This window comes from Leiobunum rupestre, chromosome 1, assembly GCF_980474605.1.
Source record: "Leiobunum rupestre chromosome 1, qqLeiRupe1.1.hap1, whole genome shotgun sequence".
Classification (NCBI taxonomy): domain Eukaryota; kingdom Metazoa; phylum Arthropoda; class Arachnida; order Opiliones; family Sclerosomatidae; genus Leiobunum; species Leiobunum rupestre.
Window position 1 is genome coordinate 3,053,754 of NC_143384.1, and position 72,089 is coordinate 3,125,842.

At 36.2% G+C, this 72,089-nt stretch overlaps 2 protein-coding genes across 2 annotated transcripts; one reads left to right on the forward strand and one right to left on the reverse strand.

Annotated features, from left to right (window-relative positions):
• The first annotated feature begins 33,806 nt into the window (after positions 1 to 33,806).
• On the forward strand, positions 33,807 to 34,425 carry LOC149960415 (uncharacterized). The gene is made up of 2 exons (XM_090175408.1): positions 33,807 to 34,075; positions 34,137 to 34,425. The coding sequence occupies exons 1-2, from the start codon at positions 33,807 to 33,809 to the stop codon at positions 34,369 to 34,371; spliced, it is 504 nt and encodes a 167-aa protein (XP_090031534.1). The 3' UTR covers positions 34,372 to 34,425.
• A 708-nt stretch (positions 34,426 to 35,133) lies between these two features.
• LOC149960416 (uncharacterized) lies at positions 35,134 to 36,709 on the reverse strand. Its single transcript, XM_090175503.1, has 4 exons — positions 36,547 to 36,709; positions 35,750 to 36,004; positions 35,371 to 35,685; positions 35,134 to 35,312 (listed from the first exon to the last, which is right to left on the reverse strand). The coding sequence occupies exons 1-4, from the start codon at positions 36,707 to 36,709 to the stop codon at positions 35,134 to 35,136; spliced, it is 912 nt and encodes a 303-aa protein (XP_090031629.1).
• Between the last annotated feature and the right edge of the window lie 35,380 nt (positions 36,710 to 72,089).

Genomic DNA, 72,089 nt, shown 5'->3' on the forward strand with positions numbered 1-72,089 from the left:
TCTTTTTTTCTTTAAAAGCTGAAGAAATATTAGAAACGACATCAGTGATCAATTAATTGTTTCCGAGTATGACAGACGATTTTTGATATTAAAGAGTCATTTTTCAAAAGTAAGATTGTTTTCGGTTATTTTTTTTTAAAGCTAGCTTAGAAATCACATTATTTTTATATATAATTATTTAGTTGTAATGTTAATTCTTAATTACTGGTAGCCTTCACTAGAAACTATTATAAGAATTATATATGAATTTATAACCAAGCGTGTATTTACCACTAGTGAATGCAATATCAGTCGAAGAATTGAAGAAAGACGGAATCACGTCATTATTAAGAACTGGTGGCTACTTCTGTATATATTGTGACGGTTCAGTTTTTCATGTTCCAACTGTCGGACGGCTAGCATGGTACTGTGACGGATACTCAATCTGTTTGAAGTACCGTAAAGCTGTTTATTTCAAATCAAAAAGAATTCTAAGTATAAGAATTCCTCCAGGTGTATTAAAAGCGTTACCACGCATATACTTGTGTTTAAATTGTGATATGTTGGGCACTAAGAGAGCAGCCAATTTGTCATATTGCGAAGTAACTGGTGGATGTTGTGTATTTCCAAAAATTAAAAAATAATAATAGTATGTGTGTGTTTTTCTATTATTTTTCCACCTATATTTGGCGTATTGAAAGCTATTTTAACGTATTGAACGTAGAGTCAGGGGTTTTTATAGTATTTTACTACCTATATTTACATTTTGGAAAGCTATTTAAACGTATTGAGCGTACAGAGTATTTTGCATTATTTATGGTAATAAAAGGTAATTATTGTAGAAAATAAAAGATATTTTAATTAAAACATTTCGGTGATCTATTCCAAAATTAAATGGTAACCCCGTATGCGTAACAATTTCAATATGCAAGATACTCGAGAATGGTAAAATAGTCTATATTTAAAGTTAAAATGCGAAAACTATATTTGTAGTGTTCAATTTAAAAGTAAATTACTTCAGCTTTTAAATAAGATTTTTTTCTGTATCTACCCTATATCATTTACATATTATTTTTTTATTCTAATTTAACCATAACTTTAAAAACGTTGCACGTCTGAATAGCTGTGTAGAGTACGATTAACAGAGATAAATATTTCTGGGTTCAGTTAATGTGATGATTCGAGTGAAAAATTTGAATATGTTAAAGTTATTGGATTGAAGGAAACTTCAGTGTTTTCAGAGTGATAATTAAGGGAAGTTGCCGTACAATATAGATGAAAATTATCTTTTTAAGTCTGTGTCCACCCATTGATTATGTTAGGAAGTGAAAAAATTTCATTTAGCAAGTTTTTCTTTAATTTCGGTATCCACCCTGTATCATTTAAAAGCTCAAGCATTGTTTTTATCAAGTTAATTTCAAAAATATCTTAAAACAAGCTTCCCTAAGTCTGACTAGCTCTGTAGGGTAATAATAAAATAGCTAAATATTTTTTGGGTTTAATACTTGTGATGCTTAGTGAAAATTTTCCATATATTACAGTATTAGGTTGGCTAATTATTTTTTTCACCTGCTACCATTCTCAACGGGTGAACATAGAATAACAAAGATAATTGTCCAATATATTTAAAGCCAACTTTCCTTACATTTCTCTATGAAAACACTGAAGCTTCTTTCAATGCGATAACTTTATTACATGCATTTTTTTTTCCAGAATTACAATTATTGAATCGAAAAAAATATGGAACCACCCTAGAATTAACCAACACAGGTATTCAGAAGAGATGGTGTTCAATTTAAAAAAATTACTTTTTTTGGATCCACCCTATATCAGTTATATAAAACCTGAAATTATTTATTTTTTTGAATTCTAATTTAACCATCACTTTAAAAACGGTAACTTCCCTTAAATTTCAAACTGAAAACACTAAAGTTTCATGCAATCCATTAACTTTGACTTTTGAAATTTTTTCACTCAGAATCATCACATTAAATGGGAGCCACTCTGTATCGTAAAATTAAAAGCTCAAGCAATTTTTTTTCCAAATTCATTTTTAACTTATCTTAAAACACGCTTCCCTAAGTCTGACTAGCTCTGTAGGTTAATAATAAAATAGCTAAATATTTTTTGGATTCAATAATTTTGATTCTGAGTGAAATATTTGCATATATTACAGTATTAGTTTGACTAATTAATTTTTTTTTCATCTGCTACCATACTCAATGGGTGAACATAGAATAATAAAGGTAATTTTCCACTATATTTAAAGCCAACTTCCCTTACATTTCACTATGAAAACACTGAAGCTTCTTTCAATGCGATAACTTTATTACATGCATTTTTTTCCCAGAATTACGATTATGGAATCGAAAAAAAAATATGTGACCACCTTAGAATTACCCAACACAGGTATTCAGAAGAGATGGTGTTCAATTTAAAAAAATTACTTTTTTTGGATCCACCCTATATCAGTTATAAAAAACCTGAAATTATTTATTTTTTTCAATTCTAATTTAACCATCACTTTAATAACGGTAACTTCCCTTAAATTTCAAACTGAAAACACTAAAGTTTCATGCAATCCAATAACTTTGACTTTTGAAAATTTTTCACTCAGAATCATCACATTAAATGGGAGCCACTCTGTATCGTAAAATTAAAAGCTCAAGCATTGTTTTTATCAAGTTAATTTTAAACATATCTTAAAACACGCTTCCCTAAGTCTGACTAGCTCTGTAGGTTAATAATAAAATAGCTAAATATTTTTTGGGAGTCAATAATTTTGATTCTGAGTGAAATATTTGCATATATTACAGTATTAGTTTGGCTAATTAATTATTTTTCATCTGCTACCATACTCAATGGGTGAACATAGAATAACAAGGGTAATTTTCCATTATATTTAAAACCAACTTCCCTTACATTTCACTATGGAAACACTGAAGCTTCTTTCAATGCGATAACTTAATGGCATGCAATTTTTTTGCCCAGAATTACAATAATTGAATCGAAAAATTATCCAACTCGGCTTATTACGCGGATAATACAGAAATATAAATTACTTGATCAAAACGTTTTACGAATAATTTTGAGAGCTTTATCTATTGAATAAAAGTTAACCATCCCCAACCTCAAGGGTGGTATCGCGCTTAGATAGAAGACCCGATATGTTCGCGAATTCCGACAACGACCATAATTTCAAACTATGTTTTTTTATATTTTTTATTTCTTTCTTTTATTTTGTTTAATTATATATATTTAAAATTGAAGCTGAAACAAATTTTAAAATGACTTTGGTTTCCCCATAAGACATGCTACCCTCCCCACCTCGCCGTCTTGCACGCGTGCGCTGATTTCCCCTGGGGGGGGCGGTCTGGGGCGCGGATTTCTCGGGGGGGGGCGCGGTCGGGGGGAACTTTGGGACGAAAAAATATTTATGCATACATATAGTGGAGGCTACTGTTCTTTAGCCGCGCGCGTTTTTTCTCAAAGGCTAGTGTTACGTCGTCATAAACGGAGTATAAATTCCCGTCGCGCGACTACACCCCGTTTTATTCATAACTAAACCCTCAGTATCGTGTCGGTGGCATGGCGAGAATGGCCGTTGTCGAATTTGACTTTCTACTAGGAAAATCCGCCTCGCGCTCCGGCGGAGAGCCCCCCCGACATTGTCGTGAAGGAACTAGCTATATCAACAGTATCGACCCCTCCCGCCGTTCAAGCTTGGACTTTCGAACAACCCTATCCAGTACAACAACTTCCGAACGCCATTAAAAGACAAAACGGCTGGGTGTCTAGGAACCTTCACGGTATTTGCTGGACCGCGGGGTATCTCCCCTATTATAAACTACCCGCCTGCCTTATATCAGCTGTTTCGAGTGCTGATATGATTTTTACAAAAGGAGACGTAAAGTGTAAATTTTTAGCCGATTATATTGAGACCGCCATATACGATTTGGAAACTTTTGACTGTCCCCGAGCTGTGACTTTTGATACGCCCCCGCCAGTGAAATGTCTATTCTGACATCAAACTCTAAACACCCGACAACCGTGTTCTTTGGAACGAAGTCTACTTTTCGCCGACTGGATTACCCAGAACTGCGCTGAAATAGACAACCAAATACGATGTCCATTTTAATTTTTTTTTGTATCGCACTATAATATTTTTATTTGACTCGTAAAAGAAAAATAATTTTTGTAATATATCATCTTATAAAAATTTTTTGTAAAAATAAATATTTTTTATTATCTTATAAATCCGACTCGTTATTTCTCATTGCTCGCGTCATTTTTTAGATTATGTAATTAATAGTTCATTGTGTCCATTCATTCGCCCACGTTGGAAAAATATTATAAACGTATTTTAGAATTTTAAAAATATTAAGTGTCAATTTACCCAAATGTAAAATTTACTTTATACGGTCACCTTTAAAAATAACAATGTATTCAATATAAAAACGTTTATTCACATTTTCTTTACAGCGGTTTTAATATTATGAATTTGATTAGTTTTACAATATTCTTGAAAATAAATCAGAGCAGCCATTTCCTTTTCAGTCGGCATTTTTAATTCGGCTGGCAGGTTAGATGTAGTTGACTCGGTTGATTCCATTGTGGCCCCGCGTTTTTTACATTCCCCAATAAGTTCGTTAAGATAATCGATAATTTTATCATCTGACATTTCCTCGACCTCCGTGTAATGGAGAGATTCACTCGTATCACAATCACACGCCAGATCCGAATCTTCTTTCATTGTATTACACGATAAATGAGTCATTAAATGTTGTTTGAAACCTCTCACGGACCGGTATATTTCCGCGCATATCCAGCATTTCTTGGGTACACTAAGCGGAGACATCTTCCTCTTTCCCATAGCGGCTGGCTTATGAAAACCACAACGCATCTACGTAATCTTTACGTTTCATGGTGTAGATTACGTCATCTTTAGTGAGTCATTTTTAAATTACGTCATTTTTATAGATTACGTCATTTTGGGGGGCTTAAACCCAGAAATATTATTCCGTAGCTCAAAGAGAATCGGAATGGCATAAATATATTGTGAATTTTAAAAACGGTTAAAGTCTCTTTTCATTAAGTATTTTTAAATATTTGAATATCGGAATTGTATTTTGCAGCGTTAAAAGTAGAGTTTAGATGTATAGTCGTTTTAAGAAATACTCGTGATATAGGGTCAAGTGCCCAGCATATTTAAGTACTACAATGATATTAAAATAAAGTTTAAAAATATTTCCATTCTACGTTACTTTAACAACGAATATTCTATGACGTCAAAACACTCAAATCCATGTTTCAAATTCAAATTAACAGCGCAAAACACTTAAATCTATGTTTTCATTTGATTTTTAAATTAACCGCGACGCGCCCCCCGAGAAATCCGCGCCCCAGACCGCGCCCCCCCCCCCAGGGGAAATCAGCGCACGCGTGCAAGACGGCGAGGTGGGGAGGGTAGCATGTCTTATGGGGAAACCAAAGTCATTTTAAAATTTGTTTCAGCTTCAATTTTAAATATATATAATTAAACAAAATAAAAGAAAGAAATAAAAAATATAAAAAACATAGTTTGAAATTATGGTCGTTGTCGGAATTCGCGAACATATCGGGTCTTCTATCTAAGCGCGATACCACCCTTGAGGTTGGGGATGGTTAACTTTTATTCAATAGATAAAGCTCTCAAAATTATTCGTAAAACGTTTTGATCAAGTAATTTATATTTCTGTATTATCCGCGTAATAAGCCGAGTTGGATAATTTTTCGATTCAATTATTGTAATTCTGGGCAAAAAAATTGCATGTCATTAAGTTATCGCATTGAAAGAAGCTTCAGTGTTTCCATAGTGAAATGTAAGGGAAGTTGGTTTTAAATATAATGGAAAATTACCCTTGTTATTCTATGTTCACCCATTGAGTATGGTAGCAGATGAAAAAAAATTAATTAGCCAAACTAATACTGTAATATATGCAAATATTTCACTCAGAATCAAAATTATTGACTCCCAAAAAATATTTAGCTATTTTATTATTAACCTACAGAGCTAGTCAGACTTAGGGAAGCGTGTTTTAAGATATGTTTAAAATTAAATTGATAAAAACAATGCTTGAGTTTTTAATTTTACGATACAGAGTGGCTCCCATTTAATGTGATGATTCTGAGTGAAAAATTTTCAAAAGTCAAAGTTATTGGATTGCATGAAACTTTAGTGTTTTCAGTTTGAAATTTAAGGGAAGTTACCGTTATTAAAGTGATGGTTAAATTAGAATTGAAAAAAATAAATAATTTCAGGTTTTTTATAACTGATATAGGGTGGATCCAAAAAAAGTAATTTTTTTAAATTGAACACCATCTCTTCTGAATACCTGTGTTGGGTAATTCTAAGGTGGTCACATATTTTTTTTTCGATTCCATAATCGTAATTCTGGGAAAAAAATGCATGTAATAAAGTTATCGCATTGAAAGAAGCTTCAGTGTTTTCATAGTGAAATGTAAGGGAAGTTGGCTTTAAATATAGTGGAAAATTACCTTTATTATTCTATGTTCACCCATTGAGTATGGTAGCAGATGAAAAAAAAAATTAATTAGTCAAACTAATACTGTAATATATGCAAATATTTCACTCAGAATCAAAATTATTGAATCCAAAAAATATTTAGCTATTTTATTATTAACCTACAGAGCTAGTCAGACTTAGGGAAGCGTGTTTTAAGATAAGTTAAAAATGAATTTGGAAAAAAAATTGCTTGAGCTTTTAATTTTACGATACAGAGTGGCTCCCATTTAATGTGATGATTCTGAGTGAAAAAATTTCAAAAGTCAAAGTTAATGGATTGCATGAAACTTTAGTGTTTTCAGTTTGAAATTTAAGGGAAGTTACCGTTTTTAAAGTGATGGTTAAATTAGAATTCAAAAAAATAAATAATTTCAGGTTTTATATAACTGATATAGGGTGGATCCAAAAAAAGTAATTTTTTTAAATTGAACACCATCTCTTCTGAATACCTGTGTTGGTTAATTCTAGGGTGGTTCCATATTTTTTCGATTCAATAATTGTAATTCTGGAAAAAAAATGCATGTAATAAAGTTATCGCATTGAAAGAAGCTTCAGTGTTTTCATAGAGAAATGTAAGGAAAGTTGGCTTTAAATATATTGGACAATTATCTTTGTTATTCTATGTTCACCCGTTGAGAATGGTAGCAGGTGAAAAAAATAATTAGCCAACCTAATACGGTAATATATGGAAAATTTTCACTAAGCATCACAAGTATTAAACCCAAAAAATATTTAGCTATTTTATTATTACCCTACAGAGCTAGTCAGACTTAGGGAAGCTTGTTTTAAGATATTTTTGAAATTAACTTGATAAAAACAATGCTTGAGCTTTTAAATGATACAGGGTGGATACCGAAATTAAAGAAAAACTTGCTAAATGAAATTTTTTCACTTCCTAACATAATCAATGGGTGGACACAGACTTAAAAAGATAATTTTCATCTATATTGTACGGCAACTTCCCTTAATTATCACTCTGAAAACACTGAAGTTTCCTTCAATCCAATAACTTTAACATATTCAAATTTTTCACTCGAATCATCACATTAACTGAACCCAGAAATATTTATCTCTGTTAATCGTACTCTACACAGCTATTCAGACGTGCAACGTTTTTAAAGTTATGGTTAAATTAGAATAAAAAAATAATATGTAAATGATATAGGGTAGATACAGAAAAAAATCTTATTTAAAAGCTGAAGTAATTTTCTTTTAAATTGAACACTACAAATATAGTTTTCGCATTTTAACTTTAAATATAGACTATTTTACCATTCTCGAGTATCTTGCATATTGAAATTGTTACGCATACGGGGTTACCATTTAATTTTGGAATAGATCACCGAAATGTTTTAATTAAAATATCTTTTATTTTCTACAATAATTACCTTTTATTACCATAAATAATGCAAAATACTCTGTACGCTCAATACGTTTAAATAGCTTTCCAAAATGTAAATATAGGTAGTAAAATACTATAAAAACCCCTGACTCTACGTTCAATACGTTAAAATAGCTTTCAATACGCCAAATATAGGTGGAAAAATAATAGAAAAACACACACATACTATTATTATTTTTTAATTTTTGGAAATACACAACATCCACCAGTTACTTCGCAATATGACAAATTGGCTGCTCTCTTAGTGCCCAACATATCACAATTTAAACACAAGTATATGCGTGGTAACGCTTTTAATACACCTGGAGGAATTCTTATACTTAGAATTCTTTTTGATTTGAAATAAACAGCTTTACGGTACTTCAAACAGATTGAGTATCCGTCACAGTACCATGCTAGCCGTCCGACAGTTGGAACATGAAAAACTGAACCGTCACAATATATACAGAAGTAGCCACCAGTTCTTAATAATGACGTGATTCCGTCTTTCTTCAATTCTTCGACTGATATTGCATTCACTAGTGGTAAATACACGCTTGGTTATAAATTCATATATAATTCTTATAATAGTTTCTAGTGAAGGCTACCAGTAATTAAGAATTAACATTACAACTAAATAATTATATATAAAAATAATGTGATTTCTAAGCTAGCTTTAAAAAAAATAACCGAAAACAATCTTACTTTTGAAAAATGACTCTTTAATATCAAAAATCGTCTGTCATACTCGGAAACAATTAATTGATCACTGATGTCGTTTCTAATATTTCTTCAGCTTTTAAAGAAAAAAAGAGTTACTCGAGAATGGTAAAATAGTCTATACTTAAATTTAAAGTGCGTTTTAAATTGAAGTGATTCTTATTTTGTATTCCACTTTCACAATGGGAAAAGTGTCTTTCTCAAATGTTGTAGTTGTACTATTGTTAGAACTATTTAAATCCATAAGATAGAATCGTTCAGTACTTTGCTGATATAAAAAGAGGGACTCGTTCAAATGGAAATATTTTTAAACTTCATTTGAATATCATTAGCGTGTAAGTGGTCCATGTACCCAAAATTGAACCGCAAGTTCAGATATGCTAATACATAGAAAATACTATAAAAGCATCTTAACTCTACTTTTAATACATCAAAAAAAATTCCGATATTAAAATATTTCAAAATACTCAATTAATGTACTAAGTTACGTTAAAAAAGAGCCTATCGTAAACACGAATTCCTCCAATTGTTAAACATAGATTCCAGATTAGATGGTGTATGTATGATGGGTAAGACTCTTGTCAGAAAGATGAATTTTTATTTTAATACGTTAAAATAAATTTCGACTATACAAATATAGTTTTCGCATTTTAACTTTAAATATAGACTATTTTACCATTCTCGAGTATCTTGCATCTTGAAATTGTAACGCATACTGGTTACCATTTAATTTTGGAATACATCGCCAAGCTAAAAATATAAAAATTGATAAAAACTTAAATGGCTACGTCCTCATCCGAGAACAGCGGAGATGGATTTTACATTTTTGGTGGGAACAATCGTTTGTTATAACCATTTTAGCGCGAAGAATCCACACCTGATGTAAAAACGACACTTTTAGCTAGCGAGAGGGGACACCCGCTGTGTCTATTTTACGCGCTGGGGGGCAAGGGCCATCCTCTATCTACCCTTTACCCCTTAGGGCCGATATTCCGTAAGACGGATAGCTTTGCGCATCGTAAAAGTGTTTGAAAATAATGTTACACGGGGAAAGTGTTTGTCGGTGAAAATAGTTATGAATAGATACACAAAGGGCTCGACCCATTGAACTATTTGGATTTATTTCATAACACCACTCGCACGTGGAAAAAAGTGTTTGACAGATGCCGTAGGGGGCCCATTACTCGGGTTTATAGCTACTGGCTGTTTGCATAACATCATGTCAGATGATTCCACCAGCCCTACCGAATAGGGACGATCCCGCCTTTCCCGTTACTCGCCTTATCGCGAACAATCCTAAAAACGCATTACTAATCGCGTTGATTTTACTTTTAATGGGACTTGTAGAATTTCTATCTCTTTGGTTTACCAATATGGCCGTCGCTATACACATAACACCGCAAAATTTGACTAATCGCGTGAGTCATTGAGTCAACCCATTACGTCATCCTGATTACGTCATCAAATTATTATCGCTATATAAGGGATTCATCCCCGTCATCCATCGGCAGTACACTACAAACCGTTTCTCGAGCATCATGTCTAAACGAAGCTGTGTAGATAACGTTCCAACGCCTACTAAAATGTCTAAATTTGATCCGACTCAGCGGAAAGTTAACCCTCGGTATTCACTTTCATCCGAGCTTTTCGTTACTACGGGTTTTACGTCTGAGCTCGATATATCTGTAGCTCTATGCAATAAAATCACACACCAGGTCTTTGAAATGTCTTCGCGCGCCTGGGATGATTTATACGGCCACTGGGAACAAATAAATGATCCCCAACGGTTGCCCTTTCGATCACCGTTCCCGCTATCTGATGCGCTAGTGACCGCCGCCATGTCTGACCAAAAAGAATTAACCTTGCAAAGTACGATATCCGAAGCGTCGGTCGTAATCAAAGCGCCGGAAACTCGAGAATTGGACAGACTCAAATATTTCATTAATTCGCACATTCAACTCCTTAAAGTGAACCAAAAACTCTTTGAATTAATGGGTTACGTTATAACCGATAATTATCGTAAAATTTACGAAATATTGTATAAAGAACCATGTGCACCCAACAATTTATTTCTATCGGATGAACATGAAAGGTATGATACCGTTGTCCGCTACGCGTCCAATTACGTAACAGCATTTAAAATTATTGACGATTTTAAAGAAACAGTGGCCAACCAAAATATGTTTTGTGTATTTAACTTTTACAATTTGTTTAATATGGTATCTACCAGCCATAAATATATTAAAAATAAATTGTTTTATCTTTAAACGTTTTCATCCGCTTTATGTACTGTAACTTTGAATGTATAAATAAAACCTTATAATTTGTATACACTCTGCTCTTTTTTTCCAAAACACTTTTACCGATGACCGCCCGCTATTTTACGCTACCCTTAGGGGCCCGAAAGTGTTTGTCGGCGAAAACCAACCAACTCGAAAGACAGGGGGGGTGACATTCACTATGACGGGTAGGCTGTTTGCATAACATCGTGTCACCGCCATAGGGGGGGGGGGGGCAGATAACCTATTGACCTATAATGGGTTAGCACCTGGGTTTTATGGGTTATAACCCGGGTTTTATGGGTTATAACATCGTAAATCATCTAACCTTTTGACCTAAATTGGGGGTGCCTCCAGCTATTAACTATGACGGGCCGGCTGTTTGCATAACATCGTGTCACCACCATAGGGGCAGATAACCTATTGACCTAACATCGTAAATCAACCTCATAAATCATCTATTGACCCTAAAATGGGGTGCCTCCAGCTATTGCCCTATTGACCTGCCGAAAATGTACGCAAAATGGGGGCCCCTACAGGGGTCCGTTTCACCCTTATTTAACGGCTGTTTGCATCGTGTCCATAGGGGCAGATAACCTATTGACCCAGGGTTAGGTTTTATGAGGGTAACATCGTAAATCAGCTAACCTTTTGACCCCCGCCGAAAATGTACGCAAAATGGGGCCCCTACAGGGGCCCGTTTCACCCCCGTTTCCCCCGCCCGCAGGTGCCCCCTTATCGGTATACAGACTCACTTATCTCTTATGTGCAAAAACAATAAGATAAAACCCATCTTCAAACCTGTGAATAAAATCTCTAGTTTCTACCCCCCAAGAAAGGATAAAGTCACTCACTTAGAAAATAGTGGCGTTTATTTTTTATCATGTAAATGCAAAATGGGATATGTGGGCCAAACTAAACGATGCCTACAGGTCAGATTAAAAGAACATGATGCGGACCTACGCCTCAAAAGACCAAAAGCTATTGTAGAGCACGTGAGTAGAGGGCGCGCACATTCCATTAGTGAAGCCAAATTATTAAAAAATGAAAAACACCCCATAAAACTAAATCTAAGAGAATCTATAGAAATTATAAAATTAAAAAATCAAAATCTTTTAATTAATAACCAAGAGGCCCTCACATGATCGAATTTTCCCTTATATCGAAATTTTGAAAAAATAACCTTTGTTTTGTCGCGATAAAATATTTTTCATCCTTGATATTCTTCATTTTGTATTCGCCTGACGACGACGCCGGTTAGTGCGCCGAAACGGCCGTAGCGTTTTAATAAACAAAACTCTTTTACTGTGCAATAGTGGTTTTTATTCATTTCTTTAAAATTTTAAATGTACAGGACAGTTCCACAATATTTGTAATTATATAGTATTATCTGAAGTAACATATACTACATTAGCTAGCTTAAACATCAAATACTAAAAATGTTTTAATAAAGAATAAATAAATGAACACTAACGAATGGGTAGGACGAGATAAAGAAACTTAATTTTATCACGTAAAATAATAAATTTAAATTGATTACAGTGTCACCCCTTCTAAAGGTGCACCGCACTCGAATATTGAGACTACGCCGTTTATTATCATATTCATAGTATTTCATAGTAAAATAACTTTAAAAGGATTGGTTGGGAATCTTAGTGGCTATTATTATGTTGGCCAGTGTTTCGACCCTTTCCGATTTCCTTCCGTGACCATTTCTCCGGAAAACGACGCGTGCCGTGTCCACTTGGTCTACGTACTTTTGGACTATTTAGCGGCTATTTAGGTAACTTATTTCATTTTAACCGAATTTTATTATCAATTGTCTAGTAAGAAGTTTCCTACTTCCCAATTTGGTAACATTGCCGGGAGTAGTGGCTCACTCCTGTAATCCCAGGCGTCCGGGAGGCAGAGTTTGTGGAAGGCCGTGTGAGGACGACTACCAATCCCCCAACGGGTGGTCGGGATACTTCCGCCACGGGTGTCCCCACCCCTGTCCCCACGTATCCCCCCGTTGGCGTGGCCGTTACACATATCTCACCCTGATTAATCAGTTATTGTGTGTGTGCTGGTGTCTAAGGCCTCGGGTCGACACCGATGTTTGTGTATCTCAAAAAAAAAAATAATAATTTGGTAACATTATTCGCTTGACTAAAGTTCCGCCGATTTTGCAAAATACGTTTAAGAAAAACGATCTTTTCCGTCGTGATTCAGTTAATGCATCCTTAGTTTTTTACCTCTCCTAGGGGACAAAGTCCCCTAGGAGGGGTTATACAACCACCGTGTCGATCTGTGGGTCTGTGGGTCTGTAAGTCTGTCAGGCCTGCGAACGCGTTCGCATTTTCGGTGCAAAGTGTAATCACTGCGTACGCAGTTTCTCAAAGGGTTGGCAAAACTAACGTGTGACGGTGAGCGTTAACGGATGCATTTGCGGTTTGGTTTGGATGGTGTTTTTTCGCTCACCGTCGTGACGGTTTGGTGTATTACGTTTTTGTAATGTTTATGCGTAGGTTGTGAGTGTTGAATTTGTTGTGTTTGTGTTCTGATGGTTGTGCATGTTGAGTCTGTTGTGTTTATATGGGCGTTTTCTCTCCAACTTCTTCTTAATGACTTTGGGACGGACCGAGTGCTAAGTGTAATGCTACCTCTCAACGTCCAATGGCAGGGTTTCCACCAGTTGTACACGGTATTCGTCTTAGTATCAATTTGCGATCGTATCGGGCGGGATTTGAACCCGAGACCTCCTGATTGACAGGCGGACGTTCTACCACAGAACCACCGACACTTGTTACGCCTTATTGAAAATTAGACCTTCAGCTTTATCGGAAGCGTATTTAATAGAGTACGAAATTTTGGTTTAATTGAAATAGAATTGAAATTGAAATTATTGCATCGAAGAAATTCTAATTTAGCGTTTCTCTATTGATTAAAAACAAATGCGCCACCCAAGTTTCGAACCCAGACCATTCGGCTTGGCAGTCGAGCGCTCTACCACAGAACCACCGATAGCTGCTTAGATTCACTGAAATTAAGACAGGCATCGTAAGCATAATAGGTAATAAAGTCTTTTTTTATTAATTAATTTATGAAGGCCTAATCTGGTATTTTTACCTCTCCGAGGGGACAAAGTCCCCTAGGAGGGGTTATACAACGACCGTGTCTGTCTGTGGGTCTGTGGGTGGGTCTGTGGGTGGGTCTGTCTGTCTGTCAGGACTGCGAACGCGTTCGCATTTTCGGTGCAAAGTGTAATCACTGCGTACGCAGTTTCTCAAAGGGTTGGCAAAACCATCGTGTGACGGTGAGCGTTAACGGATGCATTTGCGGTTTGGTTGGTGTTTTTTCGCTCACCGTCGTGACGGTTTGGTGTATTACGTTTTTGTAATGTTTATGCGTAGGTTGTGAGTGTTGAATTTGTTGTGTTTGTGTTCTGATGGTTGCGCATGTTGAGTCTGTTGTGTTTATATGGGCGTTTTCTCTCCAACTTCTTCATAATGACTTTGGGACGGACCGAGTGCTGAGTGTAATGCTACCTCTCAACGTCCAATGGCAGGGTTTCCACCAGTTGTACACGGTATTCGTCTTAGTATCAATTTGCGATCGCATCGGGCGGGATTTGAACCCGAGACCTCCTGATTGACAGGCGGACGTTCTACCACAGAACCACCGACACTTGTTACGCCTTATTGAAAATTAGACCTTGAGCTTTATCGGAAGCGTATTTAATAGAGTACGAAATTTTGGTTTAATTGAAATAGAATTGAAATTGAAATTATTGCATCGAAGAAATTCTAATTTAGAGTTTCTCTATTGATTAAAAACAAATGCGCCACCCAAGTTTCGAACCCAGACCATTCGGCTTGGCAGTCGAGCGCTCTACCACAGAACCACCGATAGCTGCTTAGATTCACTGAAATTAAGACAGGCATCGTAAGCATAATAGGTAATAAAGTCTTTTTTTATTAATGAATTTATGAAGGCCTAATCTGGTATTTTTTAAAGGTTAAATCTTGTTTTAGCGCAGTCAGCCGAGATTAGAGGGTTAAAGGGTAGACCCTGTGGGTGGTCCACTTTCTTAACGACCTATATATAGTTCTGTTAATTCAAAGGAGATAATTTAACGTTAATTGCTTTAAGAGGTGGCGGTTAGTCAAGTGGCTCTCTGTGCTTTGTTGATGGTAAGGTTTTTGCTTCTTGTAAATACATTTGGTGTGGATATTTGGATATCTACGATTTCTAACGCAGTCAATGATTTCTTGGGTGTGCGAGTCATTATATGATATTGGAAATTGGACGGCATTGGTCTTTTTCATGTGGTATGCGTCACAACGTCAACAGGAAGTGATCGAGTCGTCCACTACCAGATATCTACGGTATCTTCATCAAGGGCGAGTGTTGAAATAAAATGAGCGTTAAAGATGCGGCAAGTATTTCGTAAGCGAGTAATTCCAAAAAGCCTCTGTAGATATTTCTTTCATTAAAATTTGCTTCGTATTATATTTAACTGATAAACTTGTTCTGTAAAAGGGTTTAATTCAATTGTGCATTGTTATAGTACGTCTAACTTACTGTTGTAACTACTTAACTTATGATATTCTGAATAAATTAAAATTGGTCGTTTCGTCTCAATTATTTTAATTATAATTAAAATTTTATACCGGGCGGGATAGAAATGGGTTAATATTTTTAACAAATAACTCTAAATTGCGGAGATATATCTTTAAGGGTTATCTCGAGAAATTTATACCACTAGGGACAATTCTACCGAGGAGAGGTATATTTTGGCTCGCCAACTTGTTTTTGTTATTTATTTACGGGTATTCTTAACGACCTATATATAGTTGTGTTAATTCAAAGGAGATAATTTAACGTTAATTGCTTTAAGAGCTGGCGGTTAGTCAAGTGGCTCTCTGTGCTTTGTTGATGGTAAGGTTTTTGCTTCTTGTAAATATATTTGGTGTGGATATTTGGATATCTACGATATCTAACGCAGTCAATGATTTCTTGGGTGTGCGAGTCATTATATGATATTGGAAATTGGACGGCATTGGTATTTTTCATGCGGTATGTGTCACAACGTCAACCGGAAGTTGAAATAAAATGAGCGTTAAAGATGCGGCAAGTATTTCGTAAGCGAGAAAAATACAAATACCATCTGTAGATGTTTCTTTCATTAAAATTTGCTTAGTATTATATTCAACTGATAAACATGTACTGTAAAAAGGGTTAAATTCAATTGTGCATTGTTTTAGTGAATCTAACTCGCTGTTGTAACTACTTAATTTATAATATTTTGAATAAATTAAACTCGATTGTTTCGTCTCAATTATTTAAATTAAAATTAAAATTTAATACCGGGCAGGGTTTGAACCGAGAATACGTTTTTCGTAAATAACTCTGAATTGCGGAGATATCTTTGGGGGTCGTATCGAGAAATTAATACCACTAGGGACCATACTTCCGAGGAGAGGTATATTTTGGCTTGCCAACTTGTTTTAAATTACCTTGCTCAGAAAACTGTGATGATTTTTGAAAATTTTTATGATATAGATGAATATCTCTTTCGTTAGAAGTATTTTATCTATTTCTGATTTCTTCACTTTTAATTTATTGGTAGTTGACCACTAATTGCTGCCTCAATACGTTTAAATAAATAAAAAATCCTTATTTAATGGTTATTATTAAATAATACAATGTATTTTCCTTAGCCACTCCTCGTGAAGCGAACAGTAGCCTTTTGAAATCTTTGGTGGTTTTGTGGTGCTTGTCAGTCTTAGTTAAGATAAGTATGTTGTGTTCAGATTATTTTCATCACGTCATAACGGAACAGGATTGATGAATTCCTTCAGTGGTCACTTCACGAGTACGCTGACGATCGCCAAAGAACCGGACTACATCGACAGCATCGATGACTTGGCCAATACGAACGGCAAATGAGAATTTGGTTTGGAAAGCGTAAGTTCATATTTCTATTAGCAAGGGTATTTTTCTTTATATATCGAGAGAATGGAAAAGTCGAGACCATTTTTTGTGTTGCTTCCAATCCACCTAAAACGAAGCACCTTCCCCCAAAATAATTAAATCCCCCTGGTTAGCCAATAACCATTGGTTCCATGAAGCTAATGATGTGATTTAAGCACACCCCGGTGACGTTTCACTGTATCACCATTAAGCCCGCAAATCATCGCAATTTTTTCATTATCCCTAGGTGTAAATAAATTGGTTATATTATAAGTTGTAATCTAAAAGCATAAAATATATTTTTATATATTCTAGATCTTCCTTCGAACTCCTGCTGAGGGTTGGTAATGTAGAAAAATAGCAATAATTAGTAATAATTAATTTTTTTTAATTTTTGACTGTATACTACCATTAAAATGTAAGTTTTTGTCAATTACCTTTATCAACCTGAAAAAATGCACTAGGCAGTATTGAAAATAAATCATTAATGGGAAAAAGAGGGAAGCTCCCACACTAGCGACTCAACTGGCGTTCTGTAATACTAAGTCTAACGATGGCCCATTTTTCATTTTGAAAAAATACCTACGTGTTTTGATGTCAAAGTGTTAAGTTTACCCGAAATCTCGTACATATGTTTGAGCAATATCATATCTGACTTATATATATATCGTATATGCTTCTTCGAGGATAAATTTGTCTTGGTCGTTCTAGCACGTGGTAATTACTAGCAGACTTCCTCACTAAAATTCCCAAGAGCTTCCATTAGTTTGTTATTACATTTATTTGCTAGAATACGAATTTATTATTGCCTTTGAATTATGGGACATAATCATACTTTAAAATGGAATAATATGTTTTCGAGAGATGCTATCATTTCCCAAAATGATTTGTGCTAAATTAAGCGATCTTGGGGCCTGGTGCGGAAACGTTTTGCGATTCCTGTTAATTCGAACAGGATCGCAATTTAGCGATTCAGATTTAGCGAGCGGTTTATTTCTGCTCTTCGGTCTTCTACGCCAGCTATGACGTCAGTGGGAAGCCTAAAGACCTGATGCAACCTTTACTGTGTGTCGACATTGCTTTCTTAAATGTTTTTTAAAGCATCGTTTTTAATTCAAATTACCTTTACATATGCTAATAAATAAACTGAATAGTCTGTTATATGATTTGCACTATCTAAAGTACAAATGCATTATTTAAAGGTGGCTAAAAGAGGAAGGTTTATTTTTGTTTTTGGGAAAAACTCAGTATTAATAATTCAATTCAATGTAAAACGAGCAATATCTCATTTATCAAAGTATTTAATTATAATTGTTTATTAAACTTAAATAAAATATTTCAGTTTTAAGAATATTAAAAGGAAAATTTATTCACAAAATTATTAGAAATCACTTAATTATATAAATATTACAAATAACTATTGATTAAACTTCAATTTCAGTAGAGCTGTAACTACTAATTATATGTAGTTAAATATAAAGATTGAGATCAAAACAATAACTAAATACTTTTTTCTCAAGAGTTCAGGTGGAGGCTAGGGTCAGAAGACCGAAGAGCCCGAGAGTTAAGATATAAATAGGAAATCACATGGGTGGTTAAATTCAATTACAAAAAGTGACATTTGTCATTTTTTTCTTGAAGACCTCCAGAGTGCCCGCGCACACAATGTCATCTGGGAAGTAGTTCTAGGGAATAATAACCCGATGAAAAAAGGATAATTTTAACGAGTCACGTTTAGAGTGCCGGAGTCGTAGCTTACGACTGTTGCCTCTCGTTCTGAAGGTAGAGACCATATATGAAAAATAAGATTGATTCGGATCATGGAGGAGCTTGTAGAGGGTAATCAGATCAAGAGAGAGACGACTATCTCTTACTGGAGACTAATTAAGGGCAGTTAGTCTACCTGAACGAGAAAAATTCTTAAGCGCGAATTTTGAGCTTAAGAGCTGCCTAAGTACACACTTTTACCATTATTATCTTTATTATATCTGAAATAGAGATTCACAGTAATATTTTAACATGCTTTTGTTTTAAAAATCTTGATTACATTTTCTAATCCATTTACTGGCTTAATTTACTTTATTCAATCGAGTCAATCACTTAATGATTAACTATTCCTAATTTCTTCAGCTCCTCGAATCGTGAAATCGTCACTGTTTTGGCCTAGGCTTACAACCGGCTAAGATCTTTTAACCAAATAAAAATATATATTTAATTTATTTAAATGAAATTTTTGGGTTACTTATTTTAGTTTACATAATTTAGTGATCATAAAATGGTCTTAATGGATACTAATTTCATTTAATTACTAGAATATGTCAAAGATACGGCGATAAGACAATACTACAGCATTGATTTCAATGCGGAAATCTGAGCTTCTGGCTTCCCACTGACGTCACCATCCCGGCATCGGATGCTTATGCAGCTAGCCAATGACAATTTATTTCGCTCAGTAGGTCCCCTTGGGCTGGCCTCTATGTGCGAGTACGCGAGTATATCTAAGTTGGCCGTGGCCTGACAGACAGACCCACAGACAGACAGACAGACACGGTGGTTGTATAACCCCTCCTAGGGTACAAAGTCCCCTCGGAGAGGTAAAAATATATTTTTATAATATGGTTTCTACACCAATAAAATAACGAGTGGAAATAAGATTCGTTACTATTATAAGCCAACATTTTCCGAAAAGAATTCTCGTTAAAAAATGAGCCATATCATTTGGTTTTTAGGAAATATTTGTTTCAAAACTTAGCTGATAGAAATTAAAATAAATTTAGTTCTAAAATAAATCAATGAACTAAAAAAAACAGCAATTTCACGAGTGTACAAAAATTGGTATTTGTCTTAAAGCAATTTCTAGCTAAATATCCTATATTGATCACACGTAAAACTATGGTCGTGCTTTTTGATAGAAGTTGTTGCTCTACCTAATTATTTTGGCATTTACCTAGTCAAGGAATAAATTGTAACAAATGATATACGCTTGTACAATTAACTGACAAACACTTTTAAGGTAATACATCAAATTGGCTCGGTAAGCTCTTGATGCATGCCAAATAAAATTGAATATTCCAATACATCTTTCATCGCAACTCCTAGTCTACCCGAGGAAATTTTTCTTCTCGGTTGATGAATTGGTATAAACGCTGGTTGATAGAGAGCTAAAGATCTTTGATACACTCAACCAATTCCCTATGTCCTTACTGACTCATTAGTTAAAACCCAGTGTATACTCTACCGAAAAATAAGGATCTATAAATAAACCAAGGCTTGGAATACACACAAAATAGTAATGTATAAGATTCCCTATTATAATTTATTCTTACCTGTGAAGTTGTTAAGAGTGGCTGGCTTATTTTTGTGTTTCGTCGATCACGTTTGTGGTTAGACCTTGGCTTTGACAATAATTTGACAAAAACATTTTTTGGAGCTAGAAACGCAAATTTAAATAATATAAAAGATTTTGACCTACCGTGTTGTATTATTTATCTTATTAAAGTAGGTAAAAAGCGTTTACTTCTCAATTTATTTCCCGAGCTCTTTGCGTACTACAACCCGCCATTGTTTTGGCGAGCTTTGAGGCGGCTAGCGACTGCCGTAGACCTCTCGCAAAATACACAGAACGTATTTCTGTTTATTTTGCGATCGAGATGTCTCTGCACACCGATTTGGCGCGAAGCTCGCGATTTTCCGAAACCACGCCCCTTTTCTGTTAATTTAGCGAAAGTCGGGCTTTCATTTTAATGCTGAATTCAGAAATCCGCTTTCGTAATACGATTATTATTAATTTCAGGTTATTATACAAGTATGGGTTTTTCAATTTCTGGCTACTAGTAGCGTCGGTTTATATGGAAATTAAAGTAGGGGTCGTCTCTAAGGAAAAACATGCTTCATGCTATTTTAAAATATAAACAAACAGCCTAAACAGGGACATCATTTCTATAATACGCGAGATTTTTAAATGTTTATCAATAGAAAGTGTCCGTTTTTCAGGGGCTGTTCATATACACCAAAAGGTTACCATATATTATTGATAAAATTATCTTTATCAGCTTATTTTATTTTGAAATAAAAGTTTTGAAGGTGGGAATTCTCCATTTGTTTATGTAGTCAAGTTGGGGTACTTTTTAAAGACTTAGTTGTCGCTGTTGGTACTATCTGTTATCCATAATAAAGGGTTTGATCGAAATCTGACCAATTGATAATCAAAAATTTAACCTATCAAATTTTAATTAAAATTCGATGAACTTTGGTTAATATTATAAACTTTTCATAACGGTTTCGTTCGTCGATTTAAAAAAACACACATATTTTGCGTACGAGTATTTATCTAGGAATGTAGGGGTTGTTCATATAGAACGTAATGTTACTATATGTATTATTTTTAATCAATTATCAATTAATTAACATTATTCACTTTAGCTTATTCAAATGTTAAATGAACTATAAGATTGGGGCGCTTTATTAAATGATCAATTAGGGGTCGTCTTTAAAGATTTCTTACTTTGTACTGGTATTCGAAAAATTATATTTCCGAGCTTACGTAAGCGTTTATTTGGCTTTGTTCGGATTGCCGCCTTATTTCACGATACACAGGGGTTATCTATACAAACCGAAAAGGTAAAATGTACCTATTTTAACATTATTTTCTTTAATTGTCTGCCTGTTGGTCATTTACGGTAATCCAGTAACAATATATATAATATATCTCTCAGTTTGTCCTGTATGCTTGTATGTATGTATGTCCCTTTAATAACTTTTAAACGCTGCTAGGTAACACGCTGAAATTTTCACCACGTTCTCGATTCTCTTTTTGTTACCGAACGCCACTTATGACGTTGCTGTCACCTTCTGTGCCCCCAAGTGACTTCCTTGCGACTAAAGTATTGGTTAGGTTAGGTGAGGTGATAGATGATAGGTACGGCGATTGGTAAAAGGTAATAGATGAGGTACAGGTGACAGCAAAAGTAAGTATGAGAAGCGGCCGTCTTCTAGATTTTGGAGAGGCGTCTAATTTTAAAATTTGTTCATTCAGAGATTATCAAGAGCAAATAACGTTTCAATGGATGTTTAAAGCAAGATAGATAGAGCCAAACTAAAATAGAACTACTTTCTTATTTTTAATTTCAATTTTGAAACCCGTTTTACTGGTGTCAATGGACGTCTTGCAGTAGCCAAAGATAGAAAAGACCACTTATCCTATTTACGTCTGGTGAAGTGAAAACTGATAAGTGTGAGGTGACAGCTCAAGTGATATCTGATAGGTGTAAGGTAATTGGTTTGTGGTAGGTGATAGGTGATAGGTGTGGGGCTATAGGTAAGATGAAGTGATAAATGAGGTAAGGTGATAGATTAGTAGATGATAGGTAAGGTGATAGGTCTGAGGTTATAGGTGATATTAGGTGATAGGTTAAGTGTGATGTGATAGGTGAGTTAAGATGATAAGTATCAGGTTAAAGTTATTACGTGCGAGCCAGTGCCCAGTGAGGTACAGATGATGATGATTATTATTATTATTATTATTGAGTAGGGTGGCAAGCCAAACACTTCGACCTAAGGTCCATTGTGCATCCCCAAACTGGGTGACTATTGCTGACAAAAAGCTTAAAATCTGCCTGGCCATGATGTTAGAGACGTCATACGTCTTCAACCGAAGCATACCCAAATGCTCAAACCTATGGGCTGCAGAGATGGTACATGTTGAAGTGATATTGCGATGTGATAGTGAGGTTTTTTTAGATGTAACGTAGGTATGTTTTTTTTTTAATCTAAAGCGTTTGTTATTTTTTGCCCTATAAATAACCATTTTAGATTTGTTCCATACTCCCCGCACAGCCCGGGACGACCCTTAAGGGGCCCCTTCTTCCTTCTCTAGCCGAGGGCCCCAAACGGAGCCCGTACCGACATGTTTCCATTACACGAAACTCTCGACGGGCGAAAGCTGGTCAAAAAGGCTAGTCTTTTATAAAGAAGGCTATTTTACTAGGGAAGGAATCAGGTGCGGAAGGCCACGGGAGAGTTGATTAAATCCTACGGGGTCGTGAAAATTATTAGTTAAAGAGCAAGTTGGAGTCAGTGGGGCTCAGATGTTCAACTGACTATAAGGCCGCCACTCCGTCCCTGGTGGCCAATCACGTGTATAAGTGGGAGAAATTTCATAACACAAGTAGCGGTTCCATCAATAAAAGGAAAAAACCTATACCCTAAATCAGCGGTTCCCAAAAGGTGCTCCGCGGAACCCCGGGGTTCCGCGGAAGGGTCATGGGGGTTCCGAGAATTACCAGCGCGGCCATCTTTGTTTGTGTCAAGAGTCTTTTAAGATAAGTTAAAAAAATTAGTTGGTGTTCCGCCAGAATTAGGTGGATAATTTGGGGTTCCATAGCAACAAAAAATTGGGAACCACTGCCCTAAATATTTCCTTCCGTCTAGTAATAGTCCACCTATATTGTGTTTTTATCCGAAAAATTCTTTTTTTTGGGGTGCTGAATCCGAATCTGAGGTTTCCTAATAAAATTTCGTGACACAACATTAAAAAAAAATTAAAAACGTAAAAAACCCATTTGCAAATTGGCATTTTTAGTCTTAGAAGTGTTGAAAGTAGGACCTTGCGTATCGTACATTTGCGATTAAAAACCAAATATTTATCAGATTTGCTCTTCGTTTCGTAATTTAAAAAATTGCAACGAAGACTTTAAGTTTCAAAATTTGTTTAAACATTTTATTTAGATAGCCCAAAAACCGCCCAATTCTTCGCTAGCTTTTTGCTATATTAAAGATATTGTTTTATCAGAGATAAACATCAATCGTTTCCGAACCAACAGAGATCGAAACGATTTTGCACCGTTATTACATTATATCTAGGATGATGTATAGACTACACATCCTCCTAGGTCATATGACACCTTGTCAACCCACAGTGAAAAGATATACGCAATTGGCTCGCAACGTTTGGAGAAAAATCCAGTCCAAGATGGCTGATTTTGTGCATTTGGAGATGGTTTTTGTTCCGATCTTTATTAATATGCGGGACATCGCCATCCAAAAAATACTACGTGATTTGAATAGCTTAATCTATCAAATGTAAAAGTCAAAATTTCCAAGATGCCATAATAAGCTAACTTGGCCGCTAGGGGTCGCAAGAAAAATATTTAGATTTCTTAATAAACGAAGTATGTTAAAATATTTATTATATGCACTCTCTGGAATTCTGGCCAAAAAATCGTGCTTTTAGAACAGTGTGCATTTTAGGTATTTAATGAAAATGTTATAAATGTAACACAGGGCTGTCCAGAGTGAAAGCTCAAATTCAGAGGCCCGGTGAAAACACGCCAAAAACGGGTTAAGGGGGCCGCTATGGCACTGAGCTTTGCCAGCACCTATATCCGATACTTTTAACTACAAGCGCCCATGCCTGACGGGGTAGTTACTCGAGTAATCAGGTGTACACATTTACTGAAATCGATTAACTTATTTCCGAAATCATGGGTAATCACGCGGAATTTAAAATTTTTTGAGAAAAATCCAGAATTCAGCGGTTATCACAATAATTCTTTGGTAATAAAAAATAGTTTACCAACAATCACAGGAAAACTATAGTACTCTAGAAAAATTCGGAGATAATAACATTTTAGGACTCATTTGTAACCACACATTTTCCAAAATAAACACCGATAATGATTTCCGAAATAAGATATTTGAAAAATAGTACTATTTAGTTGTGTTCGTACGAAGTCAAAATAAAGTCGGGGTCGGGGTGGGTCTAACCCCGCGAAAAAGAAGTTGGGACCGGGGATGGAAAATTCTTTTTAATTATTATGAATTGAAAACTGATAAAAATACCACAATTTTACTGGTTTAGATTAGATAGTGTATCTTGTGTAAGCCATACTCTGAGCCTAGGGACTATAAGTAATAGTAACAATAGATAAGATGGGTAGATCTATACCTTAGACATTGTAATTGTTTAAGTTAGTTGTTTCATAAATTTACAAGTTATTTACAAACGCTGTAACTCCACACTCCTTAACTGAGACTGAGAGCGCCCGAAACAACGGCAATTTTGAATCTAAAACTTAAAAATATGGCACAGCCACAATAGTAAGTAACCTCTTCCTCCTAGCACTCTTGTTTTTACCCCTTTGATTAAAAACCACGGCTCCGCACTGGCATAAGTAGATAGAGAGAACTAATACTAATCGAATGACGCCTGAATTAAATTTATATCGAGTGCCGTTGAAGAGCATTCGTCGTTTCGCGGGGTACTATACGGAGTTATAGCCTGTACTGTATCCTAGCTTACACTGTAATATTCACCTTCATCACCGCCTACATCAGCAACGAAATTAACAGCCTATTTCATCTATGTACTAGAGGAAGAGGCTAAACAAGTGACCCAAATAATAGTCTTACACGAGCTTACTGTACAGACGTAGTGACGATTCCCGCGTCCTCTCCCCAGCCATTTCACGGTACAGCTCTACCCCAGCGCCAGTCTAGACGTAGTGACGATTCCCGCGTCCGCTCCCCAGCCATTTCACGGTACAGCTCTACCCCAGCGCCAGTCTAGACGATTCCCGTGTCCTCTCTTTCTCTCTACCGTGCCGTGTCATGCCTACGGACAACGGAGCGAGACCAGGAGTCTTACTAAGAGCCTATACGGCTCGTGTAAGACTAAAAAGCGACTCAAGTCGGAGTCAAGCGTCAAGCGAGAACTACGTCAGCGGCATCAGCCGAAGGTCATTCGGAGGATTCTATTGTCGCCCACGAAAAAAGGGAGCGAAGGAATCTATCTATTTTACATTTTAGGATTTTAGCGGGGTGCGTCGGCGCGAAAATTTAAAATTACACTACGAAAACATAACCCCGAAAAAAGGAAAACCCCGACTTAGTTTGCGACAGTCGGGGTCATGGTCTGGGTCAGGGTCCCCGTACGAACACTAATGCCGGTTAGGCCGGGGCCCATCATGAACAATATTTAAGGGGTACAAAGGTAAAGTAATCTCGGGCCCAAAAAATAGGGAAAAGGTCGAAAAAACGTGTGATTTAAATTTAAAAAATGCATGGAATTATTCGTTGGCTACTCGGGCTACATTTACTCTGGTCACTTCGCGCCTCTATTTTGGTCCTGTTCAAACACCTTCCTGTTTTCGTCGTGCTTTGGTGCGTTAAAATTTTATCGGAAATGTGTCCTTTTTCGTTATCCCTCGAAATGAAGGCGAGCTTAACGGATTTGGTAGAATCTTTCTTCGTGAACGTCTAGGTAGCTCCAACGTTGTCGTTGAAACTTCTAGAGAGCTCTGCTTAACCTCTCTTATATTCTGCTTCAAACTTCTGAGTCTTAGCGAGTTTTTAAGCTTGATTAATATATACTAATTCATGTTATGATTATTACCTTAGTCAATCGTAAGCTTAGTTTAACGATTTGTATTTAAAGTTTTGAATTATTTGCAATCCAATTTGTAGTATAAAACCAAGAGAAGGAAGCGAAGTACGATTTGGCCCACTTTTACCAACAGGCAAACCGTAAAAGAAAATAATATTAAAATAAGTTCATTATCCTTTTCTGTCTGTATGCATGACCAGAGTATGTATCGTTAAATAAAACAATAATGCGAACGAAACTAAATAAATGCTTACGTAAGCTCGGAAATATAACATTTGAAAGGTGATACAAATACCAAGTAAGAACTCTTTATAGACGACCCCTAATTGATCATTTAATTAACAAAAACTTGAGTAAGCTAAAATGAATAACGTTTATTAATTGAAAATTATTTGAAATATATATTTATGTAGTAACATTTCGTTATATGTGAAAAACCCCTAATTTTCTATATAAATATCCGTACGCAAAATGTGTGTTTTTTTTAAATCGAATGACGAAGCCATGATGAAATGTTTACCTAAAATGACCAACAGGCAGACAATTAAAGAAAATAATGTTAAAATAGGTAAATTTTACCTTTTCGGTTTGTATAGATAACCCCTGTGGATCGTGAAAAAAGACCGTATTCCGAACAAAGCCAAATAAACGCTTACGTAAGCTCGGAAATATAATTTTTCGAATACCAGTACAAAGTAAGAAATCTTTAAAGACGACCCCTAATTGATCATTTAATAAAGCGCCCCAATCTTATAGTTCATTTAACATTTGAATAAGCTAAAGTGAATAATGTTAATTAATTGATAATTGATTAAAAATAATACATATAGTAACATTACGTTCTATATGAACAACCCCTACATTCCTAGATAAATACTCGTACGCAAAATATGTGTGTTTTTTTACCTCTCCGAGGGTACTTTGTACCCTGGAGGGGTATTACAATCACCGTGTCTGTCTGTGGGTCTGTCCGGGCTGCGAACGCGTTCGCATTTTCGGGGCATAGGGTAATCACTGCGTACGCAGTTTCTTAGAATCAGGGAAAAGGTTTTTCCAAAAGCGGCCTCTTTTTGTCATTGGGTGTAGTATAATTTTTTAAACAGTCGGGATTCGAACCCGAGCCCTCTTGCACGATAGGTTAGCGTTCTACCGCAGAACCACGGATACAGATACGCTTCATTTAAAATTAAAAACTCTTCCGAGGAGAGGTATGTTTTGGCTTGCCAACTTGTTTAAATCGACGGGCCAAACCGCGATTAAAAGTTTATAATATTAACCAAAGTTCTTCGAATTTTAATCAAGATTTGATCGGTTAAATTTTTGATTATCAATTGGTCAGATTTCGATCAAACCCTTTCTTATGGATAAGGGATACTACCAACAGCGACAAATAAATCTTTAAAAAAAACCCCAACTTGACTACATAAAAAAATGGAGAATTCCCACCTTCAAAACTTTTATTTCAAAATAAAATAAGCTGATAAAGATAATTTTATCAATAATATATGGTAACCTTTTGGTCTATATGAACAGCCCCTGAAAAACGGACACTTTCTAATGATCTCGCGTATTATAGAAATGAGGTCCCTGTTTGTTTATATTTTAAAATAGCATGAAGCATGTTTTTCTTTACAGATGTCCCCTACTTTAATTTCCATGTAAACCGACGCTACTAGTAGCCAGAAATTGAAAAAAAACCATACGTATAATAAACTGAACTTAATAATAATCGTATTATGATGAAAGCGGATTTCTGTATTTAGCATTAAAATGTAAGCCCGACTTTCGGTGGCATATAGCACGGTACGCGCGGCGAAGACTTTTTACCACCGAAACGAAAAAACTTAAGATTAAGGGTGGAAAATAGCCTCCATCATTGATGAGACTATTTGCCACCGAAAGTCGGGGCTCGGTTCGTATCGGTGGGAAATAGCTTTGTCCGCGCGGCTACACTATTTGCCACCGAAAATCAAACATCTCCGATTTTCGGTGGCAAATAGACTCGATCGCACGGCGGTTGATATATGCCACCGAAATTTCTGAGCCTCGACATTCGGTGGCAAATAGTCGGGGCCGCGCGATCGAGACTATTTACCCCCGACTTTCGGTGGCAAATAGCAATGGCCGCGTGGTTGCGCTATTTACCCCCGATTTTTGGTGGTAAATAGATACAGGCTATTTACCACCGAAAATCGGGGAAAATAGCAACGGCCAAAATTAAATGATATGAATACAAATCCAGGCTGATGGATCTAGCCAAAACTTGAATCGTAAGAAGTTAAATTATTGGTCATAAGGGAGGGCAATTGATAGGTCCTGACATAGCGACAGTATTAATTATCAGCTAAGCTCAAACCCAAGGCATCGAGTGACATTTATTGCTTTTAAATCCGGTTGCTGGTCACAATTCGTAAGAAAGTGCTGAGAAGTAGAAGTGCAAGTGTTTAGACATTTTAGGAACGGTTTGAAACATAATTTTAAAAATAAATTAAACTCAAAATTGAAGGTAACTGACAATCTCTATAAAAGAACAATAGAAATTTCAACGGTGTCCAGAGCGAACGGCCTCTTGGTTTCAACGACTTGAGCCACCTACGCCCTTTGGGCCACTACGTCACTTATATCGATATTCGCGTTTTTGGGTGAACTGATCACATTCAAAGCCCAAAAACCTATAATTAGAATTAAATAAATGAGATGCGCAATGGCGATACTTGAAACAATTTGAAGCACGTAAATTGTTTGGAAAACCGTACTTGCCAACTAACGCAATTATCTTTGACCACATGTAATGCTTATCCTGTCAAAGCTTTGCAATTTTTGTAATATTTAAAGTCTTTCCAGACATTAAGTCTAACATCTAATTTATATTTCAGAAAGTGTCTTTGTTTCGCTTTAGGCGTCCACAGCCTTGGCCCATGAGCGCTCAACCCTGGCCGAGATGAAATCTTCCAACTTGAGGTCCCTTGTGCTTTTTTCTTTTGGACCCCTAAGATTGAATCAATGTCAATTTACACTAGATAATAACTTAAACACGTTAAATAATTTGTTCTAGTATCTTAAGCAAGCCGATTTTAACAAAGTGTCTTTAACTAACTAGGATTATATTTATATGTATAAAACTAGGAAATTATATCTTAGTGCCTTAAACTATGTTATTTCTTAGCATCATTATCTTGCGTATTAAATATTTATGTCTTATTTTTGCCGATTAAATCTTTAAATCTTAATTAAGGATATAATTTCTTAGCGTAATAAAATGTATATTCACTCCTGCGAATTTTAATCGTGTATGCGGGTTGTGTTTAATTTTGTCATACTACCAAATTTGGATTGCGTTTCACGCTATAACCGGGCTACCCAGCAAGTATCTTACGTTGAGATCTTTAATTGCAATGAAAAGTCGACTAGTTTAAAAGGAAATCTTCCCCTCAATACGCGTGGAAGATTTGTTGTAATTTTTGTCATATGGCAGAGTTCCGCTTATTTTGACATTTGGAAGATCGCGACGAAAATATACACAACTACCTGTTTCTTCGGTTATATGAACTTTTGATTTTAGAAAGTAGATTATTGACGTTTGTCCGTCAATCAGTGTTTCCCAGATTTGATGCCTTATTAGAAATCGATTAAGACCGTTCTTGTTATCCTATACCACCAATTGGCTGATTTCAAAAGGTCGTTTTGGAGCGTGACAACATAAAGCTAAGGGCGCCGTGTAAGCGGTAGTCTGCCATTCGATCGATAGCCTTGATCAGAAACGTATTCGACGGAAGTAAAATCGTGAGATAAACCAATGAATCGGAAATACATATTTAACGAAGTCAACTTATTTTTTAAATTTTCAATATTAACCAGAACACATAACAGTAACTATAATAAACAACGAAATCTTTAAACGTAACACAAAACAAAGAAATGTGCCTATATTCACGATATTTTTTAAAACCGTAGTAACAAAATGAAACGGGCGCCAGGCAACTTTAACCTAACCTGCCTCATCACAACATAACAATACTTAACCGTAAACAAAATACATATTTCATACAACTGGTACAAAATAAAATCTAGCAACATGCTCATTTTAGATTTTTTTGCAGTATTTTTTCCTTTTTGCATTGATTTCTGATATATTTTCGACGAATTTTTCGAAACGACCTTGGAGTAAAACGCCGTAACAATAAGTAAGATTATAGCTATTTTGAACAATATTTTTATTATAACTAATTACATGGTAAGGTTTCGATATTAGGCCATCTTGTACGAAACTCTCCAATCGAGCTACGGTGATTCGAAACGAGCCCTAAAAACTATTCCATTCATTTTATTCAACTAATTATAACTTTTTGATCAAATACATCAGTTTATTTTAAAATTTTTACTACCTTAAAAGTTCATTTTGCATATAGCTAAATTAGAACATCCTATTTTATTTCACGTATTCGTTGTTTTGGCTTGATATTTATAATTGAAATTATTCTCAATAGGCCTTTCTTTAAAGTAACAAAAGGTTTCTTGTTTTGATGTTGTTGTTGCGTCATTGGTGACTTATCGATGTCGTTTCACTCGAAAAGCCACGGACATAGGGATAAATTCGACGAGGCAACCTGTTTTTTATAACAGGATGAACATAACTTTTAGGTATTTCGTGAAGAATGAGCTAAATAAAAACAAATTCAACAAGAGTAGCTTATGTTATGAAAACCCCTATTAAAAATCGAAAACAATTTTAAATTTGACACAAGTTTGCTATTGAAATTTTTTTGTTTTCCCAGCCGCTAGACATGCAACTTCTTTTACCCCCTGAAAAGATTTTAAATGACGTCCCTGATGCTTTTATTAATTTAATGAGTATAGGGTGATTGTTAATTTTCTTAAATTTCACTTTAATATGTATAAAAAACATGCCCGAGACATCTTGTTTGAATATAAATTTGCAATTAACATTTTTGAAGTATAAGAACCACACGTGATATTAGCTTTAGTGTTAAGGCAAATAGTCCAATACTATCAAAATGATACACCATACTATACGAAATTACGCTTGTGTAACTTTATCCTGGAAAGAAAACAGCGTAAAACGTACCGCTTCGCCAATATAGTGGTATCAAACCAATTTGATTTCCTCTGCCATAAATACTTTTAGATCAGTTTAAAAACGAGATGTGGCATAATCTTTTTTTAATTAAGTAGCTCTGACAACACTCCGGAAGCTGCTCTGACGTCCGCAGAGCGCTTTGACTTCTTTATTTTTATTTATTTTTAAATTTCATTGGCTACCATTGGTTTTCCCATGACTATTTAGTTTGGCCAAGAATTGATCAATTTATATATAGAGATAATGTTTATATTCCGTCAGTCACGGCGCTTATCTTGAACCAGGGGAATCAACTAAAGGGGGGAGGAAATGAAAAAGGAGGCGTTCTTATTTAACGCGACACTCACGCGATTGTCAATCGCGTCAAGAGGACGTAATATTTAGGGAGCCAATTATATTGCACCGCCTGGAGTTGATTGAATTGAAGGGGAGGGGCCAGGTTCTTATCCTAGAGCTGCAACGGGAGCAAAGGTAAAAATCGACGGAATATAAACATTCTCTCTATATATAAATAGATCAATTCTTGGTTAGGCCAATACACAACTGGTGGCGACATGGTTAACGATTTATTTTGAATTAAGTTTTACCTAAAAAATGGAGGTTAGATGTTCTACATTTTTGATGATGAAAATAGCATCTAAGGGTTTTAACATATTTTTCTTAAATTTATTTTACTATTTGATGAGGAAGTTGATTTTTAGAAATTATTTTAGGTATTAAATAACATTTATTCGCGTTAAGTACTTAAACAAATTAAACTTATTATAGTTAATAAAAATCGTCTTTAGCCAAAATAATTATATGTGCTTGTCTTTATATCAAACATGATAAATCTCTATAGGCCTAAAACTGAAAAAATTGGAAATGTCGTATCTTTCCTTAAATTTAGAAATAGCTTTTTCCCAGATAAATGTTCCACGAACTGAAACTGGTTTATTCTGGAATTATTTATTTGGTGGCTAGGTGGAGAGAGATGTAATTACTAAGTAATAATGCCGTCAAACCGCTTAATTGAACACGGAGCTCAAGGGAGCTTCAATTAAGAATCCAATGGCGTTAATAGAGCCCACGCAGGAAACAAAATGTCCGCATTTAGAAGAAGTAACCCCAAGCTAAAGAATAATCTTTACAACGAGCATTTCACTGACATGTAGCCGATTGTCCAAAGCTTAAAATAAAAGAAAGTGGTTATGTTTTGTAAATATTATGTTCACATAAATTGACATTGAGTAAAAAATTCGAGATTTAATAGCATTTAAACTTTGTACACTTAAAGACACAGTGTATGCTTACCTAATATAACTCTGCAATAAATAATTTCGCAAAATAAAGCATATTTTAACGGTACGCCATTTTCTATTTACAAAATCCATCTCTAAAAGCATTTCTCATTAATTGCACTCAGATAGGTACATTAATGGCATTGAAAAGTTTGAAGTAAAAAAACTGGTTAAGATTTCCACTTCAATAATTTCGGCTTGGGATTCGGAAAGTGTTATGAAAGAAAAGATAGATTGGATAGTTGTTTATTTTATAGGACGCAACTTAAAGAATAAAAACCAACACAATATCGTTACAAGTTAATGATCAAGAATGTTTTCACAAAGTTCTAAATGAGTCTAAATACATTTTTATTAACATTTCTCAAATTTGCTACCATTTTTAGGCGTAGGGTAGACCCAGACATTGCCCACATATATCTTCTTTTATATTTTTAATTTCATCGTAAGATATATCAGTGTAATAGAGGGTAAATAATGTGTAAGAGCAGGTCCTCGTCTTGCACAGTGATCTTCTGCAGGTATCATTGTTTAGTTTATTGCAGTTGGGTTTAAATTCAAAATAAATCGGTAATAACTGAACAGAGTAATTTTGCGCAATATTTGAGGACGGACAGCAAATTTTGCATAAATCAAGTGTATATACTGCCACTTCCCGAGCTGGAAATTTTACATCACCATGGCATATCTTCCGGAGTCTATCTGGGTCGATCTTTGGTTGTTTCGCCAAATTAATATATTTGTCTCGACCTTAGAAAAAAAAAGGTTGAGACTTAAAGAGATAGTTGCAAATTATTTCTTCCACGCTTAATTTTAGTATTAAACGATGCGCATACGTTTAAAATATCCGAATATAAATTTTCGTTGCTGTACATTACATATTTAATTAGAAATATTTAAAAGAAAAAGATGTTGTAGGTTTATTCAAATTATTTTTCAGCAGCCGGTGACGTAGACGGCCGCTCGCTACCCAATTGGCCGATATTTTCTTAGCTTCCACAATGTAGAGCTTTGGCTTATATACAAACGGTAGAAACTACTGATTTCGGAGGGTGTAACGGAAAATCTCCTATCGAACCACGTGATGCTACTATGATTATACTACAATTTGTTTTCTCCGACCACGGGTTTTTCTTGGTCTAGCCACGGCCCACGTGATAACTAAAAATGGAGAATTCAAGCGATGATGAAGTACTTTATTCGGGTCTATCTGGGAACGAATCGGATGATTCGATTAATTTTATAGATGAATCTGAAGGTAGCAACTCAGCTGTACATGAGGAAGACTACATGGGCCTTGGCAATGAAATTGATTTTGGTGTTTTACCATATCAATTTGAGCCTTTGGCGCCAGTGGAAGATGATGGTGTAGCTATTGAGGATATTGATGTTGAAAATGAAGTTGTGCCACATGATAGACTGGACAACACTGACTGGTAAGCGCCTTTGTATTTACTATTCATACAGCTTGGAAATAAAGTATAATTTTAACACCAGGTGTAGGTGTGGTGAGTGCCATCCCATGTCAACACTTACAGAGAGTCAGTGTTGTCGGGAAATGCCCTCTGTGGATGCCAAAATTTCCCATGGCAGCTGCATAACGCAACATGATGCGTTCCATCGGGTATGCATTGATCGGCTGATGCTGGACCTTGCATACCAGGCCCATTATGATCCCCATGCCCGAGGTAGAGATAGGGAAGAGCCTCCAGAAGGTTTTATTTATAAGTAAGTTACGTAATTATTGTGGCTTGAATATTCCACGCAGGTAAGTTTTGGTTATATTAGAAGCTTGCGTTACATCATTTTTTTGGTTAATGCTTCAGTTTACAAATAAGATTTAGGTATTAGTTCATGAAGCAAGTTTTGTGGAAAATATTTGCATGAATGATAAAAAGGTATAGGGTTGTGGTTTCTATTTAAAATCACTTTCAAACTGTAGTAATATTTATTTTATTCCAATAGAGCCTATAGGTACCAAGCGTACTATAGATTTATTAAATGAATCTTCGGGGCGATGGGCCGCTATAATCGTCACCCTATCCCAAGTTGCGTTGTGTCAGAAATTAGATCCCATTATCCATCGGATGAATACTGTGGGTTCCAGCGAGCATTTTAACATCAATATTTTCAATAGATTTATCATCATCTCTCACTGTAATTTCCTATTGATAGTAAAATACCAATATTTTTTTGCTAAGGCACTCCTGAGATGTTATCTTCAGATTTATCTGTAAAATTTCAACCATCTAATTTGATCCCATTAATAAATTTTTTTTTCCTTGTTTCCATAATGTAGAATTTGCGTTATTGTGACATTTCATTCCTACATAAAAATTATATAATATAATTAATATAAATATTGGTGTGCTTAAAACTATGCAGGTTTTAACCCAGTACCCAAGTCCTTTGCAAAAGTCAATATTTTGAAAAACAGTAAAGTTACAAAATACTCAAGTAAGTCAAGGAATTGAGTCTCAAAGTAAATTGTTTTTCACCCAAATCTTCGGCATTTCATATAAGTTTCTATCGCCATTTCCTTATCGGGATGAATGAAGGAAGAGCAAAGGGGGGCTGGGCTTTCCCCTAATTCCAATAACGTCTTTTCTGTCCCATCATTTATAGAATCAACAGAATACTCACAGGCTACTTTCATCAGTCGTGCAACATATTCTAAAAATAAATAACTTACGAAATCTCTGGCAAATTAAAAAATATATAATAGGCGTACCATAAGTTGATCCAACCATAATTGGTTTTACGGAGGGTTCCCCAGCCTTAGCTTTAGGAAAATACATGCACCACCTCCGTTTACCCGCTCTTGTCCTGGCTTGAATTCTTACGGAGTTCTCATTGAAATGAAGAACTGCAAGCACAAGCCTAGCATACATTCCGTGAAATGAGTAGTGGGTATTTTTAGGGGCAAAATGAATAATGACCGAGTGGAAAGCCTCTACTGAAGATGTCTGTGCATTAGATGACATAAATCCAATATCTTTCGTATAGGCTTTCACTATCTTTGATAGCTTGCCATACGCATCAGATACTACAACAGAAATTATAATATAAAAGGCATTCTTCAATTTAGTTACTATTATAAAAGCACATACTTGGATTTAACCAATGTTTTTTTCTTTCAGCCAGATTGATAGGGTCATGAGCACACTTCTCAAAGGGTGGTTCGTGTCCTTCGTGTTTATTAATAACATGATGCAGTAGCGAAGTCCACTTTGCCCTCATTAATTCGGTATCACCAGAACTGGAATTGGCTATCCAGTAAAGGTGATTCTGAATAGATCTATTCCACTGGAACAGAACTTCACAGCCTTTTGTTTTGGCAGCCTTGGCAATTTTGGATTTTATGGCTATAAAATAAATTTTCCAAGTTATATATCATTTGATCTAATAAAGGTTGGTAAAAACCCAACAGTCCAGTTTTAACCAGGATTCATGGTTTAATCTGATTATATATAAGTCATCCAAAACCAAATTAAAATGCAAAGCAAGGAATATTATTTTCTTCATGCAGTCATGCTCATACTTTTGTCATCTGCTAAAATCACTGGCCCAAAAATCAACAGTGGGAAAAAAAGTTTTTAGGGCCTGATATAGTTCCTTTTTTCACTTGTGGGTCTATCTGGGTTTATAAATTTTTTCACATGAATTTTTAATTAATTCTATTAGTATTATAAATTCTATGAAGGACTGGTCATCACCCTCCTATGCATTGTAACCCGGCCACCTGAATTAATGGCTTCAAAAGTCGCTTCATGACTTAGGCCTAAGGTGGTGCCATGGGTATTAAGCCTAGCTGATTATTATTTAACTTCGGTATCATATAAATTACAACTTGGTTAAGTACTGACAACTCTCCATTATAGTTGATAGTATTATAAATTAAACTTACATTTCACAAGATGCCAACAATCAAAAAGATGCCTCATATTTTGAAAATTCCTTTTCAAATAAGCACGTATTTGAACATGTCTATCTGTAACCATGCAAACAATGTTCAACCGGTGCTGCTCAATGAAGAATTTGAGCCCACGGATACAGCCCTCAAGCTCCATTGCAACACTATTCTTCACCTGATTACTCTGTAAAAAACATTGTGTTACTTCACACCAAGGGAAATGTAAATTAGTCCCCTTGCCTTACCTGTATTAAAACAATATGAATCACTTTTTTCAGGGTATTTTCTAAAAATGTATAGCTTCCATATTTAGCACAAAAACCGGGGCTGTCCATTCTCGCATCCCCTCCCAGTGTAAGGGGTTTCCCCCTTAGAGATTGCAGTATTGCGGTTTGCTCGGTCTCCCAAACCTAGAAAAAATCTAAAGTGAGTATATGAAGTATATGTACATTTTCATTCATTTACATCTTTTATAGCTCGAAATAGGTATGCCTTTTGCAACCGGAAGAAAGTGGTTCGCTCATGCATTTGAATACCAGCAAAACTGAGCATCCGTAAGGCCTTTGTTGGATTCATGCCGGAAAACAAAATTGCGGCTGAAGTCAAAATGTTACCAGCTGGCTTTCTTCCTATTAGTGGTTGGCTTTTCCACTCAAATACATGTTGGTTGTGGCAAGTAGCACGGACAGTTAAAGAAGTGCCATTGACAGATGTACTTATAGTACATTGGGCGAGACATTGGAAACAAAATTTGAAGAGCTGCAGTAGCGCAGCCTCAAAAACTATAAATTTCCGTTCCGCGAAAACATCAAGGCCTTCATCAAACTCCCTTGATCTGAAAAGAAATAAAAATTAATATAAAATTGCCTCATCTAAGATTTACCAGGTTGTCACAATTTTTCTCAGATTGAAATACACACGACTATTTTTTCAACTATTTCAACAAATATTTAAAATTTTCATCTTAGGGGCTAAATTATGGCATTACATAAAAATATCCTCTTCTGGTCTTTCCGAGGGGGTAAAACTTATATCCAAGGGGTCACGCTTGGCCCCATCATCCTATTCTTCTTCATCAGCTTCCTCGTCATAGTCATAGTGAACTTCATCCTTATCGGAGTACTGGTCCAACAATGACTCAAGTGGAAAGGTTTGGCATGACTTATCAACCATTTTATGGCCATTTATACTTGCCTGACATGCTGAAAACAAACAATTTATTTTATCTCCTCAGTGGCATATGCAGAATTTTGGTTTGGAGTGGCAAACATAAAAAAAAATTAGGGGAGCTGGCTAAGCTACTGCTGATAATATGGTTGGGTAATAACCTACCTATATGTTTAACATTTCGAGTTTTGTTTTCACATTCAGTCTGAACAACTACACTTTTAGTGGCAACCTTTTGAGGATACGTTTTACTAGAAATTTTAGACAATGGTTCCCCTATGTTACTCGTAGCACTCTGTAAAAATATGTTTGAGCTTAGCTGCTGGTTAACATTGAGGGTTCGTAAGCTTACAGTTGATGCACAATTCCTTTTCCTAACACCGAATAAAGTTGGTGTGGCATTTCGCTTCAATCGATTTGCAGCTGGAATGATGTTACGGTCATTTCCATCAAAAGTTTGACATCCACGCTCATAGCAGTCACTTTCGAAATGAAGTGAGCAAATTCTTGACCGTTCAAAAACCTTGGAAGTCGTAGGACCCATATTAGTGAGCCACTTAGCCCTAGTTTCTACATTCTTGGGTAGCGTGTGAAACGTTAAACCAGAATTGCTGCTGGTACTTTTACAACCTGGAGCTATGCATATCATTTTTGAAGACATTCTGTATATGAAATGAACTAAGAGTTAAACAATAAATATAATAAGAAATAGCGAAATAACAATATATAAATAATAATAAATATTCAAAATACCTTAAATGACGTTAAGAAGCTCTTTTATTCGATTGAGAAAAGGATTCTCAAGAATATAATTTATAAAATATCTTGAAAACAGAGGTTTGGAGTTGAGCACAATGAATGAATCGGAATGTAGATGAATCACAATAAAACCCAAAAAAGGAGGGAAACCGTTCTTGGTAAGATAGGAGGATTCTGGGGTAACTAGAAAAACAGTGGTAAAAATACCGCACCTACCAGCATCGGCGGCGCGTGGAAAAACGCGCGATAACTATCCTGTTCAAAATAAAGCCGCTGCGGGGCGCTGCACGTAAATTTTACTTTATCTTAAGATCAACTTAACGGTAACGTTATTTGAAGCTATTTACATTTTCGGAAAGCCCATCTTTAAATTAACCAGAAAAATATAAAGTAGACTATTTTCTAATCTTAAAATCTACTTGCAACTAACACTTTAAAGGCACACGGTCCAGGGCATTATTTTAAACGGATGTTGAGCTTCCTTTTTGAATCCAGTCGGCGCCACCTTCGCGATGCGACGCGCTAGAGCTTAGTTTAACTTTCAACGAAGAAGAATCTATCACTAGCAGCATTATCCAGTGCAAGTGTTTATCATGTATAATTATTCTGGTTTTTCTTTGAGTAAAGACGATAAAGAAAATCTTTACGCCGAGGAACTAGCATTTTGTACAAATATTTTCGTTTAAAGAAGGCTCGTTCCGGGGCCATGACCTAGACAGTGTGCCTTTAATGTTTTAAATTTTTAATAGTGTGTTTTGTTCGTATAAATTACTTCGCCACAGTGTTGGAAAGTATTTCGTTTATGATTTTTAGTGGAAGAGTACTTTTGACGTTAGATAAGCCGTGATTTGGTGCGCGATTCAAAACGTTGTAAGCGCTTGATTAAAGTAACTGTTCTACGTCGAAGCGTTTCGCCAGGCTATTTTAAGCAAATTGTTTCTTCATCGCTTTCTGGCATTCGTTCTTATACGAAAAAACATAGTGACTGTTGAATTTAAAAATTTTGAAAAAAAATTAAACACTAGAGAAGACTGTATTTAAAATAGGATTATAAAGGTTAATCCTTAAAAGTCCTATTTACTGAAATGAGAAGTTGCTTTTTAATTGAATGCTAAGTAGGTTGAAGAAATAAGATTTTTAAAGGCAGCGTGCTTTCTGCACAGCACCGAAATGCTATTTTGATTCTGTATTTAACTTTATAGCTAATTTTCATATTTTTCACTTTATAATAACTAATTTAAATGTTGATTGGTTTTCTTAATTGTTTTTACAAATTTTGCGTAACTTTACAAAATATCAACGTAAGTTTAAAATTTTACCGTTAGCGGTGAAATCCTTTGCTATGTTTATGCACTATATATTGAATTGGGCAACTGATTGATTAAGGTTATTCAATAGAAAACAATTTTCAGGGACTTTCAAAATTAACATTTACCAAGAAAACAAGTTAAAATTTATTTGCTAAATATTTCAAGAATTTCTAGAAATTGGACCTCGAACTTCATTATGAACCAAACAATCGTTTTCAACTTTTGCATCTTTGAAGAATATTCACGCGATATTTTGTCTAAAGACCCACCTAAAGTAATTATTCTCGGTTTTGGCTATCAGTTGGCAAACATATTTAAATATGACGTTATAGATTGACGCAGAGACACTGATAGCCAAGAAACTTTGAAATTGAAAAAAAAAACAAAAAAAAAAAAACACACACACACACACACACAACCAAATGGCTTGTTTAAATAGGAAAAAAAGATTGTTTTGGCCACATTGAAGAATGAATTAAAAAAAAGCAAGAAAATTGAGTTTTTTCCTATAAATGTAGAAAACCTGTTTCAAAAGTAGTATATTAAAATTTATACCTTTGGATGTTCCAATCCTTTTTGCCAAAGTTTTCTTCACAATCACAACCATCATTAATGCAAGGAAAACAGATAACAATTTTACTGAAGCCATTTTTGGGTTTTTTCCTGTAATGTAAATAATTATCAATAAGGATTAACCTAGGTATCGTATTTTTAAAAAAAATATTTCATCCTTTGTTTATACAGAATTAACGTATTTAAATTTCAATAAACAATAACACAATGAAATCATAAGCTGTTACTATTTTAAAAATTAAAATGTTTAATTTGGTATTGGTGCAGCGTTCTCGCGGAAAAAATGAAACGTCATGTTGATGTGACGTTTTGGAAACGTTTTAGAGCGTTTAATTTTAGGTAATTGGACTGCCGCTTTGGTGTTGTGTTGTGAACGATTTAAAAAATTCATAACGAATCATTATTGGTAAAAAAGTAATACCAAAACTGTTTTGGAAGCAAACAGAAACCTTTCGAAAAAGGCTATTGTTGCGCGCTGATAGGTCAATTCTTTCTTTGTAGCAAAGAACATAATCGTTTCAAACACTATTAAATTGGTAGAAATTGACATAAGAAATCTTAAAATATTCGATAAAAAACTTTTCTCAATTAATTTTCAAATCGTTGGTCATTTGCTTTCCGATTTGCTTGCCATCCCCCTCCGACACATTGTAACCCAGCCACCTGTTTCAAGCCATTAATAGTCTCTAAATGATTTTGGCTTTGATAATTAGCCTAGATGATTATTATTCTTATAATTGTTCATATCTTATGAATATCTTTGATTCTATAGAGATTATAGTTATTGGGTCACTTCATTTCAAATCGAACCACGTCGCCACGCCACCTTTTCGGATTTCGTTAATACTTCGTCCTTAGTTAAAATATACCTTTTAAGGAAGAATATGAATAAAGCACTTAATTTAAATGATTGGCATTTTTTAACGAAAATATATGATTTGTCCCTCTAATAGCATTAAAATTAAAATTTTGGTAATTAAACTACCTTCGATATAAACGTTTTTTTAAACTTGGTAATAATATAAGTGTTATTCGGGCTTTTGCAAAACTAAAATTGAAGTTCAATACCGTTAAAAATATTACTAGCAACTACATTCAGAAATACAACGTTTGAATATAAGATTAGGCAGCCCGTAACTATTCCTCAAATATGGCCTTTTTCTTATATTTGGAATCTTGAAAACATTTAATTAAATCTATACAGGGTAGTTTCATGAAATCGGCTCACAGATATTTATAAAACGAAATTAATAAGGAATTATGAAATTAGCTTTACTCTTTAAAATTCTAATAAAACGATTTAATGAACATGGGCCTATAAGTTATTAAAATAACAATTTTTAATGCGTAATTTTGATCTTAAAAATTGAAAATAGTTTTTTAAGAAATCAGAGGCTCAAATGTTATTTCAATTGACCCCCAAAACCTTTAACAGGTACCCTTTTTCTCAGAATATTTTGATGTTAAATCCAGTATTCCTCGGTGTTTTTTAAATGGCGCAGTTTTATGCTAGAATGTTTTGTCGTTCTAGTTAACCAAAACAATTTTTGTAATTGGTATTTGTTTAGATTAAAATATCATGATAGAAGACTAAATTCTTTTTAATCACGAATGGTTTGTATCGATAAAAACATGGGAAAACGGCAATCCAAGATTCTGTGGACCATGCAGGTCATTCGAGCATCAACTTAGAAGACACCGTTATCCTCAACTTTTTCGCAAATCATTGATCAAACATGAAATTCGCAAGCAAACGATGAACTAGATTTGTCAGTGGCCCATGTCTGGAGGGCCCCTAACTGCCACAGCTTCCATCCACACGAAGCCACTACCAAAAGCTTTAAAAAGGGGGATATGGCCCACCGATACGACTAAGCAACATGGAAAATGAAAAGCTGGACTTACGTTGGATGATTGTACATTAAATGATCTTTTTAACAAAAAAAAAACAATGACGTATGAAACTATTTAAACCCGCACTGAGTTTTACCTCATTACCACCAGGTGCAAAATGAAACATGGGTAGGAGATACTTCTTGCACTTTCAATAAAAGTTATCGTCATAAGTTTATAATATATACTAGCTCCCCATTAGTTAGAATCCTTTAAAGATCTAACGTTAAGATCGATGTATCCCATAAAAAAATAGAACCGATTTTTTGCCAGGTCTTTTTAGCTTCATCAACTTCCGTCGGTAGCGGAAACGGATAAGACAAGAGCAGAAGCGCTAGCAGCTAGAACTTTTGCGGAGCTAGCCTTATGATGCATTTTATTAAAATTTGACACGAGCGGCAGGAAAAATCCTTGATTTGGGTGAAATATAAACCAAACAACTATAATTGGTCAACATTTTGGAAGAATATTTAGATAATTTCAATATGATCAGGTATTGTCCGAAAATATTCGTAGTTTAAAGCTTGTCTCTTCGTGAAATTCTTGTTAGGCTTAACGAGCTTCGATCCCGTCGTTGAAACAAAATCGAATTTGACAGGTAAGCTCATATTTCGATTTTTCACCGTCCAATGGCGACTTCGATGGTTTGGGAGAAATCGCTGTTAACGTACATCCTATGTTCAATTGTAACTTTTAGGGAGATAGTATATTATAACCTTATGGTATCTGTCATGTTTGTTATATTGTACTATATGATTGAACTGTAATATATATAAGAGAGCTAAGATTGAAGCTACTTTATTCTCCTAGTCCATTTACTTAATGCCTCTGTCCCCTCCTAGAGGGCGTTACATTAGTATCACATAAATATCACTAACAAGGAGACTACCCGAGGTGTAACTAACCGATTTTCTTTAAATTCAGGGATTAAGTAGATATTCACGAAACTTAAAAAACCCCAAGGGAAAAATGCGATGGGCTTTAGTTTTACCATGGCAACCGAAAACGTTTTTGACAACTAATGTAAATTAACATAGGAAAATTGAAGATTCCTAAATTATTAAAAAAATTTAAACAAAGGTGGTTAATTGTGGGTAAATATCAAATTGTGGGTAAATATCAAATTTGATATTTACCCAAAATTAACCAAATTGTTTTTTTTTTAATAATTTCATAACGGTGGACCATTAGAATCTTCGATTTTCCTTTGTTAATTTACATAGAGAAATATAATATTTTAGTTCTCAAAAACGTTTTTGGTTGCCATGGTAAAACAAAAGCCCATCGCATTTTTCCCTTAGGGGTATTTTAAGTTACGTGAAGGTGTCTACTTAATCCCTGAATTTAAACAAAATCGGTGAGTTACACCTTGGGTAGTCTGCTTGTAAGTCCTATTGTAACATGTTTCTCCTTTTTTTTTCTTTTTGAACAAAGCAATAGATTAGATAGAAAAACAATTAATAAAAGTTATCAGTAGTATTCGAGTAGATGGTTAGGCATTCTCGATATTCTTAAACTACGTGTTCTTTGAACAGGAATTCCACGCGGAGTTAGTTCAGCAGTTGAATTAGGTAATGGGAGTTCAGGTTGAGGTCTGTCGTAGAACATGGTAACAAGTGGGGTCAATTCTTTAGGAACATCGGTATTATTCTCCATCACAGCAATTGAGTCTTCAGTATCTTCCTTGTTGTCATTATACCCAGTTTCGTTAGCCTGATTATTGTCAATATCAACGACAATAGCTTCTGCATTATCTTCACCTACTACAGCGAGTTGAGGAGGCAGTGGAATTGCAGAGGGAACTGGAGGTAAAGGAATGGGTTGTGGAATGAAGACTGGCTGATGAACTATAGGCGAGGTGTACGAGACAGTAATCGGGGGATCATAACCGGAAGAAGAGGGAGGAAGCTGGGGTGGTTTTAGGGTAAGAGAGATCGAGAGATAAGTTTGACCCGAGGAATGGTTAGGCTTTAAATGCAGTCCAGTGCGTCTGTATCGGGCACCATTTTGAGTTTCGATAATGTTTGAGTCAGGTTCGTCAGTTTTGTCAGCAATGGTTGCGGGAATCCAGTTGCGATGGGATGGAAAGTAACGAACAGGAGAGCCAATTTCATAGTGTGTAGGAGGTTTTGAAGGGTGTGTTATCAATTTTGAACGACGTTCAGTCAGTGCATTGTGAATGTTATGAGTCGGGTAATGTGGAGTTAGGACCTGGGAATTTGTTGTTGAAGGTGTTCGCAGAAGACGGCCCATTAACATCTCGGAAGGTGAGGAGAGTGAGGCTTGAGGTGTGGAGCGGTATTCAAGGAGGACATAGTGCGGATCTATGCCATCAGCTGTTGCCTTGGACAAAAGATTTTTTATGGCTTGTATGTGGCGCTCTGACATTCCGTTGGATTGCGGAAAATGAGGACTTGAAGTCGTATGGGCAACACCCCATTGCTTTAAAAAATCCGCAAACTCTTTTGAATTAAAAGATGGTCCATTATCGGAAATTATTCTTTGAGGTGTGCCATGGCGCGCGAAGTGCGGTTTGATTGCACGTATGACTGAGGCAGCGATTGAAGAACGAAGGTCATCAACTTCCAAGTATTTGGAATAATAATCGACGCATAAGAGAAGTTGTTGCTGGTTGTGATGAAAAAGGTCCATGCCCACAATTTCCCATGGATGGGTAGGAACGGGGTGATGAGAGGTTATCACGTGGGATTGAGCTCTGTCCTGAGATCGACAAATTTAACAGCGTTGAATTAATGTCGTGATTTGGGAGGTAAGGCCTGGCCAATACACATGGAGACGAGCCTTGCGGAGACAAGAGTTTATCCCTTGGTGGGCGCCATGTATCTGGCGCTTAACTGACTCTCAAAGGGCCGCAGGAATTATCAACTGATCACCACGGTATAGCAATTCCTAATGAAAAACCTATTTATGTCTTATGAGGCCAGAATAGTTTCATTGCAGGCGTTATTGAGGTTGAGTATCTTGGCCATCTGCGTTGTGTGTAATGTACAAATTGCAACATGTCTTGATCTTGTGAAATCGTCGATTTCATTTCAGCCTCGCGAGCAGCTGACAACGTAGTCAGGGAGTGTAAGGCAGTATATGGACCCTCAAGGTAAGAGGTGTTGATATCATTGGAAAGCGAAGGAGCCCGGGAGAGAGCATCCGATATGTACATCTGGGTGCCTGGAACAAATACAAGTTGAGGGTTGTAGCGTGTGAGACGAAGAACAAGTCTCTTTAGGCGAGGTGATAAAGGTTTCTTTATTACAGCCAACAGTCGCTTGTGATCCGTTTGTACTATTGGCAGAGTGCCACTGATATAAAAATGAAAATGTTCCAGCACGTATACAATCGCTAATAATTCTTTCTTGATTTGCGCATAGCGCTGCTGTGTCAAGTTCAATGAGGTAGACACATAATGAACAGGGTGATTATCCTGAAGGAGGATGGCTCCAATTCCAGTTTGGCTAGAGTCAGCCGAGATCACACACTTCTTAGCGGGATTGTAAAACGAAAGAACAGGAGCCTCAGTGATAGCCGTTTTGAGTGCATCAAAATAATTTTGAGAATTAGCATCCCAGAGAAATGAAGAATCGCCTTCTAGTAGCGTTCTGAGTTGTGCAGTTTTTTCAGCGTGGTTGGGAATAAACTTGCTGAGAAAATTGATAACCCCAAGAAAACTTTGGAGTTCCTTCTTGTTCGTGGGAGCTGGGATTGCATGTATTACTTTAGTTCTGCTCTGATGGATGCGAACGCCATCTGATGAGAGAATATGACCAAGGTAGGTTAATTCAGGTAGTGCCAGTTGCAGTTTTTTTAGGCTGAATTTAATGCCATATGATTTGTCTTTAGAAAGCACTGCACGTAATACAGTATTATGCTGTATCATAGAGCGGACAGCAATTAAAATATCATCAGTCGATATGTACACACATGGAATGGTTTGAAAAATGGTATACATCTGATATTGAAAAATTTCGGAAGCACTTGCAATGCGATAAGGTAAGCGTAAGAAGCAGAATCGACCATATATGGTGGAAAACGTGCAGAGTAAGGAACTCCTGTGGGTTAGTCTAATCTGCCAAAAAGCAGCAGAGACATCAAGAACGGTAAAGATCGTGCAACCACTCAATCCACTCAAAATTTATTGAGAAGTGGGAATTTTAAAATGTGGCTGGCACAGAGCTGCATTGAGATTGCGAGGATCCAAACAGACCCTGATCGTCCCATCAGGTTTAGGCACGATTACTAGGGCATGAACCCACTCCGTGGGTTCCGTAACAGGGCGAATGATTTTTAAATCCACCATTTGTGGTAGCTCTAATTTAAGTGGTTGGCGTTATGCATATGCAACAGTCCGTGGTGGTATTATGACAGGCTGAGCAGTCGGTTTCAATTTAATGTCCTGAAAACCAGGTAGGCACCCCACTGTGCCAAAATTATCCTTGAACTCTTCGATCAATCCCCGAGGAGTGTCGTTGGGATTTTCAAAATCCTTCATGTTCTCTAGTGATAGAAGGTGAATAATGTCATTAGCTGAAGTACAGTCAGTGCGAGACGCGTTCCGAGAAGAAATGCCATCCAGGCACCGGACGAGTCCCAGAGCAGATGAAGTGTCTGCCCCAATGATTGGTATAGTTGTTAGAGCGGTGATATAGAAAGAGCAAAGTTTTGTGCCAGTTAAAGAGCAGCACAGTAGATCGACCATTCCAAGCATTGGAACCTGTTCTCCATTGTATGCCAGTACACGGTTTTGCGGTGGTGAGGTTGCAGGGCGGTTATGTAATTTGTGAAAGCAAGACACAGGAAGAACTTTTACTTGAGAGCCGGTATCAATTTTAAAAGGTACCTCTAAGTTTTGAATTTTTACCGGCGTAATCCAGTCACCTCGTAAAGTGGTTGAGGTGAAGTTGACCGTCACTTAAGAAGTATGAAAAGGATCCATATCGTGATATTTTCCAGGATCATGGTCAGTTGGTGAATGGTCAAGAAGATTAAGTTCGGCATAAGAATTGTTGTTGGCTTGAGTTTCAAATGGGGAGTTCGCAGCATAAGCATAAGGGTAGTCTTGAGAAGAATAATACTGATCCGGCTCGTCATAGTGGAAAGCAACAGAGTCATCTAGGTCAGGATGGGAGTCGGGTAACAGGTAGTTTTCATGAAGAGGAAGTGTACTACGACAGCCTTTAGCAAAAAGATTGTGACCACCACATTTATCGCAAACCTTGTTATACGCTGGGCAGGTGCAAAATGGATGAGTGTCAAGACAACGTCAACATACAGAGTTGGGTATTGGAGAGATGCGGCCACGAGGAGAAGGCACAAGGCGGGGACTATTTGGTGGCTGTGCTGGTGGCATACGATTATTGAAGGGGCGCCGGTGCCAAACACGTGCACGTGACAAATTTCCACGGCGGAGAGTTCGTAGCGCATCCATTGATAAAGGAGGTAGAGGCGGTGGAGGATCAGAGAGCATACCAGTTGCTGAAACAGCTGACACAGCAGAAGCGTGAGAATCCGATGTTTCTTCGGCCCGACACATTGCCGCAGCTTGAGTGAGAGTGAGATTTTGTTTGGCGAACAGTTTTTTTACGAAGCTCATGTTTTTGAATTCCCACAAGTATCATGGTGCAGATCAGGGAGTCACGCAAAGCACCCAGGTCACAATGATCTGCTTTAGTGCGTAGTTCTGTATGGAAAGTGTCAAAAGATTGACCCGGTTTCTGCTTGGTGGTGAAAAAACGGTATCGCGACATTATGACGTTTTTATAAGGGTCAAAATAATTTTCAAAAGCATCAGTTACGTTCTTGAGAGTACGAGTAGCTCCCTGTGCTAAAACTGGGAGATCCAATATCTTGAATATGTTCCTGCCTTCAGGACAAATGTCATGTAGTAACATATTTATCTGCACTTGCTGGCTTAGTTTTTAGTTCTGTAGCTTCAGCAAAAATATTAAATTCTTCATCCCAATCCTCCCAGGCATTCGCTGGTTCCTTATTTAATACCAGTTTAGATGGAGGTGGGAAAGTTGTAGTGGTTGTCATTGTGTTGTTCTGACTTCTACTGTTTCCATTATTGTGATGTCCCCGCCTTTTTGTTTGTTTTCCCGCGGTTATTTTTGGTTTTTGTTTCGGCGTTATTTCAGTGATGGGCGACAAAGGCCCAAAATTTTATACACTGACGTACTTGTGGAAAAATATATTGTTTGATTCCGAAATAATTACGTTAGTCGGTGAGTTCGAATATCTTGGCAGCACTTCTGACACCATGTCATGTTTGTTATATTGTACTATATGATTGAACTGTAATATAGATAAGAGAGCTAAGATTGAAGCTACTTTATTCTCCTAGTCCATTTACTTAATGCCTCTGTCCCCTCCTAGAGGGCGTTACATTTGTATCACATAAATGTCACTAAGTCCTATTCTAACAGTATCATGGTGAATTTCAAAATAGGTTTCCGATTTCGTTTGCAATTATCGAAAATGCTTCATGGGATTTCTAGCCTTTCCATTTCGACGATATTCTCTGGCACGAACATATGAACATTATTGGATCAACATTTTTGTTTCATAATTTATACGGTCAGACAAACGTTTCAATCGTTTTTCGCCGTATCGTTATTTAATAACAACTGGTTCTATTGCCTTAATACCTTATATACTAAACCTATGACCAGCAAACTTAATTTGACGGTCAGATAGAATTTAAAGTCAGATTGCTGTGTGAGACAAATATAAAATATTAACCTAACATGAATAATTGCTTATCATAAGTTGTTTGGTAAGTTGGCAGGGCCGTAACCAGGGGGGGGGGTCTCGGGCCGTGCCCCCCTGAAACGTATGGTTGTATGTACATTTTTTTTTTGTTTCCATTGCGTACCCCACCCCCCTGTAATCAAATCGTGGTTACGATGCTGTAAAGTTGGCCTTTAATTTGACTCATTAGTTAGGTTAAAACCGTATACCACGTTGTTGGTAACATACAACACCGACGTCTACTCCATTCCATAATCTTTTCAAATAATTTTCCAAAAAAAACCAACAATTAGTGATTTTAATGAATCAACCATCATAGGCATAGTTGGTTCTCATTTGAACATGGTCCAGATAAACTTTCAGCCAAATCATAGCCACTGCAGAGTGGTTTTCCAGTTCTTCAAGCTCCTCTGTTGTGAATTTAGGGTTAACTTAAAATTCGTAGCCCTGGACTATCATATCTTACATTCAATTATTGATGTTGTAACGAACAGGATTGTTCGCAGTGGCATAGCCAGAAATCCTTCAGGGGAGGGGTCGAACTATGTTAAGTACCTGTAAGGGGTCGAGAATGGGGTGATAGTTTAGTATACCCAAAGTTACGCCCAAAGGACACGGAAATCATTCCTTTGTCGACGCCACTGGTTGTTCAAAATGTAATTTTAAAATGCTAAATGCAAAATCCAAATGCAGTTAGAAAAATATTTTGCATTTTACATTGTAAGTTATTAAAAAAAACTATTTTGCATTTTAAATTTCGAAACGATTTTTGTCAATGTTTTTACTTTGTTAGCAACATCGCAGCTCTTGTAAAGAAAGTTCGTCCGCTATTTTCACCGAAGTAATCAAAGATGGCGATATTCAGTTACTCACTTACTCAGAAGCAGACGAACAATTATTTCCCACGATGGCTGCGAGGATGGCTTGAAATCTCTAAGTAATTATAATTTATTAATTATTAAATAATTATTAAAAACTACAAACTAACTGTGGTATATAATTAATTAGTAACCACAGCTAGTGGTAAAAGTAAACGGTGCATTTGTAGAAACATTTTGTATTTTTAATTTGAACTCCAAAAACCATTTTACCTTTTGAATTTGCATTTAGAAAAACCAATTTTCCAAATTCGTTTTGTATTTTGCATTTTGAGTTATGGATAAGGTATTTTCATTTTGAAAAAAAAACCTTTTGAACGAGCTAAAAGTGCCTTCAAAATTAATCAATGCGTAGCAAGAAGCCTCTAACGTGGTAGTTAAAGGATAAAAAAATCAAAAGTCTCAAACATCACATTTTTCGTGTACAAACACAATCCTCGTATATAATATGTCACGACCTTTGATATAAAATTAGTTTTCCTTTGATCGTCTAATAAAAATAATTTTGCTTTACTTAAAATTGTTTCGAGGATAACAGTTTGAGCAAGTGACAGCGAAGATTTTCGAATTAAATTGTTGTATTTAAACCTTTTTTATCAGCAACGTTAATAGATATAAAAGAGAAGATTTCTACTAAATGAATAGAAAAAAACCCCTCAATTTATAAATGTGTAAGGTTTTAAAATATACACTTTTTACTATGCATTAAGTTGTTATCTTAACTTTTATTTAAAAAAGTGTTGCAGATAATTGTTTTGGCCAGAAATAGTCTACACAGAAAAGATGTATAATCTTACTTTTCAGTTTATTTCCAGTAGCGCTCAAGGGTGGTGATGGTGAGAAGAGTTTTTATAAAAAATGTATCGTTTCGTTACAAAAACTAACTTGATAAAGACCTTCAACGTGAAAACCACGTGATTATTATTTTCTTATTTATTAAACAAGAATACATTTACGTTAACTGAGAATACGCTGGCTTATTAACTGCTTTTTTGTCTACCGTCCTTATTCCTGAAAATTCAAGAGGATTGTTCCTATTCCGTAAACCACGAGCTAAACACGGCACTGCTTTCAAAAGTCAGTAAACGACAATTCTTTCTTCATAATACCGCAATATAACCAATGTTAGAAAGAGCACATCTCATACATTAAAACTACATTATTTATATTTTATTTTTGATATTCGCGTACTTATAAATAACGAGCACACCATTGTTTAGGCTGTAAAACTTCATCATTCATATTTAATATATCAACACTGACATATATATATATCGCTTAACCTAAATTAAGGTTATCGTTCCCAGCTTTTCAGTGAAACGGACACATGGTTCTCTCAACTTTATAATTAATCTTCACCATTTAATTCTACAAGTCTGACATATATAACGTTCTCACACAAAGTTATTTCTATTCCAGGTTCCTCTACTCACGGGACAAATCTTTCTTTTTTATTTAACTCAGTTCCCGAAACGTATTTCCTTAAACTCCTTGAAAATTCAGCAAGAGAAATTCCCACTTATCGGGGGTAATCAATAAATGTCGATTTCAAATTAAACCAAATTTTCGGTTTGAGACACTAAAAGCGGTTGACCCTTTTTTTCTTAAAATGGGAAACTTTATTTTAAAAATGAGACACAAATTTGCATTTCAAAATATTTAAATTTAACCTGTTCTTTCTGCTCTTTAATCTTCAGAAATCAAATATTTTATTGTAATAATTAAACAATTTTTATGTTTGGATGAAAAAATCCAATATAATCAATAAATATTATTAATTAATAAAGGTCTATTCTAAAAGCCATAGGTATTTCCCTAATATAATTTCCCATACACCAGAAAATAACGTCACATATTTACGGCTTAAATTAATTCTTCCATTTAAATGTAGTTCGGGTCATAGACTAATAAAGCTACGCTATATAGATAGCAACGTCGAATACGGCGAATCATTCACCGCGACGGCAGCGCTCCTAGTGTGTAAACCTGGACATAATTAGTTTTTATCGTTCGGAGAGTGTGTACCTGCCTAAAGTACAATAAAATGATTTTTTCGGTTATAAATGTTGATTTTTTTTAAAAGGATTAATTGTTTAGGCATATTAATAAATAACAAGTTGGCTAGGCAAAATATACCTCTCCTCGGAAGAATTGTCCCTAGTGGTATGAATTTATCGAGATGACCCTCTAAGATATATCTCCGCAATTCAGAGTTATTTACTAAAAACGTCATCCCGGTTCAATCCCGCTCGGTATAAAATTTTAATTATAATTAAAATAATTGAGACGTAACATGGAAAGTGTCAAAAGATTGACCCGGTTTCTGCTTGGTGGTGAAAAAACGGTATCGCGACATTATGACTTTTTTATAAGGGGCAAAATAATTTTCAAAAGCATCAGTTACGTTCTTGAGAGTACGAGTAGCTCCCTGTGCTAAACTGGGAGATCCAATATCTTGAATATGTTTCTGCCTTCAGGACAAATGTCATGTAGTAACATATTTATCTGCACACTTGCTGGCTTAGTTTTTAGTTCTGTAGCTTCAGCAAAAATATTAAATTCTTCATCCCAATCCTCCCAGGCATTCGCTGGTTCCTTATTTAATGCCAGTTTAGATGGAGGTGGGAAAGTTGTGGTGGTTGTCATTGTGTTGTTCTGACTTCTACTGTTTCCGTTATTGTGATGTCCCCGCCTTTTTGTTTGTTTTCCCGCGGTTTTTTTTTGGTTTTTTGTTTCGGCGTTATTTCAGTGATGGGCGACAAAGGCCCAAAATTTCATACACTGACGTACTTGTGGAAAAATATATTGTTTCATTCCGAAATAATTACGTTAGTCGGTGAGTTCGAATATCTTGACAGCACTTCTGACACCATGTCATGTTTGTTATATTGTACTTTATGATTGAACTGTAATATATATAAGAGAGCTAAGATTGAAGCTACTTTATTCTCCTAGTCCATTTACTTAATGCCTCTGTCCCCTCCTAGAGGGTGTTACATTTGTATCACATAAATGTCACTAAGTCCTATTGTAACAGTATCATGGTGAATTTCAAAATAGTTTTCCGATTTCGTTTGCAATTATCGAAAATGCTTCATGGGATTTCTAGCCTTTCCATTTCGACGATATTCTCTGGCACGAACATATGAACATTATTGGATCAACATTTTTGTTTCATGATATTATACGGTCAGACAAACGTTTCAATCGTTTTTCGCCGTATCGTTATTTAATAACAACTGGTTCTATTGCCTTAATACCTTATATACTAAACCTATGACCAGCAAACTTAATTTGACGGTCAGATAGAATTTAAAGTCAGATTGCTGTGTGAGACAAATATAAAATATTAAACTAACATGAATAATTGCTTATCTTAAGTTGTTAGGTAAGTTGGCAGGGCCGTAACCAGGGGGGGTCTCGGGCCGTGCCCCCCTGAAACGTATGGTTGTATGTACATTTTTTTTGTTTCCATTGCGTACCCCACCCCCTGTAATCAAATCCTGGTTACGATGCTGTAAAGTTGGCCTTTAATTTGACTCATTAGTGAGGTTAAAACCGTATACCACGTTGTTGGTAACATACAACACCGACGTCTACTCCATTCCATAATCTTTTTAAATAATTTTCCAAAAAAAACCAACAATTAGTGATTTTAATGAATCAACCATCATAGGCATAGTTGGTTCTCATTTGAACATGGTCCAGATAAACTTTCAGCCAAATCATAGCCACTGCAGAGTGGTTTTCCAGTTCTTCAAGCTCCTCTGTTGCGAATTTAGGGTTAACTTAAAATTCGTAGCCCTGGACTATCATGTCGTACATTCAATTATTGATGTTGTAACGAACAGGATTGTTCGCAGTGGCATAGCCAGAAATCCTTCAGGGGAGGGGTCGAACTAAGTTAAGTACCTGTAAGGGGCCGAGAATGGGGTGATAGTTTAGTATACCCAAAGTTACGCCCAATGGACACGGAAATCATCCCTTTGTCGACGCCACTGGTTGTTCAAAATGTATTTTTAAAATGCTAAATGCAAAATCCAAATGCAGTTAGAAAAATATTTTGCATTTTACATTGTAAGTTATTAAAAAAAACTATTTTGCATTTTAAATTTCGAAACGATTTTTGTCAATGTTTTTACTTTGTTAGCAACATCGCAGCTCTTGTAAAGAAAGTTCGTCCGCTATTTTCACCGAAGTAATCAAAGATGGCGATATTCAGTTACTCACTTCCTCAGAAGCAGACGAACAATTATTTCCCACGATGGCTGCGAGGTTGGCTTGAAATCTCTAAGTAATTATAATTTCTTAATTATTAAATAATTATTAAAAACTACAAACTAACCGAGGTATATAATTAATTAGTAACCACAGCTAGTGGTAAAAGTAAACTGTACATTTGTACAAACCTTTTGTATTTTTAATTTGAACTCCAAAAACCATTTTACCTTTTGAATTTGCATTTAGAAAAACCAATTTTCCAAATTCGTTTTGTATTTTGCATTTTGAGTTATGGATAAGGTATTTTTCATTTTGAAAAAAAAACCTTTTGAACAACCCTGGTAACGAACTAAAAGTGCCTTCAAAATTAATCAATGCGTAGCAAGAAGCCTCTGAGGTGGTAGTTAAAGGATAAGAAAATCAAGTCTCAAACATCACATTTTTCGTGTATAAAACAGAACCAACCTACTTATAAATATCCTTTTAAATTAATCAAAAAACAAATGAACTCGTATTTAATTTGATATAAAATTAGTTTTCCTTTGATCGTCTAATAAAAATAATTTTGCTTTACTTAAAATTGTTTCGAGGATAACAGTTTGAGCAAGTGACAGCGAAGATTTTCGAATTAAATTGTTGTATTTAAACCTTTTTTATCAGCAACGTTAATATATATAAAAGAGAAGATTTCTACTAAATGAATCGAAAAAACCCTTCAATTTATAAATGTGTAAGGTTTTAAAATATACACTTTTTACTATGCATTAAGTTGTTATCTTAACTTTTATTTAAAAAAGTGTTGCAGATAATTGTTTTGGCCAGAAATAGTCTACACAGAAAAGATGTATAATCTTACTTTTTAGTTTATTTCCAGTAGCGCTCAAGGGTGGTGATGGTGAGAAGAGTTTTTATAAAAAATGTATCGTTTCGTTACAAAAACTAACTTGATAAAGACCTTCAACGTGAAAACCACGTGATTATTATTTTCTTATTTATTAAACAAGAATACATTTACGTTAACTGAGAATACGCTGGCTTATTAACTGCTTTTTTGTCTACCGTCCTTATTCCTGAAAATTCAAGAGGATTGTTCCTATTCCGTAAACCACGAGCTAAACACGGCACTGCTTTCAAAAGTCAGTAAACGACAATTCTTTCTTCATAATACCGCAATATAACCAATGTTAGAAAGAGCACATCTCATACATTAAAACTACATTATTTATATTTTATTTTTGATATTCGCGTACTTATAAATAACGAGCACACCATTGTTTAGGTTGTAAAACTTCATCATTCATATTTAATATATCAACACTGACATATATATATATCGCTTAACCTAAATTAAGGTTATCGTTCCCAGCTTTTCAGTGAAACGGACACATGGTTCTCTCAACTTTATAATTAATCTTCACCATTTAATTCTACAAGTCTGACATATATAACGTTCTCACACAAAGTTATTTCTATTCCAGGTTCCTCTACTCACGGGACAAATCTTTCTTTTTTATTTAACTCAGTTCCCGAAACGTATTTCCTTAAACTCCTTGAAAATTCAGCAAGAGAAATTCCCACTTATCGGGGGTAATCAATAAATGTCGATTTCAAATTAAACCAAATTTTCGGTTTGAGACACTAAAAGCGGTTGACCCTTTTTTTCTTAAAATGGGAAACTTTATTTTAAAAATGAGACACAAATTTGCATTTCAAAATATTTAAATTTAACCTGTTCTTTCTGCTCTTTAATCTTCAGAAATCAAATATTTTATTGTAATAATTAAACAATTTTTATGTTTGGATGAAAAAATCCAATATAATCAATAAATATTATTAATTAATAAAGGTCTATTCTAAAAGCCATAGGTATTTCCCTAATATAATTTCCCATACACCAGAAAATAACGTCACATATTTACGGCTTAAATTAATTCTTCCATTTAAATGTAGTTCGGGTCATAGACTAATAAAGCTACGCTATATAGATAGCAACGTCGAATACGGCGAATCATTCACCGCGACGGCAGCGCTCCTAGTGTGTAAACCTGGACATAATTAGTTTTTATCGTTCGGAGAGTGTGTACCTGCCTAAAGTACAATAAAATGATTTTTTCGGTTATAAATGTTGATTTTTTTTAAAAGGATTAATTGTTTAGGCATATTAATAAATAACAAGTTGGCTAGGCAAAATATACCTCTCCTCGGAAGAATTGTCCCTAGTGGTATGAATTTATCGAGATGACCCTCTAAGATATATCTCCGCAATTCAGAGTTATTTACTAAAAACGTCATCCCGGTTCAATCCCGCTCGGTATAAAATTTTAATTATAATTAAAATAATTGAGACGTAACATCCGATTTTAATTTATTTGGAATATTATAAATTAAGTAGTTATAACAATGGGTTAGACGTACTAAAACAATGCACAATTGAATTTAACCCTTTTTACAGTACAAGTTTATCAGTTGAATATAATACGAAGCGAATTTTTATGAAAGAAATATCTACAGAGGGTGTTTGTATTTTTTTCGCTTACGAAATACTTGCCGCATCTTTAACGCTCATTTTATTTCAACACTTGCCCTTGATGAAGATATCGTAGAATAGCTGTATTTGACATCTGGTAGTGCACGACTAGTAGACTTCCAGTTGACGTTGTGACACAAACCGCATGAAAAAGACCAATACCGTCCAATTTCCAATATCATATAATGTCTCGCACACCTAGGAAATCAATGACTGCATTAGGAATCGTAGATATCCAAATATCCCCACCAAATGTATTAACAAGAAGCAAAAACCTTACAATCAACATAAAAATTACAATTGAAAATTTTTGCAATAAAGCTGAGTTGAAATCGTCACGATGGTCAGCGTTAACGAAAAAAACAACCAAACCGCACCAACCGCAAATTTCTCCGTTAACGCTCACCGTTAGAGGGTGGTTTTGTGAACCTTTAAACTGCAAAAAAAGGTTTTTCTTCTTTGCCCCGGTAACGCTTTCGCAGCCCACAGACCGACAGACACACACACACATACACCCATACACACACACACCCAGACAGACACGATGATTGTATAGCCCCTCCTAAGGGACATGGTCCCCTCGGAGAGGTAAAAATGTAAGACTATACTAGATTTATCCTTCTTTAATTTAAAATGTGTGTATAAAAAATTGGCCGGAAATCACAGCCGCATTAGCTCCAAGACTATTCCGGCCGAAACATTCGGACGGAATAGCTTTCAACTAAAATGTGGCTAAAACAGCCGAAACTTCCGGCCGGAATAGCAGTTTTTAAATTAACATCGTCATTTTGTAGCGCTTGGCTTACTTTATGAAAAGATATTAAAATCTCATCCCAAAATATCAAAAGAAAAACAAATTCGAAATCTTGCATCTTGTTTGCAATATTCGTTGCTTCTCTTCGAGTATCTCCTTTTTGTCCCTGGTCATCAGATATACACTCTAATGCTTCTAAAAGTTCAGAGAAAGACTTCAAAATAGCTGACGTTGCCCCAGCGTGAGCCTCCCATCTGGTATCAGAGAGAGACTTCCTATACAATCTTTTAGAATCTACCACCTGCTGGTAGAGGCCGAAAAAAACTTATACAACAACTGTACTGTAGAGAAAAAATTAACAGCATCTTGGCAGCAGTCCACAGCACTTCGGCCTACCAAATTCAGTGAATGGGCTGCACACGGCACATATATAGCAAACTGGTTTATTTCCAATATTTTTTGTTGCATCCCCATATACCGTCCAGACATGTTAGATTGTCATAAGATTGACCCCTACAATTTGAAAAGTTAAGTTGACAATCCTCGCGTAAGTATTTTAACACTTGATTTGCCATTTCCTCGCCGATATGATTTTTCATTTCCAAAAAGGTTTAAAAACGTTCAATAGGCTGCCCGTCTGTTACACATCTGATTTCAACACTTAACTGATCGATATGTGATACATCTGGAGTTGAATCAACTGACAAACTAAAATAACCAGATGATTTAATTTCGTCAACAATAAGCGCGTGAACGTTTTGAGCCAATAAGATAATAAATTCTTCACAAATGGTTTTAGACAGGTAAGAAGGAATTCCTTTTCCAGAATTTCCATAATTAGAGATGTGACCCGCCAAAAATGGATCAAACTCACTGATGAGTTCAAGCAGTCCTAAATAATTACCATTGTGCATTGATCAAAATTTTTCTTCTTTTCCTCGAAAAGCCAAGCCACGTTCAGCTAACGTTCGAACAACAGCTACAAACACGCCTTAAAACATTTTCCCAGTAATCACATTCATCTTGAATTTGTTTTTCCAACTGGTGTCTCAGCCCAGCAGGTCCTTCTCCTCGTCCTCGAGTTAAGTATAATAGCATAGAATCTCGATGAGTAATGCTTTTTTCGTGGTGATCAATTCCCACAGCATTTCGCCAATCACTAAATCCTTCTCTTTGAACAAAATGCGATGAACCTCTGGGAGCAATCATTTTACAAACAAAGCAATAAACCGATCCTGTTGATGGTGAATATACAAGCCACTCTCTCTTGTAATTTTCACCATTGGGTTTTTTCCCAATAAAATATTTATGTGAACAGCATCTTGGATATTTGTCACTACTGAATTGTCGGTAAGATTTTTTAAAGGTTCCATTGTGATGCTGACATTGACTGGGTCCAGACGAAATCCAATAAGCCACGTCATCAGTAGAAAAATCATGCCACAGCCCCGGATCATTTTCTTTATTTACTCAGAGGTGGGCAAAGATTGCGAGCGATCGTTTTTGAAAATCCTCTCGAAAAGATCGAGAATTTCACATTCAAAGTTCTGCTGCTCTTTTGAGCGAGAGAGGCAGACTGAGCAAGCTGGACGGGAGAACCGAAAGATTTTCTCAGTCATCGATTGTTCACAGCGCTTTGAGCCAGAGCGCACTTTCGCCGGGTTTGTCTTCTCACTTTTAAGAAATATTACCCCCCAGCGACGGGGTACTCGGTTCAGTAGTGAGCGCTCACGGCGCGCTGAGAGAGATCAGGCCGAACGACACAATGTGTGCTCATTTTTAAGAATCGTTGGGTCCAAGATCAAGTTCACGTTGAGCGACGGTATATTTTTTTCAGTAGAAAGCACTCACGGAGCGCTGAGAAAAAGTATCCCGAGCGACTAAATGTTTGTTTATTTTTAATAGGCATTCTCACTCGGTCAAATTACAAATAAAAATGGCAGCTAATATTCTAATAAGTTTACTTGATGCTAAATAAAATAAACAATATTATATTTTTGTGGACGAAAATTAATTTTAGAGAATATAGAATGGTTAGTTAATTTCCTATGAAACCTTTCCTTTTAAATTATAAATATAATCTTTCCTTCCTTCATATATTATCGTGAAATCGTGTTAAAATAATATTTATTGTCAAAGGCTTAGTTTACTACGTTCGTGGGATTATCGTAACTTCGTAAGCCGCCATCTTTAGAAGAACCTTTTTACATTTGACGCTTTTTAGCGAGTTCTCACGGGAAGGAAAATTCTCACGAAGAATTCTTCTCAAGGGAAGAATTCCTTCTCAGAATTTTGACGCGGCCCTGGTCACAGCTTGAAGAGATTATCAGTGCCGAAAATAGGTTCGGTTAGATAATTAGCATTAAAGAAATAGGAAGTGTCATACTTATCGTTATTATGTTACTTATGCTAACCTTTATAAAAAAATAAGGACTAAATGATTGGTTTTATCTTTAATGCTTGATTTAGACAGACATAAACTCGGTTTAGGCTACTTTAACCAAAGTGATTTTTTATACTAAAATTTAAAATAAATAATTTAGCTGTACTTTTTAAATAATTTAAACGTGCTTAGCCTGTAACAGTCTAAACTCGATGGTTTTATATTTAACCAAAACCTGGTAACTCGCCCTTTTTTAGCTTCTTCCTCTAGTATAGAGGCAAATATTTTCGCTCCTGATGTATGCGGTGGTGGTGAAGGTGAATAAAACAATGGAAGCTGTAGATCCGTATAGTCTTTAGCTCCGTATAGGTCCCCGGGAATCGACGAATTGTCTTCAACGGCACCCGCTAAACATTTATTTCAGGCGTCATTCGATTGGTATTAGTTATCGCTATCTACCTATGCTAGTGCTGAGCCGCGGTTTTAAATCAAAGAGGTAAAATCAAGAGTGCTAGGAGGAAGAGTCTACTATTGTGGCTGTGCCATCTTGTTAGCTTTATTTTGTTTGCTATTCGGGTATAAAACCACACGCAGAGGTATTCCTTGGTTTAAATGAAACTTCTAATAGTATTAATTCCTGCGTAATAACAAAAATAAATTTTCAAGTTATTTAATGAAGTCAGAAATTGTACAAATTCAGTTACAAAAAAGTTAAAATTCCAACGAAACTTTTTGAAAAATTATTACATTACATTATTGTTATTATTATTATTAGCCCGTAATGTCGTAGTAATAATATTAATATTATTACATGAGCAAAAATGATAGGAGTCGCTGTCGTTTAGAGGGTCCTAGTAGAGGTTCTTCGAAGGCAGCGGCGGGTCCTGGCACAGGTGCGGATTGTTCTATCGCCACCGTCGGGGCTTTTTCTTCTGGAAAATAAAAGAAGAAGTCTATCATCATAGTGCCCTACGCCAGCGTCCACAAGCCCGGATAGGTGACAAATCCAGCATGGGTAGTAGTACCCTACTACTGATGGTCGCACCTTCGACGCAAGCCGCTCAACCCAGCAGAAGGTGCAGTAATTGATGGACCATTTCCCACTTCGCACACAGCAGTGGGATTAAGACTGGATGCTGTAGCAACTCCAGCCGACACCCTACCTACCTAAACCCTTTTGAGAGAGCTCCTAAAGACAAACGACGGGCACACAGTGGTCCACATAACCTGGCTGGTTGCAAGTGATTGTTCTTCTGCAGGACAGTTTTCATTGATTAAATAAAGCACTTTTCCTTTTCCTGCTTTCAGAAAAAAAATACATTCTTTATAACAGGGCTACACAGACCAATCACAATCTCAGAGTGTCGATATCTTACCCCACCACTGTTACAGATTCATTTGACGTGGCCAACATAAGAGCTGTTGTGATAATTAGGATATCAGGGTCTTCCGCAGCTTGATGTGATTAAATTTTTGCATCATAAAATTTTCCCATTAGAATACATGTAGATAGAAACCGGCTCTTGTTTTTGGAGTTTGCAAGGAAACTCTCCCGCGAGACAGTGGGCACCATCGATTCTGTAAATGATATTGAAACACAATGTTTTCTTTGCGCTCTTCTCAAGCGTTCTATGCGCTTGGTGCTTTCTCAAGCTTCGACAGGGCAGCCATCTAAAATTACCACAGCTTTTGATTTGACATATGATACATAACCGCTGAAAATTTCGGAATATGTATGGCCGTGGTGCCATTTGACCCTGTGTCACAAAAACCCTCCGTCCATGACATATTTTGTATCGTTCAAGTCCACCTGGTCAGTTGGCGCAAAAGCCCTTTACAAGCTCGATTTTGTTCCCATGCTCATCGAAAAGAGGGAGAGGTTAGGGGTTAAGTTCGTAACGCAACAATTCTTGCAGCTGAATGTTTAACGATGCATATTCTTTGGAAAAGTGTGGTTCATGATTTCGTTTGAATTTTACTGCTTGAAAATCACCACCACAATGCGCTGTATACCTTTTACTCCCACCTACTTGGACAAGTGGCAGTTTATCATCTCATCTGCGACAACACCTGTACTTAGTACGTTAGTGACATTAGGTTAGTGGTCTCTGCGAAAGGAGGATGCTCGTCGAACCAATTTAGAAACTTTTGTACGTCGGTGTTGTCTCGGTTTTTCCAAGTATCTCTGCTGTCAACGTGCTGTTCTGACGTTGCGAGTTCCACTCCCGTAAAGTGCTCAATCTTTTGGCACACATTATGCATTGCTGTCATCCCTTGTTTCCATCTTGTCACAACACCCTCAGTTACTCCACGGCCATAAGTGAGACCACCAATTGTCTTCATTGACTTCAATAAAGTCTGTTCATATCACTCCCGATTCCACACCACAGTTTCTCACTCAGAACTACTAATGGTGAAACCTCCGGTGGAGAAACTTTCGTATTCTGCAGGTGTCAATTCAGTTTTCAAGTTATGCATGTCCTGGAGGTAAAGATGGCTGCATTTGGCATACAGATTAAGGCCACTGGCGGGAAAGAAAGGTAGCATTTCATTTATAGTTTGAAGGTGTAGATCCCAGTTGCCGCTTCTTTCGGCTTCAATGATGTGTTTAATCAAAGTTACAATTTCAAAATGTACTACCCAGAGCTTGGTAGTGGGGCCACGTTCTGCTAACAGTTGAAGCTTGGCTTCTAATTCTTTTTGCACATCTTTCCCAATTTCCTTCACATCATTACAAAGAATCACTGTTCTGTCCATGTTAAATAAAATCTCCTCGAATTGAACCACCGTTGTGTGCTACATTGATTGAATCACTATTTTGGTCAAAGTTCTGTGAGCCAACATATGAGGTCATATTGCCCTTGCGTAGGCGTGGTCAGACCAGATTTTTTCAGATGCGTTCGCCGCATATATGGTATTGAAAAGTTCAGTCAATCCACTACCTCGTATAATGAAACCAATTGCCCCTATAAAGGACATCAGTAAATGAAAATTACCGAGCCTCGTAGCAACATTTGACAGAGCAAGGTTATCAGGACGGCTAGCAAGAATATCTCGTGCCTTGAGGTAGAGGGGTTGGTCAAATATCACCAGACAGGTAACTTGGTCTACGGCTTCTGTCTTCTCTACACGGGCCAACAATAATGTGAATATTATATCATAATCACTTGGAGGAGCATTGGTAATTAACAAACGTTTGTTCTTAAGAAATGTCTCTCGTGATATCTTCCATAAATCCATTCCATCCGAAGAGGCCAGATGGCGTATAGATTTCCTTGAGATCTTTTATCTTAATTTTAGTTAAGCCTTTAGGTTTTGTCCTTTTAAAATGGATCAGTTGAACAGTTCCGTGACTTCCAGAAACCTCAGATGGGGGTATCATTAACCTTTTCGGCGGATTAACCTTTTCGGCGCCTTTGGGCACAGAAGTTTTTTTCGCCCCTGGGCATTGTATAACGAGTTGGTCAGCTAAGTAGGGGCAAGTCATATACTTCAACCGTGGGGCTTTATCAGAGTTTTGGCGCCCCTAGAAAAATGGCGCCCTAGGCACGTGCCTACTATGCCTAATGGTTAATACGCCCCTGTGTGGGCTACTGCATGTTTTGGTGTAATACAGGAAATGCCACCCATGACGTGAAAAATGTTATATCCGTCGATTGTACGTACGTTAAAATCAGCGTTATCGTACAACTGCTGTGTAAAGCACGGCTGGTTCACTTGCAGTGGATCGCCTTTGATGACAGCTTCTGTATAAGACGAACAAAACCCCAATGAGGAAAACACATCGACCAATTTCTTTGAGCCGTTCTTCTTGTACAAGGACTGGTGAAACGAATGATCTAGGCCTCACTGCTGCTACAAGACTATGAGCCAGCGCTGTGCTCTTCTTCTTCCACATATCATGGTCCCCACGTTTTTTGTTTAGTACAACGGTTTCCATAAATGTACGAAAGGTAATAATAAGCAGCTAGGCTACTACCCAAGGCACCACCTTAGGCCTAAGTCATTGAGCGACTTTTAAAGCCATTTTATTCAGGTGGCCGGGTTACAATGCGTAGGAGGGTGGTGGCAAGCCCTTCAAGCCAACAGCTCCATACATTCGCTATTTCTGTTAACATCTACAAGTTTTTATGGAAGGGGAAACTGAAGAGCTCGGGGAAAAACCCCTTAAACCAGTAGGGATAGAACTTGCAAACTCAACGCAGAAGGAGTTGTTCCGAGTTTTCATCCAGTGCCACAAGCTGAGATCGAACCCGGCTCCTCTTGCGAGGCGAAAGTGCTAACCACTCCGCCACCCCACTTTCCACGAGTTCCTCATTTCCTTCCAAAAACTTATCAGGTGGGGGGTACTGTTCTGTCTCATAAGCCTGGCTCCGCATATCGTCAACAATAATTGCAGCAGCCGTCTTAACAATCCGTAGTCTTTCGTCATGTTCATTTTTTAATTGCTGGTACCAGGCATCATTCACAATTTTATAAACTGTGTTTTGGAAACACACTACCAGCTTCTTGTTTTGAGTTGATGATATTATGATGTCGCTTCCATATTTTTTGAGTATATTAGTTTTGATTGTCTTCTGGTCAGGACGATAATCACCCTTGATTTGGTCCATCAACTCGTCGAGCGAAAACTGGCATTTTCCATCAATATTATCAAGCTAACGTCGTAAGTGTAGACATCTTCATTGCTGCTTCAACGTCATTGGCGCATGGACCTCTTTTACGCTTCACTTGAGTTTTTGGTCGATTGTACAATTTTCTCATGCAAAAACTATGATACTGACAATCACAGACCACCAAGACAGGCAAATGTCGTTGGATACTCAATACCACGTGTTTCTGCTCTTTTTATTATAGTTTCCTCCATTTCAAAGATCGAACCTGATACAAAATATGGCGATTGGTTTTCTTTTTTTTTTGTTGTTCTATAAACTCGGGTGTTATTATAAGGCCACACATTAAGCATTGAGTTTGGAAACTGAAAGGTGCTTCCATAGAACGTCTTTTGACTTGCTCCTTACCCTGCTCTACCTTCTTCAAATGAGAGGCAATCATTCTTTCATTAATGTAGTTTTTACGACATTGCTCATGAACCTTAACTGCAGATTGTTTTCTAAGCTGAAAATGCTCACCATCCTTCCTCTTCTTGCTTGACTCGATAAACGTTCGCCAACCTTTTTCCCGCACCGTGGTCACATTGCCTACATCATTATCCAGTACTTCATCGCAAATAAAACACACGTTTGAAGACATTTTAAAACTTGTTGAATTGTGTTGTCGTTTGACTCTTTACACCGAACTACTAGAGAGGTTAAGCAGAGCGCTCTAGAAGTTGCAACGACAACGTCGGAGGTACCTAGACGTTTACGAAGAAACATTCTTTAAAATCCGTTAAGCTCGTTTTCATTTCGAGGGCTAACCAAGGATCGTATATGTTAGACAGGATAAGAAGAGGGATAAGAAAAGCGCCAGAGAGAGAGAGAGTCCGCGCATGGGCACTAGATGCTTTCTAGATTGAATTCGTCAAGGCCGTTGCTACCTTATTGCCAAAACGATAAAGAGCGCAATTCCGATAAAATTTAAATATATTTTATTTAAGCTAGGTACGCGACGCAAATAAAAAAGCTTTTGAACAGGACTAAAATATTGGCGCGAGGTGAATAGAGTAAATGTAGAACGAGTAGCCAACGAAACTGCCATGCATAGTTTTAATTTTATATTACATGATTTTTGCGCCAGCGAAGTTGAAACGTGGAATAATAACGTCGAAAATGATAATGTGACTCTCGACTTTGTCGTTGAAACTTCTAGAGCGATCTCCTCCACCTCTCTATTCTCTCCGCATGCGAAAATACATACAAGTCGGAAATAATTGAAACAACCGCTAAATCAAATTTTGTTTGGTTTTTTTATAGAATTTAGTGTTGCCATACATGGGTTATATGTATTTGTACAGACGAAATATTAATGTCAGAGCCATCTGGTGTCATTTTAAAACATTTTTTAATTTAATAAAAAATGACGTATACCTTTATATATATGATCTAAATAAAATATGTGCAGATAACTGGGAGGAATTTTCTAATTGAAAGCCTTTAATACATTAGTTTTGGAGTGGAAAAAGCGAGGGGTCGGACACTTGCCATTATTTTGTACGGGATTTCGGGATTTCGTAGAGATTTTGGCGATTTTATCAATACTTTTTTAAGTGATTTTGGGATTTCAATGTTAATTTACCATAGAGATAGTTAAAAGATTTTTCGATTTTAGACAAAGTGTACGGGATTTTGGTAAATGTCCGACCCCTCGGGAAAAAGTGTGTTTTTGCCGAGACAGCCAAAAAATGCTAGCGCTTGAGTACGAAAGGTTCGTCGTAGAAAAAACCTAAAAAGTGCCATTTGTAGGAAATTTTATGATCTTTCATTTTGAATAAGTAGGTTATTTACGAAAAGTTGATAATTTCCGAGTTATAAGCCAAAACACCGCCAAACAATTAGATTTTTTACTTTGTTTTAAATTTTATTGAATGTTCCGTCACGAAATTTAGTTAGCAAACCTCAGATTCGGATTTGGCACCCCAAATAACATACAGAATCGAAGAAATCAAAACTACCCCAAACTTTTCGCCCTAGGGGGCACACAAAAAACCCTTAACTGAATTTTGAAGGCTAAACAACAGAGCGTATCTCAATATAAATAAAACCAATGTAACCACATTAATGAAAATGTATCAAACATTTAAAGCTGATAAGAAAACACGTAAAATAATTACGAAGTTACGAGTAAGGTAAGCAAAACAAAAAGGCATACAACTTGAAATGGTTTTCAAAAGGAAATACTGATAGATAAAAAATATGTAGACCACCTAGGGATTCTACTCTTTGTACCTCTTATCTCAATATCTCTGCCGACCGCGCTAAAACAAGATTTGACCTCTATAATTTCATACGTAAAAAAAATTAAGTCTTTATTAATATACTCTTCCGCTTAAGCTGAGTTCATAATATTCAGTAAAGCGTAACATGTAACCGTGGTTCTGTGGTAGAACGCTCGGGTTCGCAGCCCAGACAGACAGACACAGTGATTGTAAAACCCCTCACCGAGGTAAAAAGGTTAAACACATTTTCTGCCTTAAAGGTTCAATCTTTAAATGAGGCCGATTATCCAAGATGACGAATTTTGTCAGTGGTGTCAGGGGCAGACTAACGTCGTCATTTGGTTAAAAACGCTCCTAGCTTCTGACGAGGCTAATTTTCCCCGTAACGGAATCTTCAATTTACATAATCGTCATGAGTGGCAGCAAAAAAATCCGCACGCGACTACCGTTAGGTCACATCAAGGGCAATTTAGTCTCATCGTCTGGTGCGGAATTGTTGGCGACCAATTAATTTACTTAACCTTTCTACAAGACACTTTAACAGATCTACTTGAAGACGTAGCAGTAAGACAACGAATATGGTTTGTGCACGACGGAGCACCCCCTCATTTTAGCCTTCGGGTTAGAGCTCATCTTGATGCCGAATTTCTTCAGAGGTGGATGGGCGAGGCGAAACTGTTGCATGGCCAGCCAGACTTCTTGATTTGAAACATGTGATTGTGATATCTATCAAGGACTTGATATACAAGACTGAAGTTCGAGAAGTTGAACACCTACGTCAACGCACAATTGACCCCTGTGACACAATCTGAAAAACTACAGATATCTTTCGTCGTCTTCGATAATCTTTCCGAAGACGCTACCAAGCTTGCCTACACGCCAATGGGGGCATTTTAAACAACTTTTGTAAATAGAATGATCAATGTAATGTTGTTAGGTAACAGTACATGTAACCTCTGAGAAACCATAAAACAAAGAAATTTGAAAGACACCCAGTAAAAAATTTATTTAAGTCACCGTGTCCTTATTTTCAATCTTAACGATAACATACTTATAGATTCGAACGCTTAATAAGCTTTTGCTAGTAGAAATTTTATTCACTTATCTCAAAAAAGGTTTTTACTCCTTGTTACTCAAAGAACACGAATTTCTACCCATACCCAACTTTTATTCGGTAGACATCTTGAAAAATTGGTACACAAAACTGAAGTCCGCAACATTGACGACCTACGACAACGCATTATTGATCGCTGTGGAACTATTCTAGATGACGCACCGGTGCCGAACCGTGTAAGGGGTCTAATTACGTCAAGCATCTGCTTAAGTTTCTAACTTGCTAGCTTCCTTAGTGGCGGCCGCCATTAGGGAGCGCAACAATAGTTTTCGGTCGCGAATTCGTAGCACGCCTCGAATCTTCAAACAGGTTCAAGAATGATTTGCGTGCGCACTAATTGATCATTTTTTAAATTAAATTAACTTTCTTTCAATTGACGTGGTCACTACGAATCACTTCGATATTGTTAATTTCTACAAGTAGAATACTTCGTTCAATTAATAACGAGCTTTTCATACTAGTGGTCGTTTTCTTATCTTGTTCGATAAAAAAACCAAAGGAAACAATTAGGTCCAAGGAAAATTAGAAACTGCACATTTGCGCGTTTTTTGACGTCCAATTGCTCCTTGTTACCCAAAGAACACTCCTGTAAATTTGGGCTAGACATTTCTGAAAAACACCCTGTATATTAACTTGAAAGATAATTTGTCAATCGTAGGTTTAATCGCGCTTAGTATTTCGTTTTTTTGTCGGGTAATTTATTTTATTATGTTTATATTATTAATTTATGAAAGGATAAAAACTTAAATTTGCATATTTAATAAACAATGATGATATTTACAATGAGTGAGTCCGACTAGTTTCGTTCTGCTTAGCAAAACATCTTCAGGGACTGAAATAAAATGATTTACGGTAGAATCAGATGAGATTAATCACCTTTTAATACCTTTGCACTCAAACCCCCCCCCCCCTGCCTGAAAAGAAAACCTGAGTGAGTCCTGGGTACTTACAACCATAAGTAAAGTCTCTGGATATTTCTGCTATAATTAATTTTAAAATAATTTGCGTTATTTAGTGGTGTAAAGGAAACACCTCCAAAATATAATATGGGCCACAAGGTGCTTTTTTCTACATACCCTGAAATAATTTATAAAGGGGTGCGGAGAGGGTTTGATAAAAACAATTACGGAAAATATCCCTGTTACAAAGAACTTCAAGAAATATATTGTTTAGGTTTAACTTTTTAGGTCTTTACTTTAAACTGACATCTTCCTAAAAACTATAAGACCCGGTTTAATAAACTAATTTTTCACGAATATATAAAAATCTCTAACATGGTTAATTAAAAGGAGCCTAAACCCCGTTTTATTTCTGTGTCTTAATCAAGCATTAAACCGAAACTGACCCGGTTAAAATAATATCAATCATTAAACAAAAAATAAATAAAAAGTATTTATTAGCCATAAAAGTTGGTTCGCCCTCCAGTGAGCGATTTTCGTGGAACAGACTATCCCGTCGCTCACCGTGATCAAGAACCGCACCCCGACGGTTCTCAAAAATGAACCAACGTTCAGTCACTCGGGATACTTTTTCTCAGCGCGCCGCGAGCACTTCTAACTGAACAAACTTTCTCGTCGATCACCGCGAAAATGACCCTTGCCCCGGCGGTTCTTAAAAATGAACAAACATTCAGTCGCCCGGGGTACTCTTTCTCAGCGCGCCGTTAGTGCTTTCTACTGAAAAAAATATACCGTCGCTCACCGTGAACTTTATCCTGGACCCAACGATTCTTAAAAATGAACAAACATTGTGTCGCTCGGCCCGATCTCTCTCAGCGCGCCGTGAGCGCTCACTACTGAACCGAGTACCCCGTCACTGGGGGGTAATATTTCTTAAAAGTGAGAAGACAAACCCGGCGAAAGTGCGCTCTCGCTCAATGTGCCGTGAACAATCGACGACTGAGAAAATTTTTCTGTCATCCCCTCGAGCTGGCTCAGTTTAAGAGAGACGAAATAAAATCGTCTGCCGCAGTCACTCGATCACTTGAGAAAGGCATTTTGAGAATTGTGAGTGTTCATTTAGGAAGTGGTTAAATTGAGAATGCCCACCTCTGTATTTACTTCATATTTCTCAGACTGTATCATTTGACCCTCACTATCATGGTTTTCAATAACTGCCTTTTCAGCTGCAATTTTCAAGTAAAGTGAATCACCATTGGAAATAGAGTTACTTGGAGAATTTACTTCAATAGCAGTGCTAGACGAAACAGATTGGGACGCCTCGGCGATTACAAAGTCGTTATGGGAAGTCGGTAAACCATTTTGAGGAACATGACTTTGTGTGAAAAAATCAGTCAGCTTTGAATCCTTGTGTACTAAATCTAAATGCTGTTAATTTTTATTTTTTGTAATTTTTCTATGTTTTGCACCACTTTGCTGAACTCGTTTCATATTGGGAATTATTATCAGTCATTTGATGTACCCCGTACCTGTTTCATGATCAAAAATTTAAATTTGAGTATTGTCTACACCATAAAAAAAACCTTATACATGAGTTCTGCTATAGCACAGCACAGTGTTTCAAAATCGACTTTTTTGTGCCAAAAATAATTTCAACAAAATATAATGAATGTGTATATATTATTGATCACTGTTTTTAGCTCAGTCCGAAAATATAACTTATATTCTGGTAACTGCCACCAGGGGGCCAAACGTTCTCCTTTGGGAATTTTGTGGAATTTCTTTAGTCAATGTGTGTAAAGGCTTCTGCTAAACGTAAATTTAAAATTCGGTGAAAATCGGTTGTACAGAAGTTCTGTAAAATGCGCTCAAAGGTTCAAATTTGATCAAAATATGGCATATTCAAACGGCCTTTTTCCAAAATGTTGCAAGTAGTTGCAGAAAAAATCATCATAATTTGGTAGAATAAGTTCCGCATTATAACTTGCAAAAAGTCCGAGTGCGAAGTTGCGCGAAGTTTTCAAGATATATACATTTTTATAACTCCGAAAAACATTTTTTGAAAACGCAATTTCGCCAGGTCTCTGTTCATCTTGTTTTCCTTCTTTCCACTACAAAATATTCTAAGAATGATAAACTTCTATTTCATTCTCCTGTTATTAGGATTTTGCTGTGCGCATGCTCTCGCAGAAATTGATTTAGATTGTCTCACATGCAGACTTGTAAATAGCGGCAGTCCACGCGTCAAAAACCCCTGAAAAAAATCACGGGACTCCTAAAAAAATGTCTTTAGAGGGGGGTAAAGAGTCCACGGGACTCCCTCAATTTATATCGTTAGCTGTGTAAAAAGAGGGAAAATTTCGATAATTAAATAAAAAGTTGAATTATTATTCTCTTTGAGGCATCTGTATAGTGTATACTGAGTGACCGCCTCTATTTCAGCTCTCCGAATATTAGTCGGACTCCCCACGGAGCTAGAGCTCCCCTATCTACTTATCTGTGAGGCCTATAGAAATTTACAATGACCAATGAAAAATTTGGAAAACTTGGACCTACCAGGGAAAAACCTCTTTTAACTTAAACAGGTGTGGCCCGTGTGGGGAATAATTTCCATACTTCGTTAATCTAAGACTAACGAAGTATGGAAATTATTAGTCCATAATTAATAGTCTTGCTCTGTATTCCATTAATTACAGTAATTGTAATTTGTAACAGTGGCATACAGTGCCATTGAAGACCAAAATTAAGCTCTATGGGTTTGGAATGAAGACTTAAATGGTTAAATGGCCGCGCGATCGAGACAATTTACCCCCGACTTTCGGTGGCAAATAGCAATGGCCGCGCGGTTGCTCTATTAACCACCGAAAATCAGGGGTAAATAGACAGGGCGAATAAAATTTGAGTAATGAGAAAGTATATTCGATTTAAGTGATTAAGTAAGGATATTTACTGAAAAGAAAATGGCAAGCATATTTAAATTGCTCGTGTATTGGATAATCGTGTATTTATAATTTTCTATGAATGTTACAACGTAAGATGTAGGGACATCTATGAATGGCAACATTTCTGTGTAAATGAGGCGGTGTACCATCTTGTTGAAATAAAAGTCTTAGCCGTTGAGCTAAAGGACGGGCATAGATTTCTTCTGTAAGTACTTTTGACCGTTGAGGTTTTGTATTAAAAACACTGTTCCAATGGAGCGATTTCCCACGAGTTCAACTCAAACATTTAAGTGTTCAAAATGCACTTGGTGATGTGGAAATCATCAGTGAGGGTTTTCGTCTTACTTTTTGGATTTTTGAGGAGATCTTTCTTCGGTGTAGACTCCTTCGGTGTTGTTTAAGAATATATTGTTTCTTTTGTTTACTTTAGTAAAAGCTTATTAATTAAATACATAATTTAATTGTGGTTCAATTTCTT

Excerpts from the sequence above, each read along its gene's own strand:
- LOC149960416 (XM_090175503.1), bottom strand. The coding sequence starts at position 36,709 with ATGGAGCTTGAGGGCTGTATCCGTGGGCTCAAATTCTTCATTGAGCAG. Across the intron at positions 35,686-35,749 it reads AAAACATTGGTTAAATCCAA|TATCTGATGCGTATGGCAAG; the intron begins GTATGTGCTTTT and ends TTTCTGTTGTAG. Across the intron at positions 35,313-35,370 it reads TATGGTTGGATCAACTTATG|AATATGTTGCACGACTGATG; the intron begins GTACGCCTATTA and ends ATTTATTTTTAG.
- LOC149960415 (XM_090175408.1), top strand. The coding sequence starts at position 33,807 with ATGGAGAATTCAAGCGATGATGAAGTACTTTATTCGGGTCTATCTGGG. Across the intron at positions 34,076-34,136 it reads AGACTGGACAACACTGACTG|GTGTAGGTGTGGTGAGTGCC; the intron begins GTAAGCGCCTTT and ends TTTTAACACCAG.